The sequence below is a fragment of the Arvicola amphibius genome, chromosome 1, assembly GCF_903992535.2.
Source record: "Arvicola amphibius chromosome 1, mArvAmp1.2, whole genome shotgun sequence".
NCBI lineage: Eukaryota > Metazoa > Chordata > Mammalia > Rodentia > Cricetidae > Arvicola > Arvicola amphibius.
In genome coordinates, this window is record NC_052047.1 from 168,457,093 (window position 1) to 168,529,181 (window position 72,089).

Below are 72,089 nucleotides of genomic sequence, written 5' to 3' on the forward strand. Positions count from 1 at the left end.
AAGCCCTTTACTAAACTTAAACCGAGTTCACAAAATCCCCCCTTTCTTGGACAATCTCACCAGCTTTCTCCTGGTTAGTTAAGTCTCTTGAGGAGTACAGTAACAGACCCCTGAGTCCATCATCAAATTCATTAAGTGTCTTAACTTGATTTAAACTACACTCATTCAAAATGGCAACATTCAGGGGTCAGTGTGCAGGAAATAACCATGGCGAATTCCTGGTGGGTAGGGCTGGCTCATATTAAACAATTCATGGAACACATTCAAGGAAGGACAAGGAAGGAAGAACGGGGGAAGGAAGGGAAGGAAGAGAACAAAAAGAAGAGAAGAGGCGGGAGGTGAGGATGGGGAGGGAGGGAGGGCTGGAGGGAGGGAGTTATGCTTTAGTACTTCCTTCCTTCCTTTCCTTGACTTCCTGCCGTCCCTCCTTTCTTTCTCTCTTTCTTTCTTTCTTTCTTTCTTTCTTTCTTTCTTTCTTTCTTTCTTTCTTTCTTTTTTCTTTCCTTTCTTCATTTCTCTGTCTCTCTCTGTCTCTCTGTCTCTCTCTCTTTTCTTATATGCATTGCTGTTTTATCTTCATGTATGTTTGGGTGAGGGTGTGTGGTCCTCTGGAACTGGAGTTAAAGACCACTGCGACCGCCATGTGGATACTGCGAATTAAACCTGGATCCTCCAAAGACCTCTGAACCATCTCTCCAGCCCCCGTAACACTATGCTTAATATTGCCCCCCCCCCACGGGCAGACTATGACACACACTAAGTTTTTCTACTCAAATACTTTGAACACTGAGTTTTACTAGGGCATTTTCCCTCAACCATGGCTTTTAAACTAGGGGAAAAAATCACTTATCAATATATCTAAGCTCTTTTAAAATCACTTTAATGAGGTCTTTCTTTAAGAAACACTAATGAAACAAGCAATTTAGACTCAGCTGTATACCAACAAGAGCATTCTTGGAAAACTCACTGCTCAATAAGGAGGAGCTATGTGCCCTTATAAGAAAACAAAGTGGCATGTTCTATTAGTAAATCAGAGACTGTAGTCCTGAAGGGGAGGCCTGGACAGTCATGCCCATGTATTCTACCTAACTCAGTTGACTTGGTCAACTGATTGATTAAGTTTCAAATGTGGGGGCCCTGACTTGCGGGTATGTCTTACTCTTGTTATCACCTTCCTATTAGTCATATTGAGAATCATCCTTGAATTCCATTTTATAAAAAGGCTTACAGGTTTGAGGCCACTAGCTCATGGGATGGAACCCTTGAGAACTGAGCAAGAAAATAAAAGGAATAAGAGGAACACTGACCACAGTCATGTTCAACTCACCTGAGAAAATGACCAAAAGGGGGGAGCTAGTGAACTTTCTGGAGGCCATAGTCTGAATAAGCCCTTACCACAAACATCCATGATCACACAACCAAAGCTGAAAACAGCCCCCTTCCTCAGAAATGCAAGCTCCACCCACCAGCAGGCCAGCATGAACCTTAAAATGCTCAGGCAATTAGAAATGAACATGGAAATTCACGGAGCACAGCTACCTGGAAAGGAATGTAAGTTCAAGTCCATTTACTCTACTTAACTGAGAAAGCTGATCAGTTGACGTGTGCCTGCCATGTTACTGACCTGTGTTATCACAGAACAGCTGAGTTTAGTGATGACCAGTCTGTGTACACGAGGCAAGGTCAGCTAAGAGGAGAAGGCAGGACCTCTATTTTATATTTGTTTTTTGGGGGAAGGGTTTTGTTATATATCCTTGCTAGCCTGCAACTCATTATGTTGACCAGGCTAGCCTCAAACTTCCATCAATCCTCTTCCCTCTGCCTCCTGGGTGTTGGGATCATGGGCATACACCACCATACCAAGTCTTCAGAGCCCCTCTTTCTAAATAGGCTATGGAATGAGACATTAACATCATAAAAGAAGAGGGCATCGTTTTAGTCAGGATCTCTATTGCTGCGAGGAAACACCAGGACCCAAAGCAAATGTCCAAATCACAGTATATCATCCAAGGAGGTAAAAGGAACTCAAGGTAAGAACCTGGAGGTAGGGGCTGAGGCAGAGACCATGGAGTGTTGTTTAATGGTTGGCTCAGCCTGCTTTCTTATAGAACCCAGGATAACCAGCCCAGTAGTGGCGTCACTCACAATGGGCTGGATTTTCCCGCATCAGTCACTAAGAAAACACCTAACCAGGCTTGCCTGCAGCCTGAACTTACAGAGCTATTTTCTCAGTTGAAGGTCTGTCTTCTTAGATGACTCTAGCCTGTGTCAAGCTGACATAAAAACTAGTCAGCACAGGCATCTTCATGGTTTAGTAGCTTCAAGGTGGCCAGCATATTCCTTTGACTTCTTTGAGAAAAGTGAATCAAAAATAGTAACAACAAGCTGGACATAGTGACGCACGCCTTTAATCCCAGCACTCAGGAGGCAGAGGCAGGCGGATTCTCTGTGATTTTAAGGCCAGCCTGGTCTACAGAGTGAGTTCCAGACAGTCAGGGCTGTGTAGAGAGACTGTGTCTCAAAATTAATAAAAAACAATTAAAATTCACAACTGATTCCACAGCCATGTTGTGTAGAGGAGCGACTTGCAAGATCCTCCAGGGCCACAAAGATAACACATTATTCTCCTGGTTCTTTTAGGACAGTAGTATACTCACTCTAAGACATCATCCATTTAAATCCAGCACGGCGCTCTCAGAAATATCACCCTGGCATGGAGAAGCAGAGAATGGATTCCCAGAGAAGAGGACTGAGAATGCAAGTGGACAACACCGGGGAATTTCTAGAAGGAGGTGGAGAAAGAGCTTTGTGAATGGATGGGAGCTCCGCAGGAGACAGAACAAACTCTCTCTGCTCAAGGGCAGACAAATGAGCAGATAGTTATACAGCCAAAAAGCAAGGCCACCAGGTGACATGTAAGTCCCTACAGCATAGTTCTAGCCTGACCGTATGTTCAGGAGAAAATAATCTCATGTAAGGAGCCTTTAAAGAACTTTATTTTTGCCATGGATGTTTCTCAGCAAAAAAAAAATCCCACTGGAACACTGACTGCATGATGTTATTTAGGACAGTTAAGGGAGATTTTGGAATTACTGCCATGCCGTTTAAATTCATTACCTAATGCTAATTAAAATGATCTGTTTCCCTGTCACCAAGGAAAATCTTGTTAGGGAAACTGATGAGCTGCAGCGAGCTGTTAGCGAGCTGGGAACACGTTATCACAGAACTGCCTATCGAGGGAGGATTAGCCTGCACCTGGCCTTGGGTAGGTCCAAACAGCATCTGGGCATCTGAAGAACACTGCCCAGTACAGCAGAGCTGCCTCTAACTCTAAGCCAGGAACCTTGGATTCAACCACATAACCTCTAGGCGGGCCAAGCCAGAGGTTTTCAACCTTGAGAGCCACAGCGCCTTCATCAAACGTCTTTTAATATTCCAAGTACTGATCCCCACCCTACACAATTACCCAGGAATCCCTGATAAACAGGCTACGTTCTGTAGATGAGTTCAAGGTGCAGGGGGCACTGGCTGCTCTTGCATTAAGAGGACTCTGTAATCCCCTTAAATTCTAGGGCTCGTCCCCATTTCCAGACTGAGGGATGGGGAAGCCACTGATTTTTTTTTCATTATCCTCTTCCAGGTTTAGGCACTGGCTATGATGCTTAATCTTCATCGTCGGCTTGACTGGATTTAGAATCGCCTGGGAGATTCACTTCTGGGTATGTTTGTGAGTGTATTTCTAGAGAGGTTTAACTGGGAAGACTCACCCTGAATATGGGGAGCACCATCCCATGAACTGGGATCTTAGATAACATATGAGAGGGTGGGGTTTAGCTCAGCAGCAGCACCCCTCAGACCACATACAAGGGGGGTGTCAGCTCAGCAGCAGCACCCCTGTTTCCTGATGGCAGAGTCACAGGGACTGGCTGCATTGTTACACTCTGGCCACCACAGCTAGAGCTGTCCTCAGCACCCATCTTCCCTTCCGTGGTTGACTCACCTATCGAACTGAGCCATGATTCAACTTTCTTTCCTTAAGTCACTATAGTCAAGTATTTTGTCAGAGGAAAAAAAAAAGCAATAAGCACACTGGCTACCAGTCGGACCGACGGGCATTCCTGTGAATATCCGCTAGGCAGCATGTGCCTGTCCTGGTCATCTTTATACATGCCTAGCACAGCCGTGGCCCTCCGTGCACACTTGATGCATGAATACTGCAGAGGGCAGCAACGGAATTTGCAATTTGCCTTGACTTTCTAATTCACATTGAGGGAGCACTTTAGCCATTTTACTGTGCTTTTTTTTTTTTTTTTTTTTTTAAAAAAAACTTATCAGCACAAGAGGAGTGAGCTATAAAATGTCAATAACAACAAAGCATCCCAAACAGCAGTGGCTTATGGAAGGAGCTGTTGCTTCCTAACGTACAGTCTCAGCTTTCACTAGTGCCATCCACATAGCCTCAGAACTTGTTAGAAGTGTCAATGCTTAGACTTCAAACCAAATCTACACCATGGGACACTTTCGAAGTAGGATAGAGAATTCTTTTTAACGAGTCCTCCATGGATTCAAGAATCATTACCATAAGAAATTGAGAAGGAAGCCACCCAAGGAAAAGTCTTACAGAACCAGGAAGCTTCCAGGAATCAATACTTCCTTCTGGTCACCAGTTTGACCGCCGTGTAATGAACAATGTCCACAGGTTTCACCACGACGGCCGTGGGAGCCCAGTGATCGTAGCTGGGTCTAAGGGAATGGAATGGAGAACATTCTCCCGACTTTAGCGTGACTTTGTGTCAGAGCACAACAAAGCCTCTTATCACATTCCAAACATAAAACTGAAATAAAGGCCAAAACAAGACACTTTGCTGTGAAGAAAGCTGGAAAGGATTGCTAGTGGGATATTTGACTACCCAGTTCAAGATCGAGGTTTTGAAAAAGAAAAAGAAAAAGGTGATGCTGGTGGGGTGTGTGTGTGTGTGTGTGTGTGTGTGTGTGTGTGTGTGTGTGGTAGGGTACTGTGGTGGCTATATAACCACATCCCAGTGGTTAAAGCATTTGCCAGACTACTTTGGATCCTCAGAACCTACATAAATGCTATCTGGGTCTGTTGGCCTGCCTATAATTCTGATCTCAGAAGGCAAAGACAGTATCGCCAGAGCAAGCTGGCTAGTAAGACTAGCCACACTAGTGAGCTCTAGGTTTTATTAAAAAATCCTACTTCAATGAATGAAGTTGCAAGAGTGATGGAGGATGATTCTGACAACCCAGGCCTCCGCATGCACATGCACCCACGTATGTGTGCCATTCTCCCCACTGCACATGTATATCACACTTGAAAGACCATGTATACATACTACACACACCCACAAAAAAAAGAAAGAAATTGAGGACCTGCCTCAGTAGTTTGGAGAGAGTAAACCAGCTGTTTCTGTTGTAACCAGTTATCCAACGACAGTAATAAGGAAAGCAAACCTATGTGCGCAATCTATGCGTGCAGACTCTTCTAAATCCACAGTGCCATGGCTTCTCGGTCCTTCCTCACAGTTCTGTGGGGGAATTGTTATTCATATTACAGATGAGGAAAGTGGAGCCTGAAGAGGTTGTCAAGAAGTATCCTAGTCTGCTTTTTGTTGCTATGACAAAACTCTGACCCAAACCAACTTGCAGGAAGGAAAAAAGGGTTTATTTGGCTTACACATATCACACTCCATCGTGGAAGGAAGTTAGAGCAGGAAATCAAGCAGGAACACAGAGGCAGGCACACAAACAGAGACCATGCAGGAATACTGCTTTCTGGCTCACTTAAATGTTCCTTACACAGCCCAGGTCCATCTACCAAGGCTGGCACAGCCCACAGTGGTCAGGGCCCTGCCACAGTAGTTAGTGTGCTGACTTATATATGTCAACTTGACACAAGCTAGAGTCAGTGGAGAAAAAGGAACCTCAACTGAGAAAATGCCTTCATACCATTGGGCTGTAGGCAGGCCTGTAGGGCATTTTCTTAATTAGCAATTACTGTGGCTCAACCTGTGTGGGTGGTAACTCTCTGGGCTAGCAGTCTTGGATGCTGTAGGAAAGCAGGCCGAGCAAGCCATGAGGAGCAAGCCAGTAAACAGCATTCCTCCGTGGCCTCTGCATCAGGTGCTGCCTCCAGGTTTCATCCCCTGCCCCCTACCCGTTTTGGGTTCCTCCCTTGCCTTTCCTGAATGGACTGTGATTTGGGATATATAAGCCTTTCTCCCCCAAGTTATCCTTGGTCACGGTTTCGTCACAGTCAATAATAATGCTAATTAAGACAGTCAGCAATTAATAAAAATGTCTCACAGACACACTGATAAGCCAGACTGATGGAGGCAATCCTGCCAACTGAGGTATCCTTTCCACGGGTGACTTTGTTTCAAGTTGGCAAAAGCTAACTCGCACAATCCCCCCGTGTCCATGAATGTATAGGCGTGGAGATGGACAGAAAGCAGGAAGCATCTTCAAGCAGTCCCACCTGGTGCTTTGCAGTCTGCCTCGTTAGCAAGACCATCACTGACTCGGCCAACACTTAATACGACTGAGTTTGCGAAGCTACTTCTACCCACTCTCTAAATGGCTTGAAGATTCTAATGCATTCCCAGACAGGTCTGTAAAAACGCCTGCACAGTAAGAAGCATAGGGCTAGTACAAGGCAGCATGGATCCAGCCCAGAGTTCTGTGCAATTTAGAATCCTTCTTTTGGAAAGAAACACTAAATCATGAACACGCAGCTATGTAGCGTGGGCTCTGAGCTATCCACAGGAAGGGCTTAGTCGGCTTCGTGGAAAACGTGTCTCCAGCCTAAGGCTTTCTTGACCAGCAGTGCCTGCTGACAGCACCAAGGACACAGGGAGGGTCATCACAGTCAGGTAATCGAGAACCCTTTCATCTGGAAGGAACACTGGAGATGACATTAGTGAGCGGTTCTTTAGCTTTGGTTTGCTGTTTCCTAACCACTGCATGCTTACGAAAGTCCGACTCCGAATCTGAACACATTAAGCAGATACAACTGGGCTGACTTGGTTGACCCCAATCTGCTCTGCCCCGATCCTGCCCCACTCAGTTGCTGATGCATCATGCAGAAGCCAGGGCTCATGGGTCTGGTTTGAAAAACACGTGATGTATATCAAGGTCCCCTTTTTATGGGGGACAGACTAAAGACCCAGAAAACGTGACTAGTTTAGCCCAAGTTACATGCGTAAGTAATGTACTGAGGGAGAAGGTCTAGAACTCTTGTCTACCCTCAGATCTTACACTGTACCGTAACACCCTGACTTCAATGCTGTTTTATCAAGCTGTCTCTCACTTTGTCACAGAGTAGAGGTATTAGGAGGGTAAGTAGATGGACTTACACCAGGTATTGCCCGGTGTAGGGAAAGTCAGAAAACCTCCCCCTCATTGTGACCCAGGAAGAAGGTGGGGACTCCTTCCGTCAGTCACATCACTCACTGGAGGCCACTGCCGTGTACAGGTCCTGGCTGCCCTTACCTCCCACTGCATCGCTGGCAAAGCCTCTGACATACACACGGAAGTCAAGAGGCAGAGAAGGAAATGGGTGGGCAACACTGACTCCAAGAACCATGAACTACAATGTATCTCTAGACAGCTGTGGCCATAGGCCCTAGGGCCCCTCAGGATATGTTGATAAAGTCCACAATCACTGAAGCATATCCCCCTTTATGTTTTAAGTCACCCACCAAATATATATATATATATATGTATATATATATACATATATATGTATATATATATGTGTGTATGTATATTATATAATCTGCATAATACCTATTGTAATGTTAAGCAAATATTTTTCTACAGCTTACGACAACATAAAGTCTACACATGTTCAGCACACACATAGTGTGTGTAGGTATGTGTGTGTGTACACGCCTGTGCACAGGTATTCATGTGGAGGCCAGAGGTAACTACCAGGTGTCTTTCTCAGTTGCTCCCCCTTATTTTCTGAGGTGGGACTTCTTGCTGCACAGGAAGAAGCTCATCTATTTGACAAGACTAGCTGACCCATGAACCCTGGATTCTGTCTTCACCCCCTCTCTCTAAGCACTGGGATTTGCATGCTGCCATGCTCAGCTTTTTTTTTTTTTTTTTTTTTTTTTTAAACGCGGATGCTGGGGATCTAAACTCAGGTCCTCGTGCTTGTGCGGCAAGCACCTTACTGATTGAGCCACCTCTCCAGGTCCTGGATGAAAACAATGAACAATCTGTTTTCTGAGGCTGGGGAATATAGCGCAGTTGGTGAAGTGTTTGCCAGGCCTGCATGAAAAGAGCTTGCTTTTCCTATTAAAAATAGTTACCACCTGGCTTATGTTCCCTGGGTCTGGCCTTAGCAACACATTAACAGGTCTGTTGGTGCCTGTCTATAATCTCAGTACTTGGGAAGTGGAGGCATGAGGATCAGAAATTACAGGCTAGCCAGAGATACAGGATGCAGTCTCAAATTACTTTTGATCCTCGGTTGGCGTGAAGGGTCTGAGAATAAGAATATAAAAATATAGATTCCAAAAATAAGAATGTAGAAATAAAAAAAATTATAAAGTTATAAGTCTAGGAGAATGAGAACAGACTGTCAGCACCTGAGGATTAATTAATAGTGGGTTATTTCGCTTTACAACCCATAGCTCTATTTACAAGGCCAAAGCATCTATCTCTCTGCAAACTGAGAGCTAGCCTATGGATACGAGCTGAGTCAACTTTTAAGAAATAGATATATGACCTCTGGGTTATGCATCATCCCTGCTATGTGAAACTGGCAGCATCAAAGGGGAGAGCACAGGGCTTCAGTAAACACCACCTAAAAGTACCAGAGAAGACAATAGATAAACACTAGTTTAACTGAGAAACTCTGTTAATGGAGAGTGTAAAGTAAGGCAATCTGTATCTGAGTTTTACCTTGAGATTGTAAAAATTCCTTTGTTCAAACCTAATGCTTGGTGCCCCTACTATAAAAAGATGGGTTCAGAAACCAGCCTCTGCCACAGCCTAACACACACACACACACACACACACACACACACACACACACACACACACACAAATCTCTGGCTGTGGTCTCAGCTTGCTGATAAGCTTTTTGTGCCCCATGGAGATTTATTTTATTTTATTTATTCCTGGATTCTGGTTTCTGGAATAAATGCTTCCGGTTTATTAGACTTTGGTGGTCTGTCCCCATCTTTGCGCGACGCCCCCTGGACCCAGCAGGCGGAATCTACACATACAGAGAGTTGACTATATGAGTACAGAGAGAGTTAGACAATATGTGAGCACAGAGGGCAAAAATAAAACAAAACAAAAAGGAAAGAGGATAAAAGAAACCATCCAAAAAGCCCCAGGGAGAGCTACGGAAATATAAGTACGCATGAAGACACTTGCTTTTCTAACTTTCATTTTCATTGCTGACAGACTTAATATGAGCTGCAAACTTATTCCTCCCCACTTGCTTGGACTTCATGCCTTTTTTTTTTCCTTTTTGACAGTGCTTCTCTAGAGAGGTATTTTAAGTTCTTTCTCATATTCATAGAATATCAGGATGGATATATATATTGCCCACATTAGTCTTGAAACAAATGTTCCCTGCATGCTATGTGCTTTTCTTGATTCAAACAATTCCATTGTAAGTCATGTATGGGCAAAGTTCCCTGGCTTAGGTCTTCTCATGAGAGAAGTCCCCTGCTTCCCCTCAATTATAAAGCTTCAAGGAACAAATTTCAAGCCAGCGAGAAGCTTTAATGTTCCTCAGTGTGGTGGTTTGGCGTAGGAATGGCGTCCCCTGGCTCACAGATTTTAATGTTTGATTCCCAGCTGATGGACTGTTCAGGGAGGATTAAGAGGCGGGGCCTTGCTGGAGCTGGAGGGCTTAGAGGTTTCAAAGGCCCACGCCAGGCCCACTCTGGCCTTATTTCTGCTGAGTGACTGATGGAGGAGTGTCTATGTGTTACTTTCATTTTTAATAAAGATACTGCCTTGGCCCTTTAAGAGACAGAAAATTAGGTAGGCGGAGTAGACAGAACAGAATTGAGGGAAAAGGGGTAGCAGGCAGTGGGGAGATGCTTCAGGCAGTCGCCATAGTGAGTCTCCATGCTTCTCCTCTCTGAGATGGACGCAGGTTAAGATCTCTCCTGGTAAGCCACACCTCGTGGTGCTACACAGATTACTAAATATGGGTTAATCCAGATGTGACTAAGAGGCTGAAACTAATGGGCCCGGCAGTGTTTTAAAAGAATACAGTTTCCGTGTAATTATTTTGGGTAAAGCTAGCCGGGTGGCAGGACGCAGCCCCACCGCTTCCTTCTACAAGTGACTGTGGGTCCTATGGGAGCTCTTAGCTACTGCTCCAGTTCCATGCATGTCTGTTTGCCTGGCACCATGCCTTCTGCCATGATGACGTGGACTGACCCTCTGAAACTGTAGTGAAGCCCAATTAGATGCTTTCTTCTCTACGCTGCCTTGTCACGGGTGCTTCGTCACATCAACAGAACAGTAATTAAGGCATCCAGTAATTGAAAAGGTCACTCTGAAACCCTTCCTTCCAAAGCAAACTTAAATGCAATCTGCACAGGAGAAAAGCGCTCCTCACAGCATATCCATACCTGCACTGCCCTGCACTGCACTGAACTGCTGATGATGTCACAGCAGCAGGGGGAAGCCTAATTTTTCTATTTGGGAATAATTTATTGCCTTTTACCAGGGTCTAGGTTTTGTTGAACAGAAAGGTTGCAAAATAACATAATTATACCTAAAGCGATGAACACAGAAACAGCAAACCACAGCATTGTAACTGCAAAAAAGAAATTCATCCTTACACAAATATACAATAAATCACAGATCTACTTATTAATAAAAAAGCAAGCAGGATGGTACAGTAAGTTCAAAGGAAACAGCAGACTGAAATCACACAGACACACACAAATCACGGTCCTAGGATAAGGTGGCAAATTTAGACCAACATGGTTAATTCTAGAGGTCAACTCATCTCAGGAATTCCTGTACTACTGGAGAGCCGGCGTTTGCAATTCTACACACCATACTAACCTCCACTTTGCAAACATCCATGTCTCTCTCCCTCAGAAAGACTGACGCCCCGCGGGCAGGCATTGTTCTAGCATGCCTGCATGGATCAAATCTGAATCATTTTGTCAGATAGTAGAGGTTTGGATTTTCCCTCTTTTCACCATCTTTAATTCTATAACCTATAACTCTGTAATATAGGTCTGAAACAAGTCTAGGAACATGTGACCACCTAACGTTCCCAGGGCCATTACACACACAGCCTCTGAGCCGGACACAGCATCCTGAGATCTTCAGGCACTCCTACCTTCCCACGGAGAAGAGTGGCGAGCTCTGGGGATCAATCTCTGCCCACATTCCTGGTCAGAATCAGGGCCACACTGCACTAGCGAGGTTCTGAAGACAGATCTGGCAGGGGGAGGGTCTTGCTTACATTCAGCAACTCTACTGCCCACCAGATGCTAAGTCGATGGCATTACGCAGGTGTTGTGCTTCATAAATGAAGAAACTGAGGCTCGAGATCACCTACTGGCTAGTTGGCAGGCCCCTATAGTTGCCAATTCTCCAAAGAAATCCAAAGGTTTTTCTGGTACAAAATCACCAACTGGGGTTAGCCTGTCTTGCCCCTTGGCACTATCTCAAACTTGACCGCTGGAGGCCAGGACTACAAGGCAATGGGAAGGCCCCTCTTTTCTGCTGTACCTAAACCTACTGAGCCTAGAAATAACCTCATTTTACCCTCTTCCTCTCCCCCCCCACCCCCCGTGGAAACAGCCTCCCTTTCTAATGGAGCTGATAGACTTCACAGGATGGTGTTGTGACAGGCAACAGCTCAAGGTGCTATTTCTATCAGGGTGATTTGCATTTCAAAAGGATTCTATTTGGGCTCAGATGATTTCCCTCAGGCTTCCTAACCTGTAGGCAGAAGTGACTGGAGGGGATCGAAGCTCTGTTCTTACCCTAGACAATAGCTGAAGCCATTAATGCCTAGCTCTAGGGAAGCCAGGGTGCAGGGAAGCGGAGGCAGAAAGGCAGTCTGGTTCTGCCTCCCAAGGCTAGAGGGTTCATTTCACCTGCAAGTCACAAGTTTCAGAGTTGTCACAGGGCCTTTTGAGTAGTTTCCAAACTGGCAGTGATCCCACCTTTGTGTAGGAAGCCAGGCCTGAGAACGACCCGTGATTGGCTAAACAAGGACTCCGGATGGGGTCGGGCCCGATTTTAAAGGCTTCACAGGCAAACTCATTTAATCTTCACAAAGCCATGGGGATGGGGTGGGGTGAAAACACTGAAGGTGAAGTTGTGCAAACTTCCGACAGTCACCCGAACGGCAAGGCGAGGCCTCGGTCCTCAGCTGTTCCAGGCTGGCGCTCCCTCCCAGACAATATCCTTTATTGCTTCTCACTTCACCTGGTTTTCATCTTCCCAAGGGGTGTGACCTGTATGCAAATATGTTCCAGAAGACATGCCTCCTCACCCTGCTAACCCCAGATCTCAAGGACCGAAAGGCTATTACAGAAGAACAAACCAGACCGCTGCAGAGAAGACAGCAAAAGGCAGAACGCTGTGCCTCATGAACATACCTTGAGCCCAGGACTCTGTTATCCTACAGCATCACCAGAAAAAAATAAGCGCCTTCCAAATATTGATCATATTAATACATCCCCGTGGGTATGCAAACTGGAAGATGAGCTAGGGCATAATTATAAGGTGTGCAGAATGGAAGGGATGGAATATGGCAATACCCGTGCCAGCAGCTGCAGTCAAGGACCCCAAGAGCCCGGGATTCCAAGGAGAGGGCATCTTTCACTATTTTGCACACAGAAGCTGAAGAACTCAAATGTTCTGGATTCTGACTGCATGCTATTAAGCCGAGTGCTTGGTCCATTAACCAACCACTGTTCCCCAAAGAGTCAATTTGGGGACCTGTGGTCACGGTTCCTAGGTTGAGGAGGGCCTTCTCTTTCCCACCAAGATGACCATGAAACTCAACTGCTGGCAAGGTGCCAGAAGACAAACACATGCGCCCAGAAGGCTGTTTTCCGTAGACCCGTGTTTATAGGCTTAGATACTGAAATACAAATGGCAGGACGGGTGATGTGGATGAATGCGTCCCAGAGAACACGGTCCTACGGTGACGCTGGCCTTGAGTCCCTTTCTGCCTGCTGATGAAGCAACCATACGTCTGTATTCACTGGCAGATGCATGGGCAGGGCTAGGAATATGAGCTTTAAGCACAAGAGAAGTTCTATTTAAAAGGAGAGTGTTTTCAAGCATCTGGAAGTGATTTAAAATAAATTATTCATTATGCTTAATTGTAGTCATTACGAGCACAAAGTCAGATGGTTCTCATGACCTTAACAGACGGCTATCACCTCCCACCCAAGCAGTCAACACGCAAGGAGTTAAGAGACAACCTTGTTTTCCCAAGATATAATTAAGAACAGAGCACAGGCCAAAATGTCTGATTCCCACATCTTTGCAGCTCATCCATCTACAGCTTACAAGCATGCTTCAGTTGGATAAAATATTATAAATGAGCGAGACATTTTTCTTTTTAGGAAGAGTTCAAAGCACCATTCTTTGGCAGCTCTCAGAGTAGAGGCGTCAGCGATGTCTTCAAAGGCACTGACTGGCGTACAGTCATGTGCACAGCGCTGTTTGCAGGGTAGTGAATGCAGAGCAGCCACTTGGCACTACCCGTAAGATGCAGGCAAGACAAATAGCACGCTGCATCTCCTGGGCAAGCTGACTCATGGGAAAACCTACAGAATCCATCCAGAAACAGGGCTTTGCTCTGTGCAGCTAGGTCCTGGAAACCTGACCTGGGTGGCAAGGAAAGACAAGACAGACACAGAAAAGCTGGGATCCAGGTGGATGGGACTCTCCAATGGAGTAGCCACGTGCTTATTATGCACAGGTGAACAGGAAGGTGGGGTTATTACACACAGCGGAACAAGGAGACAGGTTTAGCCAATCTCTATGGGGCTGAGACGCACAGCCACGCCCATGTTAGCAATCCACTCATTTAGGATTCTGCGTTCTCTGCAACAGAGGCTAGGGATTTGGGGCACTTAGGTGGTGTCTCAAATTTGGAAGCAATGACGGAGAGCATGGTATGTATGACCTGTCTCCCTGGCTAAGCCAGCCTTCCTTGTGTTCTACTCAACCATCATTCTGAACATATACTCACACTTCTGCAAGACTGAACTTAAAAATCTACATGTGTCTGTTGCTGGGTCCGAACATCTTCCTCGGGGGAAGAACGTGTGTGTGTGTGTGTGTGTGTGTGTGTGTGCGTGCGTGCGTGTGTGTGTATGTGTGTGGTGCAGTCATGCTCCAGTGACTTTCTGGAGAGAATCTGTGGAAGTTGGTTTTCCCCTTCCACCAAGTAAGTCCCTAGGAAACAAACTCAGGTTTGGTGGTAGGCATCCACTGGGCCATTTTGCCACCCCACGTTTTACTATTAGAAGAGATTCAATTGCTCTAATTAATATGTGATTTGTATAAGTTTCACTGAAAATGAGATCTGCCTGCCTCTGGCTCCCTAGTGCTGGGATTAGAGGCACGCACCAACAACACCTGGTCTAAACTCCTATCTTAGTCTTTTGAGTTTGGTCACATTTAGTGGTACGCGCCTTTAATCCTGCATTTAGGAGATTTCATCCCAGCAGGGAGGCAGAGGCAGGCAGATCTCTGTGAGTTTGAGGCCAACCTGGTCTACAAAGTGAGTTCCAAAACAGCCAGAGCTACATAGTGAGACCCTGTCTTGATAAGACAAAACAAAAAGAAGCCATGTCCTCTGAGTTATCCCATTATGCAAATGACTATCACACTGGACTTGAAAAAAATGGGCCTGCCCCTTTCTCATGGGCAACGTCTGACTCTTTGAGGAAGCAATGTGAACTATGAACAACTGAGTTTTCTCATTATGGAAACTCTCAAAACCTTTACACTTACCCACGGAAAAGAAGTCTTTTAGGAAGCCAGAACTATGGTTTTCATACTTAAAGCCATTTGAAGACGGTTGTTTACAAACTGGTATATCATCTCTGTTCCTTCCATGTATAATAAAGAACTAACAGTCATATTATAAACCCACAGGAACAAAGTAAACAGGAACTAGCTCAGACGGTTATCCACTTTTTCCCAACCCTACACTTTGTGGACTACTCCAATTGCTGAGTACCTTTCTTCCAAGAGTCCAAGATTACTCGGCTGGACTCTGTGCTAAGCCTACCCATGCTCTTGTGCCCGACTCGGAGATGTGCATGTGGCTGGATATGTAATACACACCTGTGACCCATAGGAGGCACTGTTGGAGCACCCTGGGTTGTCCCCGGAGCAACCTCGGGGAGCCACAACAAACAAACAGCAGAGGAAAAAGGCTGTGGGGAAGGTGGTATGGCAACCAAAGAGTGTAAGGGATTCTGGTGAGAAGTTTGGGGGCAGGGCATCTGGTAATAGGGATGTAAAAACCCAAGGAAATAAAATAAATCTGACAGTGACTAATTACAGGAAAAGTAAAACGGCAGTGAGTACAAAATAGCAGCTCCATATGTCATAATCCAACTCAACAATCTATGTAGAACCCTTGTATCGGATGCAGCTGCACTGGGGGGAGGAGAGGAATGGAAGTTCGCAACATGTATTTTCTGCAGTATGATGTCACAAGTATATAACATGTATATATTCAAATACATAATAAAAAGCATATTTAGAATTTGCCAGAGCTAAGAATGCAAGTTATTATGGGAAATGTGAGTTTGGGGCTTAGGAGATGGCTGTTTTTGTTACAAGCTGCACAAAAATGCTTTTTAAAATTACACATGTGCTCATCTTTTGACTTCTAAGGATGAAACACGGAGCACCTCCATCTCTCTGAGTGGCCTTGAATTTCTATAGAGAACTCAAATCCAACAATGATACGTTAATCAGACAGAAGCAAAATCAAATTGTCTTTTCCCATTTACCTTCTCAGTCCATGCTCAGCCGCCCTGAGAATCTGACCAGTTGCGACAGGTGCCAAGCTTTTGAGAGTCCCAGATGCCACACTAGTAGCCCTGGGACCCTGAAGTCGGGGCATGTAAGGAACAGCCAGTACCCATCAGACCATCTGGAGGAAGGATGAGGCTCTGGACTGTAATGCCTGCCACACGAGCCCCAGCGGTCTACAGCCCTTCTCCAGCTTCACTGCCAAGAGCCAGCAGATGCCCCCCTGCACCCAGACCTCTACACTCTAGCATACTAGCCCTTACTCACCCTAAGACTTATGGTATTTTAGGGGCTGTCCCAAGGGAGAATGCCCCAACACAAGGTATTTACTCTGTAGGCTGAAATCCAGAGGTAAGACTTTCCCAGCGACCTCGACCTTAGCAATGATCCAAGGTCTAATCCCACTAGCATACGGCCCCCTGAACTTACCAGAGCAGCTTTCAAAGATAACCCGCCTGAACTCAGTCTGCACAGCAGCCAGAGAGGCAGCTATTCCCAGCACAGGCTGCCGCCAAGGGCAGTTCACATTACTGTTCTTGCTACACACAACCACAAAGCTTTCTCATGCCCTTCCTTCTTTCGTCAGAGGTCCTCAAAAGTCCACTTTTTCCAGGAAGCCTTCTCAGACTGCAGCTGGCTCCTCTCCTAAGTCAAGCCATTCAAGCACACCGTACACACCCAGGCCCATCAATCCCAGCAGTCTAAAGTCACACTGCCACAACGCCATCGGAGAGTACTCGGCCTGACGGATGACACAGCTGGTATCAAACAAAAAGTCTCTTTCAGAAACAATTTTATATAAATAGGTCCTTTAACAAAGAATGCATGTACAGAGTGTTCATGTATGAGTATGGGGATCCGCCCTTCTCCATGGAAGCGGGTCCCAGCTTGCTCGCCTATGCGGTCAGCTTCTCCAGCAGAGTTTCCACTCCTCTGCTGGTGCTCTTGTTTTTTTCCAACGTTGGAATCAGGCTTTTGAGTCCAGCTTTGACTTTGTTTACAACTTCCTGGTCACAGCTCTGAAGAAGGCTAGACAAAGGAAAAGGTTTGACAAAATTAAATGTCATCAAAGTCCTGACCCTGCACCACCACCATAAGGACAGTGTAACCAAGCCACTGTTCAGTCACCTCCCGCAGCTATCTCTATACAGTGTTTTACACTGGTTTAATAATTCACTGGATGAGGGCCTAGTGAGAGGACTCAGCAGGTAAAGGCCCCTGCTTCTTACCAGTCCCGATAACCTGAGCTCCATCTTTGGAACCCAGAGGACAGAAAGAGAACTGACTCCCGCAATTTGCTCCCTGGCCAGGACATGTTTGCTGTGGCGTGTGTGTACGTGCAGATACCCACACCTAATAAACAAAGAAATGTAGTTGAAAAAATTTAAATTCACCAAATGAATGAGAGCCAGCAGTCTACATTCTGAAACTATGGAAATGCTTTATAATCTTGTGGGGGGAGTCACTGAGACAAGATGCCATTCACTTACTTATATCTGCCTTAAATTGTTTGGCAGGTGTGGTGGTTTGAATAAGAATGGACCCCACAGGCTCATATATTTGAAAGTTTGGGTCCCAGTTGGTGGAACTGTTTGGGAAGGATCAGGATGTGTGACCTTTGGGGTTTCAAAAGCACACACCAGACCCAAACTTGCTCAATCTCTCTGTCTCCTGCTTCCGGAACAGAAGTAAGTGCTCAGCTACTGCTCCAGTGTCCTCTCTGTCCCTCTACTGCCATGACTTACCTCTACTCACTGACTTACCTCCTGAAAATATAAACAAGCCCCACTGCCCCAGAAACTTTTCTTTTATTAGCTGCCTTGGTCATGGGTGTCTCACCACAGAGACAGAACAGTGGCTCAGAGCAGGCTACCGTCTTACCTGGGCAACTGCTGAAAAGCGAGACCACAGGCTTTGTTTGCTTGCTGACACTACAGTGCCACAGGCATAAAGACGGCCAAGGAACACTGTGAACTCACCCCAGCGAACACATGTGGCAGGCAAATCACGGAAGGGAGCGAGGGTTAGTGACCACGTGACTGAACTCTACACCTAAGGGCTTTACTAATAACGGCCCTGACTGGGCAAGAAACCTTCTCTGTCAGTAACCACACAACTCAGAGCATGCTGACTTTCTACACCTCAGTCTCCTGGTCTGGAGAACAGGAGACACAATTCACCTTCTCATCCAGGTTCTTACACATACTGGGTACAAACTCCACCACTGACAATGTGCACTTCAAGGCTGCACTCTGGTGCCAAGCTAAGTCACACTCAACACACTAAGACACACTCCCCCTATTCTACGCTCAAGACTGAGCCGCACTCATGCTAAGCCTACACTCACCATTAAGCCATATTCACGGCAAGCCCACATTCAATCACTGAGCCGTACTTAGGCTAAGCCCATGATCAACCACTGAGTCAGGCCCCCAGTTCCCAGAGGGCTGCCTTTTAAGGTAGAGCTTGATACTTAGTAAATACTCAATAATGTGAGCCATTAAACAAGGTTGGGTTACAGGCACCAGACTGTGGGCCACCAGGCCCAAGTTTCCTTTTCCCTCCCAAGTTCTTTAGGACCACATTTAAATGTCAACCTCTGAAATATAGTCTACAAAGAGATTACTTGGCATTTTCAAAAGTCCCTAGTGCCAGTGACTTCTATGTCCACAGAGAGGAAGGCATGTGAGCAGCACCAAGCAGCATCCCACAGCTAAAGTGCCCTGAAGTAGATTTGCCACTTGTTCTTATGTTAACACCCTGGCTAAACGGCCACACAGTACACAATATTAGTACAAGTTAGCAGCTATTAAGTACCTGCTAAACACAGTCACAGTGAAATGCAGTCTACATGCCTTGCTTTCTTAATAAATTTAAGATTATCATTAACTTTTTGTCTTATAAGCAAAAACACCCAGCAAAGCTCAATGATTTCCCAAGTCACACAGGAGACAGGTCTTGAAGCTGAGGCAGACTGACTAGGGCCTATGTTCTTAGGTGCTACAGTGTCTTCTCAGCCAGCATACAAAGCTTTTTCCTCTTTCCACCCAAAATGCTCTTTCAGTAACTCATTAATGACTGGTGAACAGACAAACACAGCATTATATATTCCCCAAAGAAAATACACACTCCAACAAAAATGCAAACAGGCAGAGAGTTTGGCAAACAAAGGCTATTCAAGTATCCAGCAAATTAAGATGGTTGCATTTAAAGCCACAACAGTTCAACCTCTGTTTGGAACCTCCGACACTGCATGTGTCTCCATACAGTTCCAGGCAGAGCTCCGCAAGAAGCACACTGGATCATTCTTCTGTCTGCGATGAAACCCACGGGACTGCTGACCAATGAGCACTTTACACACTAATTTCATGGCATCACTGAGCAGAAAGAATGCATGTCAGTAGATGTTAACATTCCAAATGCCTGGTAAAGGAATGCAGGACAAAAAAACTTCCTGTCACAGCCAACGGGCTCTGACTCTTTAACATCCATTGCAATATGAACTCATTTCTCTAAAAAGCCTGATCTGCATGTAGTACCCATATAGTCGAGGACCTGAGTGACCTAAAAATGAATTCTCGATATGTACAGCAGACCAATGGTATGCTGGAGTTTTTTTTTTTTAAATATTTTATTTATTTATTATGTATACAACATTCCTTCCATGTATGCTTGCATGCCAGAAGAGGGCACCAGGTCTCATTAAAGATGGCTGTGAGCCACCATGTGGTTGCTGGGAATTGAACTCAGGACCTCTGGAAGAACAGTCAGTGCTCTTAACCTCTGAGCCACCTCTCCAGCCCCTATGCTGGAGTTTTTAACCTAATGTTTACACACCACACAATATAGTGCACAGTTCCACAAAGAAGGTGGAAGCTTCAAACTGCAGTATCTGTTTTCTCATTGTTAGCGGACGTGCTGGTTAGTTTTGTCTACTTGATGCAAACTATAGTTACCCAGGGGAAAAAGAAACGTTATCGAGGACCTGCCTCCATCAGACTGGCCATGGGGGCATTTTCTTAACTGTTAATTGATAGAGGAGGGCCCAGCAACTGTGTCAAGTACGGCTTGGGCTGGGTTAGAAAGGTAGCAGAAGGTACTGGGAGCAGACTGGCAAGCAGCATTTGTCCATGGTCTCTGCTCCAGGTCCCTCCTTGAGCTTTCGCCCTGACCTTCCTCAGAGATGGATGAGAGTTGTAAGGTGAAATAAACCCTTTCCTCACAAAGCTGCCTTTGGCCAGTTTAATAACTGAGAAGCTAACTAGGGCAGCAACACAGTAGAAGAAAAACAGTAGCTGACTCAAACAGCACACCGATGTTATAAGGCGGACATTTTAAACAATGATCTGGACATTATAAACTCAACATAGCCTAGCCCAGAGAGCAATCAGAAGCAAGGTCTCCATTTACATATTAACTTTTCTCATTTCACAAACCCTTTACCAATTTCGGAATCCCTAAGGACAATGAGAAACAACACTATAGTTCGGTGTGACTTAAAGAGCTTTGTGCCAGCTTCCAAAGGCATATAACCTACTCAATAAGAGAAAATGTAAGTGTGTTTTGGTCAAAACTATAAATCTAATGAAACTATGTACACCATAAATGCCAAAATTCTGTGCCCTCTGACACTCAAAAGATGATTTAAATCTGAGGACTGAAGAGCTATATTTGTTTTAAGTTATGTCTGTTTACTGTCTGTGTGTGAGCGCACAAGGCTCCTTGCCACACTGTGTGTACAGGCCAGGGGACTACTCAGGGGTGTTATTCCTCTCCTATCTTGTGGGTCTCGGAGATGCAACTCTGGTAGCCAAACTTGGTGGCAAATGGCTGTGTCTCACCAGCCCCTACATGAACTTTTTAATATTTGTCTAGACCATGAGTGATGGAGCAGCCCCACATTATTGGGAATAAATTCTAGAAAAAGAAACAAGGTAAAGGAGCGTGCATGTGTGCTGCATGCGCTACCCACTGACCTGGAAAGAATAATGGCGCCTCGGTTGATGCTGGCCCAGGACTTGAGGTTCTTCATGCCAACGCACTCTACAAGGGTCTTTGCGAAACAGCCTGCAAAGTAGAAGGGGACTCAGTGAGGACATGCATACTCCCAACCCGCACCTCAATGCCCTAAGTTCCAAATGTCTCAGCAGAAAAGTTAAAAATAACCCTCACCTAAAACCACTAAAACGCTAGCACAGATTCAGTACGATTTTGTAATTCTGATGCGAATTCCAAACTATTTTTGGCAGTAATTACCCAAGAAAAAGCAAATTATTTTAACAGGCTCATTTGGTCACATCTACATTTCTTTGTAATATTTAATGATTCAACCTTGACCTACTCGGTAAGTAAATGTTTGACAGTGCTACTTCACATGTGGCCAAAATCGGTCCCCCTGATGTAGAAAAGTTTAACTGGAAGGAACCAATAATGTGGTTAGTGGCTAAAGAATGACCATGTGGGTTAGTCATGGCAATTTCTCTCTATGATGCTTGCATGGCCGTATATCAAAAACAATTGTGCCTGCTGTCCCGGCTCTAAAGGTCGAGGCAAGCATCTTATTCATTGTGTGTTCTACATGCAACTCACTCTCAGTCAGTTCTAGTGACTGGGATTTGGTGCGGATGGAGGAAAGTATGGCCTATGTTGAAGGTGAAAATCCCAAGTAGGTACCACGCATAACAACGAAGCCAAAGATACTCAGGGAGCCCACCTAGCTCTTCACGGTAAACAGGGGCAGCAATCAGCCAGTGAGGCTGCTTGCTTTCCAAAGGTGATCGAAACATGTTCTACACTGTGTGCACTTATTTCTAGGTGCTACCAGTCCCCCATTCCCCCATTAAGGGTGGACTCTAAGTCTTCCAATGACTCAGGATAACCGAGAGAACATGGGAAAAGTAACACGGGATGACTTCTGAGGATTAACCATGAGGCATAAGCATACGTGTGCTTTGCTTCCTTGGGATGCTCAGTCTAAGAACCAATCAGCAGGTACAGCACTTACTTACTGCATAAGCATTGAGAACCTCAGCTCAAATTCCTAGAACCTATGTAATGCGGAGGAGGTTATTATTATATACTCACTCCTATAATTTCAATGTTCCTAGGTGAGATGAGAGGTAGAAACAGGAGAATCCCTAGAAGCACAATGGCCAGATAGCCTCACCTGACCTCCACACATGTGCCATGACACACATATGTCTATACTCACACACGTATGTGCTACAAACAAAAAATTAAAAAGGAACCACCATGTGTGCAAGCTTTCTAGGAAGAAGTGAGGTTGCTGGCTCCAAGCTAAAACTGACCATTTTGTGAGTGAGCTACGGTGACAGTGGTACCGACACCCAACTGTTTGCCCTGAAAGGCAGAGGCAAGCTCCACCAAACCCCAAATGACTGCTCAGAGACCCACTAAGCTCTGAGGTAGTTTGTCACACAGTACTACAAAACCAGACAGACAGACACACTCATTTGTGCTTGAAAGTGACAACCACTCCAAGCCAACAGCCATCTTTGAGGACTTCTAACATTTTTATTATGAAAAATCATTAGGAAATTCTTTGGACACTAACAACTTGTCTAACTCATTTAAACTACACATAGACTTTTTTTTTTAATAATGAAAGGGTTGCTTCAACTACATATTATCCTTGAATACTAGAAGCATCTTATCTAAAAACTGGAGCTAAAAACAGTCCCAAGCCATTACCTTATGATGGTGCTGCCCTACACTAATGGCCCAGCCAGCCACAGCACTGCAGGCTGTCTCAAAAACAAATTCATAACCTGCCACCCCTTTCAGCCGCTGTAACAGTTCAGACGGTATGGCTGGAAAGCGGTCCACCACTGCGCTGCAGCCCTGCCCTTGAAATTTAATCATTACCTACTCACAAGCATGATTTTCACACACTTAGCAAATCCCACCGGGACCTAAATGACCAGTATAAAGTCCAGAAATGCAGAAAAAATCCAAGGAAAAACGCACATGAAAGTAAGCCACACACCCTACCTTCTCTTCCATTTTCTTTCCTCTTTTTATCTTGCTCTATTAACCATTTGAGAACGAGATGTCCTGCAGGATGCTCAGCAACATGCAGCTACAAGAGAACCCGAACCGTGTTATTTCAAAAGCTACCATCTATCTCTGGCCCATGAGCCTATCTCTATCCCATGTATAGACAAGGATGCAGTTAAGTTTCACGGTTAAAGAAACCTTTATCTAGAAAACCCATCACATTCCCAGGGTGCCACAAGCACAGCTATGTGGGAGATCTCAGCCCCTGCAAGGTAGTTCAGCGATTAGTTGAGTTTCTGTTTGAACAGTACCACACAATGCTTTACAAATCAGGTGAACCTGCCACTCTCCCTACGGTAATACACTGAAGTGAGATACAAATACACCTCCTGGGAGAACACTATACGGTGTTTAAACACCATTCACTACCATGACCTGGTAAACAGGCCAGGAAAACATCTGCAGCTTACTTGCTGGCCTTACCAGCTGTTCCCACAGTAACAGCAGTCTCCCCTCATTTAGTATGAAAAGTAATGAGCGCTATCTCCATTGAGAGCAAGATTTCATCACATGTTCGTCTGATTTGCTCTAGGAAGCCAGGGGCCTGAGCTTGCCTCTTCCAATCTACGCGTCAGTAGCACGCCAGGCACTCAACACCATACATCCTTTTAATTCAGAATCAAATGCATGTGGGCATTAAGCATTGCTGAGTGCCAGACTTGACCTAAGGCTAGAAGAAAAGAGATGGAAAGAGTAACTCTGCTGTGAGAATATGCTGGACTGTTTACTCAACTGGCAGCCCCTAGCCTGTTTCCCCTAAAGGCTGTGTACTTTATTCCCCCCAGGGAGGTAAAACTCAAAAGATCAGGGAAGCAGAGCAACCAGCCTCTAGTTCTTACCTCTATGAAAACCTCAAGACCGAAGGGGGTATCCTGTCTCTACAAGCCCTCAGCCTAAGCTGCTGTCTCCTCCTGACTTAAATTCCTCTCCACCTAACCATATCACTCCTGTCTCCACCTCCCTAGTGCTGGGATTAAAAGTGCGTGATCCCAAGCGCTGGGACCAAAGATGTGACGAGGCTGTGTTCTTATAGGCCACATCCTCAATGACTGTAAGCAGACCCAGGCATCTTGTCACTCTGCCAGAGATTGGTCTGGAAGCAGACTGACTCAAACCAATTCTAGCAATGACACAGCAGGAAAGCTGCCTGGAGACCTTCTTCCAGCCAAGAAAAGTCCCCACCACGAGGAGATGCTGATGCTGTGGAAGTTGGCTGTGACTAGAACACAGCACATGGGAAGGTGGCAGAGAAGAGCTGAGCAGGGGAGGCAGACTCTGTCCAGTGCAGCAGCACCTCTGCATTGTGAAGACTTCACGCTGCTACCACAGGCATCCATTATTTGCAGCCTATGGACTGTTGATCAGAACTAAATAGATTACTAGTTTCAAGTCCCTGGAACTGGACTAAAATGCAGATGTTAGCGTTCAGCTAACACAAAGGTATGCATAAAAGTGACATGCATGCTGTCTCTCTAATGAATTCCAAACTCTAAAGGCAGGGAGTATCTTTTTAAGCATTTCTGACAGATTTATTACTTTTTCGATTAGTAAATGAAAGGCTTAGAACTTGAACAGCTTACTTTATATCCTTGAGCAATGCCAGGGTTCATAATGAAAGGTTACTCTATTTAGCACATAAAGGCTTTTTTGAGACTGAGTGACAGCAGAGGTCAAAGCTTCAAAAACTGGTCATTCCCTAGAACCAGCTAGTTCTGAGCTCTGTGCGCTTAAAAGCCAGCACAGGACAAAGGCCCTGTGTGATCTGGCCTCTGCCTTCCTCTTGTTTGCTTGCTATTTTCAACTGGGAGTCTTGGGTTCAGTAGCTCTCCCTTCCTCAGGCTGCAGGACCCTCCCCACAGCCCACATGCCTTTTGCTACCATTCTTGCCTGAGCTGCTAACCCTTCAGGGTTCAGTTTGGCTTTTCTGTTTCCAGGAAGGCTACCTGGGGACAAGCTGGGTTTTACACAACCCCACCGAACCCAGTTTTCCTTCATAGTTTTTGTTTCAATATTAACTTAAATAATTAATATTCAAACAGTGTGTCTTCCAAATGGCAAGCTTTTGGGGTGCTAGTTAGCACTTAATGTAATCAGTGACCTTAACATGCAATGCAGAATCACACCATGCCCAAGAAAATACAAGCAAGAGTGATCAGAATGAGCAAGTGTATTGTTTGAGAGAGAGTCTAACCAGCTCAGGCAGGCCCTGGTCTCCATAGGTAGCAGAGGACAGATAACCTTGAGCTCTTTTTCCTCCTGCCTCTGTCTCTTAAGTCTAAGGTTTGTAGGTATGCATCAAGCTGAACAGGTCTTTTTTAATAAGTCAAAATCAGGGAAGATTTCACAGAGAACTCTGGGCCCCGGGATGGGTTAGTCTTGTACTGAAGAAACACAGGCAATAGAGAAAAGGACAGCATTTCACACTGCAGGAGACAGCTGCAACAGCAAGCACAGACTATTCTGGAAAGGTAATAAAGGGCCAGTCTCAGATGTTTAAGAGGCAGAGCATGTGACTTCAGGCAGTATAGAATCACTGCATTTCTGAGAAGGACAGGCACTCCCACTATGGCGCTCTGGTCTGTTTGAATGTGCTACTGGCATTACTGCTAACACTCTGTAGTGTGCATGACTGCGGCTCTTGCAGGCCCCGTGGCTCTGCTGCCTGTACTATAATCAACTGTACATCACCTCTCCGTCCTTGCCACCAGGATGCAGTTCCGCAGCTGCCAAACTGGCAATGGCATCCATGGCAGGCTGAACATCTCCAGTAGCAGATCCCAGGATGTCAGACACCAACACACACGCAGACCTGTCCAGCACCACCTCTTGTGCATGTCCTTGCAGGTGGTTTAGCAATGCTGGGGAGATGGATTCCAAGAGCTCACGCCGGCGGATGGCGGCGTCTTTCTTACTGTCAGAATAAGATGAATGAGGTGGTAAGATAAATGGCAGATCTTGTTATCACAACCCTCTAGGAGCTTATCCCAACCTGGGGTACCCGCTGCCGTTAACTGTCTGTCCTTCTGCTGAGGATGCGGACAGTGAGGGAGTGAAGGCTGCAGGCTGGCATCTTTCCATTCTCATGATCTCAACACTGCCTGGCAAGGAACAGGACTTCAATAAAGGAAGTTGCTTTCTACACTACAGACAAATAAGTAACCCTCCCAAATCCAGCCAGTCTTAAACCAAGTAATGACAAATCAACATGCAAGACAGGACGTGCTCAGAGTACTTCATAAGACTCTGCTCAAGACATTAAAACACATGACGCCAGGAGCCTTGAAAGTAAAGCAAAACAAAAAAATCAAACTACACATTTGAGTGCCTACTGGGTGCCAGGTCTGCTCAGGGGGACCTTCAGTCTGACACTGACACTTCCTTTCAAGGTATGGTCTGAGACCGTCAAACCCTCACGCATAACAGAAAATTCACTAAGAAGTTTTAGAGAAACAGAGGGAGAGAGGGATGCGCGCACAAAAACTTCTTGGTGCATACATCCCTCACAAAGAATCAAGCACCCGGGCAGAGGAACAAGGTGCCAAGCTATCAGCCACCAGTTACCTGTGTGCATTGCCATCACCCTTCTGCAGAAGCTCAATGATTTCTGGAACCGTGTGGGCGGGATCTCTGGGACTCAGCAAGTACAACAGGACTTTCCTCCCGTATTTGTCATTTACTATGCTGGGCAGGGAACTGATGATTTCCTATTTAATTAAAAAACAAAAAACACCCTGCAGCACTATTTACATTCCAAGTTCAGATGGGATTTAGTGGGAATGAGCAACACACCCTTGGCTATTTCCCTCCGTGCACCCACTAGCAAATGTGAAGTTAATTCTGACATGTCTTATCAAAACACGAAGAATTACATTCAGAACATAGTTAATTATCTACTGTGGCTGTCATTAGTGAATAACCTGTTCGTATTAACTGATCAAGCCCAAGGACTTTAAGAGCTTGGAAGAGCTATCTCCACTCATGAGGAGGGGTGTTTGGACTGCTGTTACTGAGGACAGCACCTGGTGACGGAGCAGACGAGGGTCACTTTGCAGGAGCACTCTGTGTAACACGAGCCTTGAGGAGGCACAGGCCTCAGAACTTCCCTGCTGGGACAGGAAAGAGGAAGCTGCCCTGTGGAGCAGGAAGTTGATACAGGCTCAGCTGGGCTGCTTATTCATAGCAAACGAAGGCTGCTTACTATAGTGAGAGACACAGGCAGGTGATGTGGAGTCAGAGCGACTTACCCACTAGCCACGTTTACAGGTCAGGATCAGAAGCAGGGATCTGACTACTCCTTACCCCAAAGCTGTCATATCCAAAGGAAGCATACACCCTCCTCCGAAAGGAAGAGACCCTCTCAAGATGACATAAACTCAGGATTGTTATTTTTTTTAAAACAATTTAAAAAATGTTTTTATTGTGTGTACGGGTGTTTTGTCTACGTCCATGTCTGTGTACAACATGCATGTCATATCCACAGGAGCCAGAAAGGGGTATCAGATCCCCTGCGATTAGAGTTACAGAGAGTTCTGAGATGCTATGTAGGTTCTGGGTATTGAACCTGGGTCTTCTGGGAAAGTAGCCAGTGCTCTTAGCCATGGAGCAAAGCCACTGCTCCAGTCCCCAGTCTGTCCTTAAAAACCAAACCAAACCAACCAAACAAACAAACAACCTTTCATTATTAAATAGTGATTTTAGTAGTACACAGGGCTAAACTAAGAAGTCAGTCATCAACCATGGCTCAGAATACAGCAAAACTCAGAATCTCATGTTTGTTAATAAAACCCCAGGCTTCCCTCAGCTTTCTGCACCAGTCCATATCCTTCTGATACCTAATGACAGGCGCTCACACTGGCTACATGCTGAAACTGAAGCAGACACCGCTTAGCGCTGAATGATCTCCCTCGTAACTAGCTTCCAGAACTACAGCTGGCTCCTCAGCCAGCTCTCTGAATTACCTCTGAACCCAAGGTCACAGCATGATTTCCACACAAACATGAAGGCTTTCAGAAATAAGTCTGACAATCTAAAATACATCTATAATTTCAATCACACCAGAAAAATGCAGAATTCATTATAGGGTGTGGAGTTCTTTTCATTATCTCAAAGTAAACAAGTCTTAAAGTAGCATTATTATCCATGCTTTTAATAATGAGATGGTTAATGACTCCAACACAGAGAACCTTCAGTATGCCCTCAGTGTACCATGAACTGACATCTTGCTCACGGCATAATGAAGAGCCACCACAGGGGACTCCACTGACAGGCCCCACGCACAAGGACTGCTTTTCATGGCACAGCCAGTGTGCACAACATCTATGCATAGACACATTCAGTTCATTTGCTCTGACCTTGTCCAGGCTCCATGGCATTCTTAAGAGGGCTAGTAGTTCAAAACAAAGGCGCACACAGGAAACGGGCACACATTTCCCAAAGGCGCACACAGGAAACGGGCACACATTTCCCAAAGGCGCACACAGGAAACGGGCACACATTTCCCAAAGGTGCACACAGGAAACGGGCACACATTTCCCATAAGGGCAGAAACAAGCAGCAGAAGCTTGAGCCTGTAGTAAACACATTGCTATAATAGGACATATATGGGAATGATGAAACTGGTCACAGGGAGCTAAAATCTAGTAGAATAAGCAAGAGAATTAATAGAAAGTTAAAAATAAATAGGAGAGACTTAAGTACTAGACAGTTGAGGGAGGTTAGATCACTAGGAAGCCAAGTGCTGTAAAGATAGGACTTTACCCAGAGGCCACATTTTGGCTGCACTAAGGGCATGATGTATTCTCTCCATTCTCAACCCCCTCCCTCTTTACTGAACACCTAGCCTATCTCACTCATGTAAGCATCTGGTCGGTGGGCATTTCTGAGTTTATAAGTCCTGTCAGATCACAGCTAACTGCTAAAAAATGAATAAAAACAAGCAAAGGAAAAAGTCAAGTGAGAGGCAGACGTGGCTGAGAGAGCAGAGAGCACTACCTGGCATTTGGCCATAGGAAACAAAGAATGATCATCAGCCTATGATTTCAACCTGACATTTTGGTAAAACCCATTACTCTGAAGACAACACCTAGCAACACTGGGTTTTCTTAGTGCCTGGGTGGGAAAGAATCACAGTACTCTACTGGTTAGTGTTGACTATCAGTTTGGTACAACCTAGGATCATCTGAGAAGAGTCTCACTGAGGAATTATCAAAGAACAGGTTGACCTCTCAAGCATGACTGTGGGTGAATCATCTTGCCTGGTAACTTATGTAGGAAATCCCAGTTCACTGTGGGAAGCTTTATTCCCTAGGAAGGGGTACTGACCAGTATAAAGAAAACTCTAGCTAACAAGCAAGAATCCATGTGTTTACTCTGTCTGTTCACGATATTTAAGTGCCTGACCTGACTTCTCCATAATGAGAATAAATTGTAAGCCAAATAAAACCTTCTTCCCCAAGGTTGTTGTTTTGCTTTTAAAGTTTCACAGCTACAGAAATGAAACCAGAATACCCATATATGTGATAAGAATTCTATGGAATAGCAAAAGCCAATAAAAAGGAAAAACAATTTCTGGGGTGTTCCGGTTTTTGTCACTGTTCGCTTGCTTCTGGTTTGCGGTGTTAGGGACCCAGTCAAGTCTCTCATGTGCTTTTGAGGTGCTCTGACCTCAACTACACGCCCACTCCTCCAGAAAGGGTTTGGTTTCTGTTTTTGTGATAGAGTCTTATGTACCCCAAGCTGACCTCAAAGTTGCTTTGTGACCAAGGATAACCTTGAACTTCCTATTCTCCTGCCTTCACCCTCTAGTTTTTAAGAGTCTAAGAAATACTAAACACCACCATGAATATAAAAACTACAAACTTCAGTGCGTTCACTAGCGGACTACTTCCTACTGGTCATTGAAAATGAAATAAATGAAACACACAAAGGTGGGAAAACTATGCTCGATAGGGCAAATCCTGTCTATGCTCACTTTCTACACACCCATCAAGCTAAGAATGCTTTTTCTTTTCCTTCCTATTTTACAATGCAAACCATATATGGCCCATAAGGCCTCAAGTAATTACTATCTAGCTCTTCACAATAAATGAATAAATAAATAAGTAAATCTCACTATTGAGCCCAGGCTGGCCTCCAAATTCATGCCCATCGTCCAGGTTTGTTGGCCTCTCAAGTGGTGGGATTATAGGTGTGAGCCATTACAATCAGCCAGGTTTTACTTACTTGTGTCAAATGATAGAAGACTAAGCAGTTGGCCTATTATTCTTAGTAACTTGATTTAATTTACTAAAGATATGGCATTTAAAATATGTATCAATACTTCTTCATTCCCAAACAGCAAATGACCAGGTACCCATCCCTTTCTTAGCAAAGCTGTTATGAAACCAGCCAAAGCACATGAGAATAAATGGAATCGCTTCCTTTGGAAGTGTGTTCATTCTGGGGAGGAAAGCAGGTGGGCGACAGCTTGAGTTTATTTTGAAAGGTCAAAGAAAGGTACAGCTGACCAGGCTGAGATTCCCACTCGACATTCTGGGAAGCGTGGATACCCTGAGTGGAGTGCTTGGCAATACTCAACTTTTCTGGTTATTTTTAAAAAGCACCGCAACCAAATCCTGTGGTGGATGGGTGGGAAAATGCAATGAACACATCACAACTTTATCACTAACTCCGCGGTTTAATGAATCACAGAAAGGTGGAGGATTTGTCAGCGACAGGCACGTCCATGAGAGCTGCCTCAAGTTCGCCCTCAGGAGTGTGGGTTCCACAGCTGTGGACCTCAAACACATGAGTGCAAGAAACGAAAATGGCTTCAACAGCAACTTGAAGAGAGATAAATGGTTGGAAAAGACTAACCCAGTAGATAAATCTGGCAAGTTCTGAGGGGCGCTTGTTTCCCTTGAAATCCATTTGGAACAGCAAGGCACATTTTCGTTTTTGTGAAATATTACACAAAAGCAAACTTTGAATAGGCCAGCCAGTTTCCATTTTCGTGGAACAGCTTCATTCACAGCCGATTCTACGGCCTCACGTCTCTGTCACAGGAATGAAAACAACCACTACTGACTGGAGTCAAAGGGAACTAACGTCACAGGGAACATGTCAAAATAGTCAGTCTGGGACACAAAGTCTTGCCAACTTGTTTCTTCCCACAATCCCATTCCCCCAAAAGTCACCACCACTTCAAGAAGAGTCAAGAACGGAGCTGGAAAGTGGCAGCGGGGGCATGAGAAACTCGCAAGTGGGATTTCCAGCTGCCCCCCTCCCCCCTTCTATTAGGGATAAACTCAGTAAACACTCAGCTACCCTCACCCTGTCGGACTAGAGAGGCCACAGCACCCCCACCTGACCACAGGCTTTGTTCCACGGACCCTGTAGGAGTCTCACTTGTCGATAAAATTTCTCCAAGACTCCACATGCAAACACAAGAGTGCATGGGACTTTCTGGTGAACAATATGTGCTTGTAAAACTAATCAGTTTTAAAAACATTTCCAATTTTGGTCATTGCTACCAATACTGCAATTACTTGTCCCTAGTTTGGCAATCTCTCCCTTGTCCAGCCAAAACTTGTGCATAGTGCACAGAATGCAGGGCCAGAGAACCAGAATGAGAGCAGGAGGGTCAGAGAGAGAAGGAGACACCCAGCTGCCACCACAATGTCTACTTTGGGGCAGCTTTGCCAAGAGTTCTGAAGTCAAGGGCAAGGATGAAGACATTTACTCACGCATTACCACCTTATGGTCACTGTATTAGACCTGAGTAATCACTAAGAAGTAAGAAGGCAGTTACAACACCGATTTTAACAGAAGCTTTTGTTAAGGGGTGTCACAAGCACAGCTGAATGGGTTTTAGGTGTTCTCTTCTCCACTAGCAGCTTAGCCAAGCACATAGGGACAGGTGAACTGGATAGCTGTACAGAGGCTGCTTGCCCACAGCAAGTGTATTAAATTGTAGAATCACTAAACAAGGCAATCACCAAATAATTACCAATCACATCCAAGCACTGCTTTGCTTAAAAAAAAAAAAAAAAAAAAAAAATCCAAAGCAACCTTAATCCAAAGTCAGGTAGAAATGTCAAGTCCTGTTTTAACCATGGTCATTTTGGTCTTTAAAGCTATTACTATCCAGTCACAAGGTTGGGATTCACACAGGAACAGAGCAAGTCTGTAAAATACGACACAGCTAAGGCAACTAAAGTCACAGTGAATATGGACAAAAAGCACAGGCAAAGAGTTCACATAACGTGAAATTAAACTCCAGCACTGGCCGATGTGACCAACCCCAGCCCATCCCAACTACTTACTGATATGATTATCTGCTTCACAAGCTTAGTATCATCAATACAATCAAATGCTGCCAGTAAAACCAAATGCGAGTACTGGCCCTGTAAGAATGGGGAGACAGAAAGGGTTAAAAACAATTGTATGGTGAACTGGTGAACCGGCTCTTGTGGGTGAAGGTGCTTGCTGCCAAGCCTGATGACCCGAGTTCAAGCCCCAGGACCCGAATGGTGGAAGAGAACAGACTTTCCAGAGTTGTCCTGGCCTCCACATATGCGCCCAGCACCCATCTCCAACACAGAAACTAAACACTAAATACAATAAAAAATTAACAAGACAAAGTAACAGCAAACCTAGAAAGGCAGGCATGACAGCATATGCTAGGCAGACAGATGTCTATGAGTTTGTGTGCAGCCTGGTCTTTGCTATCATGACACGGTGATAAGAAAACAAAATTTTCCTCGTACACACGCTACCCACAGAGCCTACGCAATAGCCTGTCCAACCTCATGCAAACAAGGTGAGTCAAAACCACTCCAAAGAACTACCTAATTATTGAGATAAAGTCGATTTAGCAAAAAAGAAAAGAAACAGAAAAACATATTTGTCAAATAGGACAAAACCTAAGCAAACATCCAATTAATGAATGGCTACTTCAAAATTTTAAATGAGACAATTAAATGAAAGGTTAGTTGGGGGAGGAAGGCATGTGCACACAACTACATACATAAACTATTCAAGTTACCAAAAAAATGGCTAATCTCAGAAAGATTTATATACACATACATAAATATACATCATAAAATATATACATACATTCATAAAATTATGAATATATACATATTTATAAATTTTCTGTACATACACAGAAAATTCTAGAAGGCAAAACAGTCACCCCGGGTCAAAGGACTACAAATTATTTTGTTGTATTTTGTCCAATTGCTTTTATTGTACATTGTTGAATTTCTTTGAAAATAGCTATAGAATAACAGGCACCAAAGCTACAGAGAAACCCTGTCTCAAAATAAGCCCCCCCAAAAAGCCGGGCAGTGGCGCACAACTTTAATCCCAGCACTTGGGAGGCAGAGGCAGGTGGATCTCTGTGAGTTCGAGGCCAGCCCGGTCTACAAGAGCTAGTTCCAGGACAGGCTCCAAAGCCAGAGAAACCCTGTCTCAGAAGAAAAAAAAAAAAAAAAAGCTATAGATATTTAAAACCAAATAGTGAAAACAAAACAAAACCTCAAACCATATATAAAAATTGGATAAGAGCTAGGTACTGTGGTGCATCCCTATAACTTATGACACCTTTAGGTATTGAATAGAGGGAGACCAGAAGACTTCTATATGTTTGAGAACATCCCAATCTACACACTTGAGTTATAGAGGCTACATGGTTGGTTTCTTCTTAAACAAACAGCAAAAATCCACAAGTTCCAAAATAAAGAAACAAACAAACAAAAAAGAAACTCCCCTAAATCTACACACAACAAAAAGTGCGCCAACTATATACACCATAATGGCCCAAGAAGTAGATAAAAATCACCGCTTATAAGAGTAGAAAGGGGCACTCACAAACACACTCTGTCTACAATCACCTCTTTGAGTTTAACTTTTGGGGGAAAGCAGTCACCTTCATGCTGGTTAGAACGTAAAGTGGTTTTCTTCTTTGGAAAGCAATTGGCAACATTAATACAACATGCATGTATGTTCTCGTCTAGCAATTTTAGCTCTAGGGATTTACCCTAGACATGCTTCCACATACATACATGCACAGACACATATAATAACTGATATATTATCATACTGATAATTTAAGGACTCTAGAAACAATTCAAGATTTCAACAGAAAGGACTGGCTAAGCAAATCATAAGACTAAGTGAATCATGGTATAGCCATACAATGGAACACTGTATGCACACAATCCAAAACTCCTTGTTTCCACTGTCAGGCAGGCACAGCACAACAAACTGCAAGCAAGGTATTTCTGTATGAATACAGATGTTGGCCACAACTCAATTTAAAATGCAGACGCAGTAGTACCATCTTTTAAAGGCACCATCACACTGAACAAAGAGCAATGATCATCTCTACTGAAGTTCGGCAATCATCCCATATTAATTATACAAGGGAGCAACAGGCAGTCCCACAATCACATCTAGACACTGAACAATGCTTCTCTCAGGAGCCGAAACCCAGAAACCAGCAAACACCACCTTGGTCTGACCGACATTTACTGACTCCCATAAACACTCCACAATAATTCTGCTCAAGGCACTGAGACAGACCTAATGCCAGGCCTGAAAGAAGTCTCGATAAAATTTTAAAGACTGGAATTATAAAAACCTCAAAACTGAACAATAACATCTGGAATTCTAAATAACTTACAGTTCAAATCTATTAAGTTCTGTGTTTACCTTCTCCCTCAGAGGTAATTCTTACAGACGTCAGATTGCTAGGTTTTGTTACCACCACAATGCCAAACTCGGAAAAGATCTCAAAAAATGAATTGGCCAATTACCTCATGTAATCAAAATTTAAAATAAAAAAAAGCCTAATTTATTATTTAGAAAATACCTTATTAATACAGTTTAGATAGAACTTTCAACTAACAACTCATTTTTACTCAATTCCAAATTTAAGTATTTCAATTAAATATCATACAAACTTAATTGTGAATAAAACATTCTTGTACATCACAAGCTGGGAAAAGACCACATTTCCCCTCCCAGAAGTTAGTGACCTACCAAACAGTTCGATACTAACTCTTCCCATCATTCCCTGCCACAGAAGACCACCTGGTTCACACAGTATCTATCCTACCTTGGTCTGAACAACTGACTTAAGAAAGAATTTGGCAAATCTAGTTGTTCTCATTGGATTTTTTTTTTAAAGGAAAAAGTTGAACAGAGAGTAGTTTCCATTCATCAGTAATTGATAAATTTACTGAATTATATAATCAAAATCACATTCACTACCACATATAACCTAGGTTTAGCATTACTTTGTATTGCTAGCATGAAAAAATCATTCGACATTTCAACACACAAACATTTCTATTATTTGCATCACGATGTGGATGGTAATGCACACGTATGTGGGTGAGACTGCCTGTGTACGCGTGTGCAGAACCAGGGCTCAACGTTAAGTCCTGTATCCACTGCGCTGCTGCCCAGCTACAAATATCCTATTTTAGAAAAGAAACAAAACAACCACCACCAACAAAACCTCTGGTATCTAATGCTAATCCTTCAACAGATTCCAAGGAGCTAAAATATTTAATAGCTCAACTTTTTCATGACCACACCATAAATTATATCAAAAAACAGTCCGTTTTTAATTTATTAAGGTTTTGGTGGTAGCAAAAACCAGTCTTAAGTTTCTGAACTACAACCTGGCATTATTTAATTACATATATAAGGCTTAAATAGGCAGCATTAATCCTGTACTTGGTGAACAAGGCTGAAGACAGGTATAAAACAGGTACAAATGATCAGTTTTTATACATCACCACCAAACAGGGCCTGGGGTGTAGTGCACAGGCAGGGTACCTGCCTAGAACACATGAATTCCTCTCTTTGAGCTCCAACAAGACACACATACATACAAACAATTCATACGTAGAGAGAGAACTATAGTATGAACTCCATTTTGTCCAAATTAACCTAAAAAATGGGTAGAAAAGATGCGATCAACAAATGCAAACAATTTCCTGTAGTTTTCCGCTTTCCCCAATAGACACTGCTCGACTTGATGAACGTGATTCTGTCGCACTTACGTTGGCCACTTTTTCCACGTAGGTCTTCATCGTTTTCACAATCACTTTTCTGTCCTTAAAAAGAAAAAGTGCCCCAATCAACTTTTAATTGTAGATTAAGCTGACTGCAAAGTTAATATTTATGTAGTATTACATCTTCGTGAGCATCATCTCTGTTAGTGAAAAAACCAGTTTACGAAGCAGAATGGAAAGCGGTGCGGGGTAAACCAAAACTCCTATAAAGAATTATATAATTTTCAGTTTATGTCAACCCATTTTGGCACAAATATGGAACCATGAAATAATAAGGCACAGGCAAACCTAGTGAAGTCACCTTTATAACCACCTCTCTTCCAATGTCTGATATGCCTTCAAGAATCTAACATATAGATGTATTAATATGTTTGTGCAATACTTACATTTGCAGTAAGTATAAGGTAGACAAAACACAACTAACATTTAAAGGACGAAATATGCAAAATTCTATGATCTAGATGGATGTTCACCTTTTTCCTCAGAGTATTTAAACCACACAGGGACACACGTCTGGTGTAGTTAATTATTAATTATCTCTGCTTTCCTCCCATTCTTAATATGCCCATTAAACGAAGAGTAAAAGAACAGAACATGGGTCCCCAGACCCGTGTAAGCCAAAGCAGAATATAAATGTGTCGCCTAACTGGAGGATTTCTTCCTAACTTTCAGTGAAGCCCCGGGAGGCCCTAAGATACAACTCCCAGGAGATGACACTTCTATACAACTGGGAACCAAAGCTGTACAAGGTAAGACTAAAGCCTACTGACTCGAAGCTTAAGGATCAAGTCCAGACTGCAGGTAAGGCGTGGCTGACTTACCTTGGGTGTACCATGCCACAAGCAGTGCATGGCCACTCTGGCGCCATCGTGTGTGTGGGCCAGGTATACCACTGCTTCCCGGATAGCTTCAATTAATTCCTAGAGAACGGTAAAGCAGAGAATGAAGAGGGACCCCAGGCAGTGAACATTGCAGGTTTCAATCCTACATCCAGCCTCTTTCTAGACACATTCTTTTCCAACAAAAGCAGCAAATGTAGCTCATAGAAATTTCTAATAAATAACATAACCAATTTCCCCTTCATCTAGTTGTAAAGTCCTCACAGGTGACGTGCGATATATTTCAATGAATACAGAAACAGCAGCCAGAGGTTGTGGTTCTTAGGCAGTGTTTAACAGAACAGCTGGGAAGAGAACATGCTCTCCCACATCTGTCTTTAACAAACACAATCAAAACTCATTCTGACCGAAGTGTCTGTGGTTTAGTTTACCACAGGACTGATCACCTCTACAAGTCAGATGACTTGTGCACCAAACACTTAAATAATATTTCTCAATGAAATCTCTGTGCTAACATTTAACCTTTACTCAAAGATAACCATTTTGTAAAAAGAGAAGGGGAAAAACACCATTTAATTTCTTATTTCCAAAGTCTAAGCACCCAGGATATAAATGAGCTGTGGAACTGAATCACTACAGGGCTTCTGAATTAAAATTTTATATTGGGAGAACTTATCAAAAGTCCGGAAAGAAAAAGAGCTGCACGTAACCCTAAGGTACCGCCCGCTCCTAGGATGAATCTCAAGACTAGATTTTGGGTTGCATATCTGAACTTCAGAATTTCTCCGAAAGTGCTCTACTGTAAATGGGGTATATAAATCATAGCTCCTCCCCTCAAGGCTAAAGGGATATTGTGGAAGGATGGGTAGGAAGATTCTAGGAGACATAAGGCAAACGGTCTCTGGACTGGACAGGACAGACCACTACATCCATGAACCCACAGCAGCAGCTACTGCCAATCAACATTCAAGCCGGGCACCCTGAGCTGAAGAGCTATTGAAAGCTGATGGCTTATAGGGGAGGGAGACAATCTTTAATAGTATGGCCAGGAGGTGGCCCCCAAACTGTGAATGTATGTGGGTTATTAAAAAAAAAAAAAAAAAAAAAAAAGATGGCAAGGAATTGGGGGTGTGGATCTGGGAGGAATGAGGATTAATAAGATCAAAACACATGATATATACACAGGAAATTCTCAAAGAATTAATAAAAAGCTATTGGGCTGGAAGCTAACTGGTGTGGGAGGTAACACAGGTTCCAGTTGTGTTTCCGAGATCTCCAGAGAAGGTCCTGTCACTTGATGTCCACTCCAGATGTTTGCTATGACTGAATGCTGCCTTCCACTGTCACCAAAACACTCTCAGCACAAAAACTCCAAGATCCTGGGCTCTGTAGAGAAGCGGGAAGCTCCTAGGAGAGCAGATGCCACTCTTCTGGCCACAAGGTTGGGGGGCTGGAGGGTGGGTAGGCTGCAGAGAAATTATTCTTCATGCCACTTAGAGGGCTTCAAAATCCCCAAGGAATGTGCACTAGGCATAGATGTTAAAAGAAATCAGATGTGTTATCTTAGTCAGCGCTCGTGATTAGAAAATGAGAACCAATGGACAACAGGTCACAGCTGATGAGATGAGCAAAGTTCGGGGAGGTAAAGCATGAATTCTCATTTGTATTCCCACTGCTGACTCCAAGGGCAGTGCAATGACCTTCACTGGTCCTCTGCCTTCCATCAGGTAAGGTCCAGGCTTTCATGGACCATTTAGTTTTACACTAAGCATCCTCCCATAACCTTTTAAAGCGGGCATTTTTTTTTTTAATTTAAATTACTGGGAACACTGAGGAATCCTCCAATGTAAACTGCCTTTTTGATTAAATTAGCTAGAGGACACTCCCTGGATTGTAACTAAAATGTAAAAATTCAGGGCCATTACTAAAACTAGGGTCAATTCTATTCTTTTTCTGGGGGAACGGGAGGCTGGAATTAAAGAGATTTAGTAGATTTGCTCAGTGCATATTTAGTGGGTTTCTAAGGGAGAAAGGAACAGTGGTGTTCAAAAGCGCCAAATCTCAAAAGTGTGTGCCACCACGCTGGCTTTACACTGATTCAAAGACAGAAACCAGGACTTACTGATCGAAGTTTTGGGGGTGCATAGGTAAAAAAGTCCAAGAATACTTTATGAACCAGTGAGTGCTTAATCACAGCTTCCCTGCAAATGGAAGGAAAGACAATCAGATCTAGCGAAGCAACAACACAAACACAGGTGACCTAAGGTCATCCAAACAAGGGAAATGGATTTTACTAAATATAATTTGCCATAAATCAATTTTATCTTTCAGCAATACTAAGATGTTTAGTGTGGTTTAGTGTCATCACAACTGAGAACAGTATGAATTTCCAGGCTCTATAGCAAGATGATGCACTGGTCCCAGCATGTTCTACATCAGAACAAAGACAGCTGCAGTGTAACCCCGCCCCCAGTACCAGACACTTCATTAAAAATTCACAGGTAGAGCCATTACTCGTGGTTATTTTCTGTCAAGCATTCTTCAAAATGTCTCAGAATCATAAGTAATTTTAGCAGCAGTACGATCTGAATGAACGACAGCAGTGCCACCAGCAGCGACAACCCCTACTCATCTACACACCCCAATACGATGTGGTGAATTCAGGAGTGCAGTGCTGGCTGATGTTCAAGATCAAGAACATGGAAGTTCACATAAAACATGCAGACACACTACAGAAACGAACGCCTTGATGAACAAAGCACTCTTCTAAGGGCTTTGCAAATATTTTAACCTATTTCATCTTCATAAACCTTACAAATGATGTGGTATTATCACTTCAGTTCCACAGATCTGGAAACCAGGCCCAGAGAGGTGAAGTTGTCCACGTACACGCAGGATTAGGGGGTAAGGGGACGTGATATCAGGAGTCACAGTCATCCTGCCTGGTCCCAGCAGCTTTGCTCCCAACCATTTTGTAAAGTACCAAAAACGTGGTGACAGAAAGTACAAACTTGTCTATAGTGCAGTTTAAACAATCAATGGTGTAAACTATTTAATATATAAAGGCTCAGTTAACACTCTGAAAAAAAAATAAAGGTTTTATGACTTTAAAAATGTTGATAAGCCACCATAAAAAGTTAGCCAATAAGATACAAAATTAAGAAGAACCACATCTACCTGCATCAAGAATAGTTTCAAACAAAATGTTTTATACTCTTATTTATGATAGATTATTAACAATGTGGATGAAAATGTCTCCTTTCTGGCAAGGATTCTGTAAAATGTGGCTCCTTCAAATACCCATTTCAATCTGTAATAAAAACCCGTCTTACTTTTGGGCCATGGGAGTCAGAATCTGCTTCATCTCTTCCATGATGAGCTCCAGCTTTCCCGGCTGCACCTCCAGCACCTTGTCCAGAGTTGGGTGACTGGCCGACTGAAACAGAACAGGAACCAAACGTCTCCCAATGTCATCACTTCCGGACAAGCAAGAACTAGAGCCATGTTAAAACAAGTTTAAAGTAATTTTGTGATGTTTTCCATTTCTAGTACGAATGCCCACAGAGTGACTCCTCGTGATCTTCCCTGCCTGTACATCTGCCAGTGTGTGAGCACCCTGTGGAGGATTGGCTCTAGCCATGGATATAAAACCTGCTGACACTTAAGACTCCCCATAAAACAACAAATTATTTATATATGACCCATAAGATCCTTCGGTATATTTTAAACCATCTCAAGGCTACTTACATGACATAACAAAACATAAATGCTCGACAAATATTATACTATTTACAGAACAATAAGGAACATAATCTATACATGTCCAGTACAGACATATACTTTTCATTTCTTCCCCCTTTGGTTTTTCATCTGGGTTTCTCTGTGTAACCCTGGCTGTCCTAGAACTTGCTTTGTAAAATAGGCTGGCCTCGATCTCACAGAGATCTGCCTGCCTCTGCCTCTCAAAGGCTGGGATTAAAGGCATGCACCACCACCACCCAGCCATGTCCCAAGGTTTGAAATAGGTCCCATCACTGGTTGGTCTCAGAATCAACTTCTGTATTTCAGGCTCCTAGAACCCTCCCTCTCCAGATCCAATCAGACAAAGGCAAGGCAAAACTGGAAAGAAACTCGAGACAGTCACAAGAGGAGGCGCAGTGCCCCTTGGCCAGAGCTGGCTACGGAGCAGCTGTACACTATGCTCACTACAGCAGTCTTTGATCTCTGACTGCAGGAAGAGACCGCTGAAGCATCGTGTACACAGCTGGAAGCAATAAAAATGGACCGATCTAAAGGCGATCTAAAGACAGCGTTCTGAGGGAGAAAGCACTTGTTCCTTACTGCAAGGACATAATCCAAGAGAACAAAAATACGAATAAACTCCTGAAGGACTAGCTTGGTAAAAACACATCTTATATACAGGACATTGAAACTTAATGACCACACAGAAAAATAAACACACGGTGTAAGAACTTGTAGAAAGGGCACCTTGTAAAGCTGAAACGTGTTCCCATAGAGCTCTTCTGTCAGCATGTTCCTCTGTTCCAAAATGGCCTTGTCATTGTACGCATACTCCACGATGGCCGATGCCTCTGAGTGCCGCAGCATCTTCCTCACATGACCTTTAAAGCTTCTGATTATCTCTGCTATCTGAGGTTTACTCCTAAAGTCAACAGGAACATGGAAAAAGTAAGTGACAGGAGAAGGCTGGGGGACAACAATACAGCCACGCTTACTTTTCCAAAGGCCAACTCATCAGTGTTGGTAACACCAATACTGAGGGGAGTTCTCCTATGTGGGGAGGCTTGTAGTGAGCAAATTTTTAAGGCTTAGAAGACAAGTAGGCTCTAATACTTGGTGAGAAAGCCCGGCTCTGCTGACCAGCTCAACGAGCCAAGCAGGTTTTTTCTTAATTTATTATGGGCAGCACTGGGGATTGAACTGAGGACTTCATGCATGCAAGGCAAATGCTCTATCACTAAGCTACAGACCCAAGCCTGTGGTCTTACAACTTCTCTGGGCCTCAGCTTCTTCATTCACAAAATTGGGGAGCAGCTGCTGTGAGAACTGGACGGACTAAGATGCATCAAGAACAGTGACCAGCACACAGAAGGTGCCCTGGTCATTCCTTAAACTAGCCCAAAAGGAAAGTTAGGAAAGGACAGTCAAGGAGGCAAACAGAAATAAACTACTATTTTCTTAAAAACAACAACAACAACAACAAAGAAAGAAAAGAAAGATTTATTCTAAAGCATTTGGGCAGCTAATAATAGCCAGGAATGGTTAGGAAAAAAAATGTTATCAACTGTATGTCACTTATTTTTTTGCTGCTATCACGTTCGGGTACATCTCACACCCGAAAGGCTGGTCTAGCTAAATACCAACAGCATGTCATTAGTAAGTCATCCTTGACACGTGCTGACACAATGAACTACCGCAGAGTCTGCTCACCTGTCCCTCTCAACTTTCCACCCTGAATACTAGTAATCCAAGTTAATTATCCTAATGCTTTGCTCTTTAACTTAAATATATGAAACAGGACCTTAACAATGGAGAAGGCAGCACCATGATTTTAGTTGGTTTCAGTTGTTATTTTAAGGTGTGGTGCTCTAGGAAGACCACAAGTGTCTGGAGGTGATTACAAAGACCAGAGATGTTAAAGAAGCATTTGGGCAACAATGAATCCACAAAACCAAAAGCCAAGGGGAAAATTACACTTTATACCAACTTACCCATACATGAGAAACTTCTTGACGATATTCCTGGAATATTTGGCTTTACTTAGTTCAACCAAGTCACCTGGTGGAGAAAACAAAACATCCCAATGACCTGGCTTCTTCATTTCAGTTCTCCAGGAAAATAAAAAAAAAAAAAAAAAAAAAAAAGAAAGAAAGAAATAAACACACAGGATTCTGGAACATGGCTTACTCTACTTGGCCCAGGCAAAGAAACAGAGCAACGAAAAGAAGTCTTGCAGAAAATATGGAACTACTCTCCAGGATATTCTTCAGCCTTACAACTTTATCACAAACTATAAAAATACAACAATACCTTGCAATTCTTCAAAAGCCTGCTTCCTCTGCTCTTCATTCCCATACTGGATGAAGCACTGGATCACGCGTGTTGAGTCGTGTGCAAAGGCAATCTGTAGGCAAATAGTTGGGACTTTCTAGACTCACACTGTCTGAACCAGCTTGTTTCTACTAGTTACACTATTTCTTACAACATACATTTTTTTCAGCTTAAACTACACTTGCCTGCTTGAGACAGAGATAAGTTAATTATGTACTGAAGTACTGTCTGGCTTTGCTTCCTATCACATTTCATAGCTGAAAAAAATGCAAGAGACAGAAAAGTCTATCACCTTTGAAATTCCAGTCCTAATTGAAAGTACACTCACAAGGACTACACAGACTGTGCTTTCATGGCCTTTAAGGCTGCCAGGCACTGATGTGGGGCAAACCAATCCTGAAGTGCTGTTGCGCTGGTAACCATAACCAAATACACAGGACATGCTTCCCCGAGAGCTGAGAACCCAGGATCTCTTTAAGAGTTGGAACCACAAGCACAGCTTACTCACAGTTTTGATTTTCCCTTGGATCAGCTTCTGCAAGTCACTCATCAGCTTCTCTCTCTTTCCCTTGTCACAGTCCTTCCTGCAGAGGAAGCGCAGCCGAAGCTACTTGAAACACGAAAACCAAATCGCACGCAATCTATGTTCACCAGTTCAGGGTGGTTTCTCTGACATTAAAATTATTCTGGAGCAGCCAGACAAAAGTAATTTTCTCAGAGGCAGAAACTCATCTCACAAGGTATAATGTAATGCATCAATCTAAATCTTAAGAGCCAGAACCTCAGAAGCAAAGAAAAATAATAAAACAATCTAAGATAGCAAACATCTCAAAACCTAGCTGATAAGAGACCGTCCTTCATTTTCTGAGAAATCTTTCAGGATAGCTATCTGAAAATCCATTTGACTCCCGTCATTTCCATAAAGCCATCTGACACTATCCTAATGATTGCACACATTTCTGCACTCGGCAGACACCCACACTGTGCCAGGATGGGGGCTGAGCATGCATCAAAAAAACCAGGTGCTGCCTGATGTTTAGGACGCCTGCCTGCTTACAGGGCAAACCTTAGTGTTTCCCTAGTCTCGGCCAGACTAATAACAGCACTGTTAAGCGCCAGTACCTTCTCAAGCTCTCCCAAATGTGTTTTGCTCGAACCACGATGTCATAGTTGGTCTTATCACTGAGCTGCCTGCTCTGCTTCAGCTCCTTCTTCTTCTTTTTGAAGTCATCCCATTTGGGTTTCTTGGCTGCTGATTCTAGAATTAGATTCAAAGCATTTAACATTCCAAATACTATACAAATATGAATTTAGTACAGAGGGCAGTCACCAGGACCAATGTTCTAGAAGTCACAAGGAGAAGATGTAAGCTGGTGGTGAGGCTCAGTGGTAGAGCACTCACACGTAAGAAGCTCCCCGTTCAATACAGACATCAAAAATAAAATAGAATTGAAAGTAAAACACCACTCTTCTGAGAGCTGTCGTTCATTGTTTAATTATTAGAGCGTGAGGTAGGTAAGTCTTTGATCACCCCCTCCATGCCTAGGTACCACACATTCATTAATCCAAGACCACCTGGGGCTAGAAATAAGACACAAATCCAGGGACAAGCTACAGCTGCCTTTCACTCATGACAATACATAGCAAGCTTCTACAGATTGATGACAGAAACATTGAGTATCTACGTACGTATTCCTGCATCTCTGAAATTTAATTATATTATCAATTAAACAGTAACAAATCCAACAAGACAGATGAAATGAATATTTCACTAGAGTGTTATTTACATGAGTATCTCCCCCCAAATCCTTTGGAATTTAGTTATTTCTATATATTTCCCTACTTATGATTATAAAATTCACTCACTGCAAAAAGCAAAAAGTAAATTGATTCATACGGAAACAGAGGTACAAATACCAACTATTTTCTTCTTGCCACTTTCCTTCTGTTTTAATCTTTAAAATGCAAGAATCTATATTTAACATTATCAGTCTCTGCATTCCCCATTAAAACTACCAGACAAGCTACAAAAGGAGGGAAAAGAGAAACCTGGAACAAATATTGGGCCTGGGGAAAGGGAGAAAAAAATTGAAAACAAGAGGAGGGGAAAAAACCCCACACAAAAGAGAGCAGGGACTGCAATGGGAAAGGTCTCAGAGACACCGAGAAACAACGGGATTCCTATTCCTCCCCTGACCTCAAGCATGCTGTCCCTCCTACAGCAAGTAATCCTTAGGAAAACTGAAGACTAAGGAGCAGACTGGAAGGCTAGATAGGAAATATGCCAGGCAGTAATCTCGGTGGGCAGGTAGGGAGCACTGTAAGAATACACACCGTATTAGGGAAATAAACCGAGAACCCACAATGGGAGCACTGTAAGAATACACACCGTATTACGGAAATAAACCGAGAACCCACAATGGGACAGGATGGGATGTGTAGGTCAGTATGAAGGAGCTGCTCACTGGAGACCAGTAAGGGACAAGGCACAATGGGGCCATGTTGTACAACAGAGCATATGCTGGTGAGGAGTGAGTCCATGGATATCGTGATAGAGAGAATGGCAGCTCATGACGATGACAAAGAGAAACCCCAGGAACAATTCTCATCAGGGAGCAAATTGTCCTGAAGGAATGAAAGGGAGGAATCTACCAGGGGCATACCGCACATCCACAACTACTGCTGCACGGGAACCATCACACGAGTTGATCACATTAGCCTGGTCTAGGCCCCAGGAGAGCCGAGTCTACAGAGCTCTTAATTCAGTATGGTTGACACCTGAGCCGGAGAACTGCGTCTGAAGGCCAGCTTCTAGGACTAGCTTACTGATTTTAAAACTACCTATCTCCCAACACAATGAATGAAAGTTAGCTGGACATGACAGTGCATGCAGGCGGATCTGTGAATTCAAAGCCAGTCTGGTCTACAAGGTGAGTTCCAGGCCGCCCAGAGCTACATAGTGAAGCAGTATCTTAAAAAAAAAAAAAAAAGAAAAAAAGGTAAATATCTCATGAGTGAACAAGTAAACTGAGTTTGGCATTCAGAAAAGAATGTTTTAAGTTCCCTGCAAAAGACACAATTTAGGTTAATTACTTGGCTATTATTATCTGATTACTTGGCTAAAGAAAGAAAGATTTCTAAGTATGAAAAAGTTCAAAACATTTTGGATTCATTTTACTAGTGTTTTACTTGCATGCATGTGTGTGCCCCACAAGTGTGCTCGGTGCCTGAGGTCAGAAAGGACACTCAACACCTTGAACTGGAGTTACAGAGGGTGCCATATAGGTGCTAGGAATCGAACTCGGGTCCTCTGCAAGAACAGGTGCTCCTAACTGCTGAGCCAGCTCACCAGCACCAGAATTGAGAGATTTCAGCAAACATGCTGTTGTGTACTTCAGCCCCCCGTACCTCCTTCCTTCCACTCCAAAACGCTGATTTCTAGGAACAAGGACAGGCAGCCTCCAACACAGCAGAGCACCCGGGCACCGAGGTCCTGCCACTCACTGGCCTGGGAAGGCGTCTGCAAAGACTCGAAGAGCTACACTTACCATCACTTTTACCATCTGGCTGGAATTTCCTCTTCTTGTTGAATTTATTTGGCTTCTGGAATTTGTCCTTAGGTCCTTTGCCCCCCTGTGGCTTGTTCTTGAACTGCTTCACACCCTTTTTGCCAGGTTTGGTGGCACCTTTCTCAAAGTTCTTAGATGTGACTTTAGGCCCGCCTTCCTTACCAGCTTTCCTCGGGACAGTCTTTGAAGAACTGGAATCTAGTGATGACAATGGATTTACATTAGTTCACTGATTATGAGCCTAAAGCTCTGGTATCCATTCAACTGTATGCTGCAAAGAACCACATACTTTTCAATGCAACCAACAGCCTTACTCTCAAATATATATTAACCCTTTTGAATAAATTGGTATTTAAATAGTCAAACCAAAATTAAGAGAAAACTTTCTGATTATAAAGTTGAATAGGCTAAGCAGGGCAGTGGTGGCTCACACCTTTAATCCCAGCACTTGGAAGGCAGAGGCAGGCGGATATCTGTGAGTTTGAGGCCAGACTGGTCTACAGAGTGAGCTCCAGGACAGCCAGGGCTACACAGAGAAACCCTGTCTCAATCCCCCACCCAAAACAAACCAAACCAAACCTGTATAGGTTAGTCATATAAAACCCTGGAAAGTAGAGGAATTAATAATAAGCTATAATTTACCTCCTAAAAATAACCACTATGGTTAGCATGGCATATTTCTGCAGTTTTAAGCATATGCTACTTAAAATATTATGTACTCTTCCATTTTGTCTTATTAGCCCTACTGTCAATATCTGTATTAAAATCAACGGTTCAATAAGAGTTCAGATAAGAACAAAATGAACAGTTACTGAAATTAAAGCATATCATGAAAATGAACTAAAATATATTTCTGAAAATGTCTAATTTTGAGAAAAAATTATATCCTATAATAAAAGTATTTGGCTAAAATTTTTAGTCTAAAAGCTTATACACATCTAATAAACAGGATGACAATAACAACAGCTATGCCTTAAGACCATTACAAGGGAAAGCGGAAGACTGCCTAGGACACAGTTATCTCTATAGGCCTGGACTCTTCTACTCTGCAATACTGACCCCTGATGGAGTAACAGAGACATTACCGTTTGGAATTCAGAAGGCAAAAGCTGAGTGGACTCCCAGACCCAGCTCCTCAAGCATTAAAATGCAATGCACAGCGAATGAGCAAGAATATGAGGAGGCCACATACATTGCTGACACGGAGGATCTTTTACAAATAAAGCATGCCTCAATTATCCCGGCAATTTCTTAAAAGCTGGAGTTCCACGAGGAACAGGTTATCATCTTGTGGGCAGTAGCGGTGACTTCCTTCTACCATGTTTACTGCAATCCAGCCCATGAAGAGGGCAGCACCAGCTACAAACCTTGCCTCCCCAAATCACATCTTTAAGGTAATCAGCACACGTGGGCAAGCTCTCTTACCACTGTTTTTATGAAATCTATTCTTTCCTTGTGCTGTCTTTGGCCTCTGTCCCGTGAATTTTTTCTTCTCTTTGACTTCCATCATAGCAAGTCTGGAAAACCAAAACCAAAACCAAGTCACAAAATAGTCAGTGCAGCATACAGTCCTTGCGCTCAGGTACAGTATAATAAACCATCCAGCATAGCCTGGGGGTTCTCAAGTCCACCAAGTACACACATACCTCTAAGACATTAAAACAGAGGATGGAAAAGATACCAACACAAGAACTCAGGACATGTACACACCCTGGCTAGTGTGTGACACACCTGGAGGCAACACCGAAGCATCAGCACTGGCTAAATATGGATCACTTTAAAGATAAACACTACTGTCTGCAGCTTTTAACCTGGGAGGGCTTGCTGATCTTGGGCATCTACTTTACAACGTCAGGAATCAGCAAGAGGATGTATTTAGCACATATTGCAACTTAATGAAAGAAAATCCAATAAAGCTAAAACAAAGGCTACTGGACAACTGTTTTATAGGCAGCTGGATGACTGGCTGACTTCCAAGTCACACTGAACTATTTAGTATTTATTGGAAGGGATATGTCCACTGTGTCACTGTTTGGGTTCAGTGACCTTCATTGAGCATAGGTAAAGTAACAGCCCTCACCAACGGACAAGCTGCGCCAGCAGAACACGTGTGGATACAAACACCACCAGGCTCATGTCTACATTTTGAAAAGTTACATGCCCACTTCTAAATGACCCTAAAGGTCAACTGCAGGAATTCCTACACAGTGTTTCCAGATTAGACACTTCCATTCCAAATTAGACACTTCCATTCATGAATTAATTTCCTGCTAGATATGTACACACACACACACACACACACACACACACACACACCTATGACTTTAGCTTGAAGAGACTGAGGCAGAAGGATCACTGTGAATTCAATGCCACCATGGCAACATAAACTGGAGGCCAATCTGGGATACACAGTGAGATACTGTTTCAAAAATCAAAACAAAACATGATTAATTCCTCAGGACACTAGACTGTCTTGGGAAGAAAAGAAAAGCAGGGTTCCAGGTTAAACATTTGAGGAATAGTAAATTAAACAGCAATAGTCAGCAAGTAAGAAAAGATTTTCCAAGTTCTTAATTTGCTACTATGAACTACCCACTGGAACACTGCCCTGGGTTCAATGCCCAGAACCACATAATGGGTATAGTGATGTGAATCTAAATTCAGCACTGGAGCCACTCAGTATCCTATGGGCATTTTAAATCAGTCACTTTATCACTTGGCAAAATAAAGTCACATTTGCATTTCTGCATGTAGGTTTCATGCAGGTACCACATGCTAACCAACTGTGCCACTGGCCCTCAAATGTAGGTGTCTAACTATACCTTTATTTACATACTAAGTCTGCATATTTTATTTTAAAACAATGTGTCTTACAGAAGAGTTAAAAAGATATGGAGCCTTTAGATCATTTACCCAGCATCCCCTCTTGTTAACATATGACATTGTAATGAAACTATGAAAATTAACAGTAGCACAACAAGGTTTATTTGGATATCAATTTTCTTATTCATATCCTCTTCCTATTCCAACATACAATTAAGCAAGCCATCATGCCTCTTCTGTATTTTTGTAGTTTATGTTCCCTTTGAGATTAAGATTTTTATTATTAAGCCAGGCAGTGGTGGCACACGCCTTTAATCCCAGCACTCAAGCAGCAGAGGCAGGCGGTTCTCCTGAGTTCAAGGCCAGCCTGGTCTACAGAGTAAGCTCCAAAGCTACAGAGAAACCCTGCCTCGTAAAACAAAAAACAAAACAAAACAAAAAAAGATTTTCATCATTAGACTGAGGTTATGCTTGGTCTGTGTTAGCAAAGAAGTACTGTTCTCACAGAACCATAGGAAATGTACAGTCATGATTTCCTCCTGAAGTTAACCTTGATCACTCAAACAGTATTTACCACGTTTCTTCACTATCAAATTAACTGCTGGCTAGCCCAAACGCAAAGACAAGCAAATCAGGTTTTACTTCCTAGACATACAGCCCTGTGTACTCGGACACTGGTTGATTATGCACATAACTGGCACCTTACACTTAAAACACAATTCTCTGCATTCCCGCTGCAAACAGCACATCTCTTTCTCTCCCTGCCGATTCTCACCGTAGCCAATGGGCCATCATATATTTTACTGCTCTAAAAAAAACCCGAGCACTGCCCCTGATATTTACTTCTTTGTGTGTTAATCACCTTGAACTTACCAGTAAATTATCTTGCAATCCCCTTAGAAACCTTTATCTCCACTACCAATACTCAATACAAACCATCAAAATTTCTTTACAAACTTACAAATTAAGTATTTTTTTTCTTTAAGAGAATCAAGGCCTGTCTCTTAAAAGGGGGAGCCGCCTCTCGCCTTTTTCTAAGAACCTTTCAACACTGTATATGCTTAGGAACACAAGGAACAATGCTTCCCATTACACGAAAATACAGAAACCACACCATGGCCTTCAAACTTCTACCCTTCCTTTATCCTGTCCGCGGTACTTCTACCTCGGACCTCCAGGACTTACCCCATAGCCCTAGCGTCTCTTATCAAGCTTTAGGTCTCCGTTTATGGATCACTTCTTCGGTTTTTCCTGCACTACTCCTATGGACAAAATCTGTCACAGGACGGGCAGGGTGACCGTGACCCGCAGCGGCCGGGGTTTGAAAGCGAAGCTCGTTCCCCTAGCTCTGCGCTAAGCAACGTAACCGAGAGGGTTTAACCCCTGCCCTCGCCAGGCTCCCGCCAATCCCCCAAATCCGAGCCATAAAAGCCGGCGGGGACGCGGCCGTGGCGACGGATCTGAACTCGCCCGCTCGCCCACGACCCCGCAAACTCTCCCCGCTCCAGAGCGGCTGGCGGGAACTTGCACCGCACCGCCCGCATCACCCATCCCGCAAGACTCACCGTACACGTGGGGCAGAAGCTCGCAGCCAGCCACTTTCCGCTGCTTCCGCTTCCGTGTTTTGCCCCGCCCCGGGTCCTCTGATTGTGTTCTTCCGCCTCAGTGCTTGGGGTCAAGGGACGGAGCGTGAGAGGAGATACAAAATTCGTAGTTTCTATTGGTCCGCCCTCGCCACACCTCCTATGCTGGACTGCGCGAGTTTTGGCTCTTGAAGGGATCCGTCCCGGGGGGCGGGGGAAAGACCAGTCGTTGGCGCGGAAAAGTGACGTTTGAGCCTGCGGTTTCTGGGAAAGCCTCAGGTTCTCGCGAGAGTCGCCCCGTTAACTCTGCAGCCCGGGATAGGTTGGGGTAGCCCGTGTGTTGGAGTGTGTAGGTCTGCGTGTCTACTTCGTCTGTCGGTCCCGAGGATAAAAGCTCTCCCGGAGTCGGTTCTGGTGTAATCCTGTTAACAACCCCTATCTTTCCCGTATTCCCCACTCTCTCTGAATCTCTGGACAAATTAGTCCCTCAGGAATCAACGTAAATGACCGTGCAAAGCTCTCCGTAAGGGTTTGGAGTTTTAAACGGCGACCCTTTCTCGCACACTTTCCCTTTTCTTCCCCCTCAGGATATGTATTTATGCTATTATTCAATTCTACCGAGGAAGCAATCGTGGGGGCTGAAGAGAGCACTCAGTGTTTTCTCCTCTTGGAGAGGACCTGGGTTCGAGTCCCAGCACCTGCATGGCGGGTCTCTGTAAATTCAGTTCCGAAGGATCTCACGACCCCTTCTGGCCTCCTGTGACACCGCACGCACTTGGTGTACTTGGACTTGGAGGCAAAATACTCATACACGTTAAAAGAAACCGAACAAACTTGATCATGCTGAACAACAGTATTGCCTAACGGCTTTGAAATACAGGTGTTGGTCGGGCGGGACCCCCTTTGAAGCCCCAAGGAATAAACAAACGTCCCATTTATCTGCAGCATCTGGTGGTCCAGGCGATCCTTGGCTTAGGGTTACCTGGTTCGGGCCTCTCTGCATTCTGCCTTCCTTTCTTCTGCATCTTTGTTCTAAGAGTGCTTGTCCTTTTGTTTGATAGCTGGAAGCCAAGCTTGGAGACCATAATCCCCTGTGGACCCTGCCTCCTGTGTCTCTAATAACACAACTGTTTTAAGAACGTGGAATATACCACAGTTGGTCCTTCTTAGAATTAACATGCAAAAAGGAGGAACTGCCCCTCAATATTTAAAATACCGTATTATACTGTTAAAAGAGGCTTACGAAATTCTGTAAGTACTGCATGAAAGGGATGGAGTAGCAGGGCTTTATTATGGCACATCAAGGAAAGGCAATGAATATCCTGGTAACGTATGGTCAATTCATTTTTTTAAACTTTAAACAAAAATGTTCAGTTGAAGATTTTCTGACTCGGACCTGAGGCATAAGTCTGGTACTAGGTGGAGACATATTCTAAACTGATCAAAAGATAAAATTAGGAAAATGTATTAGCCCCTCCACAGTTAATCCAAATGGGCCTGTCAAACTTCTGGGCAGGGAATGCACCTCAGAAAGCTATCTGTTCCGGAAATGTAACAAAATATGATCAACCTAAAGGCATGTTAAGATGGGAGGCATAATTGTCTCCTCAGTGAAACTTGCACTTATGAATATCCCAGAAGTTTCTCCCCCAAAGCAGTTGCTCACCAGCCCTCACTCAGCCTGCTTGCTTTCTGAATTATAACTAACTTTTCCATCTCCTTTTTTGGTACTCATTTTGTAAGCAAGCCCACAGTTAAATGCTTTCCTTTAAGAGTTGTCATGGTCATGGTGTCTTTTCACAGCGATACAATGGTGACTATGACACTGGCCTTAAGAATTTCTGACATTCCAGCTCACTCAGTAACTTGCCCTTTGAGACATTCAGCTTGAGAAGCACAACACATAAGCGAGGGCAGTTCTCTGGGCTAGAATCCATATTTACATCTCGGGTCCCTATCCCACTGCTCAGTGCACAGATTTCACAAATACTTGTCTGCCTTTGTTGTGACAAATACATCCCCCTCCAAGTGTGTGCAGGGCATGAGAGTAGAAAGGGAACGGGGGCATGCAGGGCTTTGAAGGGAGACGGGAACAAAAGGAAATGATGGTAGATTTGTGACAGGAAAGCGGAGTAATATTTGAGAGGAAGGCGGCCAGAAGGCAGATTTTTCTGTCCCACCAGCCAGCTCCCAAATGATGTGGAGTTTTATTAATTATAAAAGCTTGGTCAGTATCTTAGGCTTGTTTCTAACTAGTTCTTATAACTTAAATTAACCCATATCTTTTAATCTACATTCTTTTACATGGCTTGGCTAACTTTATTTTGTAAAGCCCATGCTGCTTGCTCTGCATCCCTGGCATCTCCTTGTGACTCCACCTTTTTCTTCCCAGCATTCCCTCAGCCCTGAAAATCCTGCCTAGCTGTTGGCTATTCACCTTTTTATTAAACCAATCAAAGTGACACATATTCACAGTGTACAAAAAGATGTTTTCACAACAAGAAAGAGGAGAGGTGCTATGCAGAAAACATTGAAGGGTAAATTGTATATATATACATATATATGTATATATACATATATATACAAACACACACATATGTATGAAAATTTCACAATGAAACCAATAGCTTTTTATGCTAACTTTAAAAAGAAAAAAGTAATTTTGAAGGTGACCTTTTGTCATTCAGTGAAGGAAGGGGATAGATACACTAGCTACGGTTCCAAAAGCTAGATTCCAAATCCAATGTAGCTGCCTCTGAACTGCTTTAATTAACTAGACTCTGTTTATTATTACTTTCTTTTGGGGGGATTGAGACAGGGTGTAACAGCCCTTGCCATCCTAGAATTCACTTTGTAGACCAGACTGGCTTATAACTCACAGAGATACAGCTGCCTCTGCTTCCTCCTGAGTGCTGGGTTTAAAGGTGTATGCCACCACAACCAGCTTCCATTAGTTCTTTGATAAATGTTGAATAAAGGAGAAAAAGAAACAAGAACTCCAGGCCGGCAGGAGCCTGGTCCGCACTGTCTACTGAACAGACACTACAGTGTGGATACTGGACACTTAGAAAGCTCTGACAGAAAAGGAGTTACAGGACACACTCCACCAGACAGTCTGGGAATATCTGTCTTCAATTCCAGAGACAGAAGCACCCCATTTTGGACACATCTAAGAAACTGCTTACACATACACACTTAACTCATTTGCCTGTTCCTCAAGGAGAATATAAACTTGTTATACACCAAAGCCCAACTATTAGTAATGATGCATTTTAAATTAACTCTCTTAAGCTGTCAATGTGGATTAATATAGGAGTTTTGTTTGTTTGGAGTAAGAAGGTTTTTCATTTTTACAGAATAATACAAAAGAATTACATTTTCTGATTTTGTTTCTAACCCAGTATCTATTCTTCATCTAATGATTTCAATGTAGATCTTCATATTTATAGACATCTTTGATGCTATAAAAGATTATAAAAGTTTCATATGTGGTTGGTGTAGGAGTTCCTTCTGTGTGTAGCTTTAATTGGATAATGAATAAAGAAACTGCCTTGGCCTAGTTGCTAGGACAGAACTTAGGTAGGTGGAGTAGACAGAACTGAATGCTGGGAAGAAGGGCAGAGTGGCAGATGCCATGGATCTCCTTCCTGAGACAGATGCTGGTTAGAATCTTGCCGGTAAGCCACAGTCACATGGCGACACACAGATTAATAGAAATGGATTAAATTAAGATATAAGAAGTAGCCAATAAGAAGTTAGAACTAATGGGCCAGGCAGTGTTTAAATGAATACAGTTTCTGTGTGATTATTTCGGGTGTAAGCTAGCTGGGCGGTCGGGACAACAAGCAGCCTGCTCCTCTTGTTACCTGTGGTTAGATGAGTTTCTATCCCAAGTGTTAGTCATTACTATAGCTATTACAGTTCAGAGCACTGATATCCTAGTCTGCTATGGAATAATCCTTCTGTACACTGTGTTGCTCTCGTTGTTAATAAAACACTGATTGGCCAGTAGCTAGGCAGGGTTTGGGGTACAGAGAGAACACTGGGGAGGAGGGCAGAGTCATGGGGAGTCACAAACCAGACACAAGAAGCAATGTGGGAAGTTCATAGATGAGGTAAATGGGCCTTAGGGCAGCACATAGATCAGTAGATTAATAAATAGGTTAATTTAAGTTGTAAGAATGGTTGGCTGGTGATAAGTCTAAGCTATTGGCTGAGCATTTATAATTAATATTAAGTCTGTGTAGTTATTTGGGAACTGTCTGTCAGGACAAAAAGAGAAACAAATTCCTACAAATGGCCTTCCAATGTGGCGCCTGAATTTTCACATAGAGCATGAGAAAGCTAAAACAACAAAAACTCCAGCAAACTAAGTAAGAATGCTTTCCTTAGCAAGGGCACTGGCATCCTAGAACCTGGGGATTGAATGCCGTTCCTGGTTAATCAATGCAACTCTCAAAGAGGCCTGTGGGGCATAGAGCTCATCGTCTCTCACAGACCAATGAGTGTAGTGGATTTCTCTCTCTCTCTCTCTCTCTCTCTCTCTCTCTCTCTCTCTCTCTCTCTCTCTCTCTCTCTCTCTCTCTCTCTTTCTCTTTGGTTTTTCTAGACAGGGTTTCTCTGTAGCCTTGAAGCCTATCCTGGAACTAGCTCTTGTAGACCAGGCTGACCTCGAACTCATAGAGCTCCACCTGCCTCTGCCTCCTGAATGCTGGGATTAAAAGCGTGCACCACCACCGCCTGGCTCTAGCCACACTTCTTAGCAGTTTAAAGGCTCATGTGGGCAGAAAAGGATAGAGATAAGCAGTAAAGTCAGATTCAGATGGGAAAAAAAGCTCTAAATAGGATACCAATGTGTTTAACAATGGCGTAGGTGTAAGAAAGAAAAGAAAATGGGTATAGGCATCATTTAAAAAATAGTTTAAAAATAATAGTTTTTATAGAGAGAGTAAAAGTAATATTAAAAGAAATGTAAGATGGGAAATACAGAGTCTGGATCCTTTCTTATTGTGTTGGTTTTAAATGTTTTGAATGCTGATGGGCAAATGACAAGCCTGAAAGACTTGGGGTTGTGAACTGGTTCGCTAAATTAAGCCAAGCTAGATCCTTTAGAGCTATCTTAACTTTAAAAAAAAAATAAAAAATACCTTACTTTGGAGAAGAGGTTTTACTTTTATTTCCACAGGAAATGAGATGCTGTGGATTTTCAGGGCAGAGAGAATGCTGGGAAGAAGAAGGGCAGAATCTGAGGAGTCTTGAGCCAGAAGTGAAAGAAGCAACATGGGAAATTCATAGATAAGTTAAGCAAGCTTCAGGGCAGCACGTAAATTAATAGGAATGTGTTAATTTAAGTTGTACGAGCTGGTTGGAGACAAGCCTAAGCTATCACCCAATCATTTATAATTAATAATAAGTTTCTGTGTGGTTATTGGGAGCGACTGCCAGGACACAGAAAAATTCCGCCTATATGGGTCCACTTCTGTGTGGTGATGGAGAACATAGTTAGCCTTTATTTATTTAGTGCCTGCTGCTCTCTGATGGCCAGATGTCCTCTTCTGTTCAGGAGGTATAGCAGAGTCCTGGGCCAGGGAAATAGGAGAAGGGGTAAAGTTCACCTCCCCCACCCCCAATAAGGCTCAGTTCTCATCCCAGAAGGAAAAGACTCAACAAGGATGCTCTTCTATATCAGGGCTAAAAACTAGACTGCACAGCCACTTCTGGGACTGGAAAGCTAACCATTAGATATAAAATTAGTTATAATTCTTTAAATATCATTTTTTGAAATTCTTTGACAAAATTAATGATAATTTGGTTTTCTGTGTGGCTGCAGATATTAATTTGTAGCTTACATGAATATAGTTTGAAGCTTAAAATAACTTTAATATCCAAAGAAATCTATATCAGTCTTGGAAGCATACCAGGATCACCTGTAGAGGAAAATAATGTAGATAATTCTCATTTAATTGATTTTGAGTGGACATAGGTGGAGAGACTGTGGAAGCTCCCCAGGTTGCCCTAATGTGCAGCTAATCAAGAGCCACTTGTTTAAAGAATGAGCTTCAAATTGTTGATTTGATTTTCTAATTAAACCTCACAATGTCCAGGCCTTCTCTTTTATTGCAGTCAACAAAGATAAAAAATTAAATGTATAATACACTTGTTTCTCTAAGTAGAATATCTTGGTCACATCACACTGTGTTTCATTGACTGAGGTCTCCTATAGTGGTTAAACACCACAAGACACTGAAAAATCTAAATTTGAACTGTATACTTCAAAACCTGCTTGGGAAATGCTTCTCTTTTTCTTTTTTTAATATTTATTTATTTACTTATTATGTATACAATATTCTGTCTGTGTGTCTGCCTGCAGGCCAGAAGACGGCACCAGACCCCATTACAGATGGCTGTGAGCCACCATGTGGTTGCTGGGAATTGAACTCAGGACCTTTGGAAGAGTAGACAATGCTCTTAAACTCCGAGCCATCTCTCCAGTCCCTCTCTTTTTCTTTTTCAATTCAGCATGACTTTGTACAAATTTCTCTCTTTTCCTCCCCATAAGAATAAGATGTGGCAGGTATTACCTCCCACATACCTCCCTTCTCCTAAGTTCTTTAGAATTCTAATTATCGTGGTGTTATTTTTAAACCAATTTGGGTTTTCTGTTTCCCAGTTGTAAAATCAGGGAATGTTGATGTACAGCATAAATAAATGAAAATTTAGCAAAGATGGTCTTATTTTCAAAATCTATTAGGATGGTAAAGTCATTGAAATGGAGCCATCATTATTGTATTTTCAATTAGAAAAAAAGAACTTATTTAGAATAAGAAACTTTGGTTTTCCATACCATAAATTTATTAAAACATGAGCTATACTACAGTCTAAACACTAATTCATTATGTTCTACTTGTCATCCAGTAAACAAGAAGTTAATCTTGTCATTTTTTTGTTTTTGTTTTTGTTTTTGTTTGGTTTGGTTTTTTGTGTATGTGACATGTTTGGAGTGGAAGAAGAACTATGTGCCCAGGGTAAAGGTTGATGTAAATGCCATATTCTGTAGGTCTCTGAAGTGTTTGAAGACCATTTGACTATCTAAAGTATATCTGTTTGACCTTGAAAACATACCTAACATGGCCACAAATTTGATTGTTATAGACGACTAAATTACATTTCTTAATTATATTAAACAGTTTGCAATAATAATCTTTAAAGACTAGAACTTTACATTTTAAAATAAGCTTCATAGGCACAATACCTCAAAAAAAGTAGAAACATATATACAGTATGTTACAACAAAAATAACCTTAAATTTGTATATCCAAAATCTACACAATATAAAATAATTAAGACTGGCAATTGTTTTTTTTAGTTTAAAAGTGGTTTCAGTAATCTACCCTTTTATATTTCATTCCTATATCTTCCGTTTTAAGAACGAGATCCCTGAATCTAATTTCCTTTGTTTAGTTTCTCCCTGACTGTGACCACTAACAACTTGCAATCAACTCCCTAAACAATGATAAACATCCATAATCCACCGAGTGACCACAGTAGAGCATGAGACTTTTAATCTCAGAGTCATGGGTTTGTGCCTTAAACATTAATTATCTAAATTATCTAACAAATTTAAGAAAAAGTTGGTAGTCAGATATCAAGGTAAGAATCTAAATGATAAGAGAAACAGTGGAAAGGCAACTGGTGACTCTTCTTTCTTCTTCCTTTATCCAAAAAGTCCAAAAATCTAAGCCTCACCCTACTACTTCCAGTGTCTCTCTATATGTTCTCAGTCCTCCAAAACCTCTATGGCTAATTCTAATCAGCTAGTAGCTAGCTCTGTCCTCTTATTCAAAGTAAACTTTATTGGCAGCCTTGGGTATGTCAGAGTGTAATAAAAATCACCCAACACAGCCCTAACTTCTACTGATCAGAGTTAATTGTTTTGGCAATTACAGTGATTCCTCTTCTCACCTGCTGATCCTGGATACAACCAGTCCAAAATGTCTAGGTGGCATCCATAATTCAATGGACTCTTCCTCTATCCCCTGGCATGTGTATTCCTATTAGGCTGGGGAAATGGATTTTTCACCTTGAAGAGCCCGTAGTTTGAGACAGGAAGCAAAATTATTTTTTTAACAAGGTCATTGAAAATGATGGCAATTGGCTCCATTCATACTGCTATCCCATGATTCCTACACACATTTATTATCCACTTGTTCTGTATCCTGAAGGATGGTAGTTCATTTTTATAGACTTTTACCTCTCAGCCAGTGATTCAGCTGTGTATTCAATAGGCCATCATAGTGCTCTATCAGGCTGTCTGTCTCTGGGTGGTCCAGTGTGTGGTATGGCCCATGGATGTCAATGCATGGACCCACCCTGTCCCTGCTGTGCTCTGATGCAAATCTCCTGTGTGCAGGTTATATTATGTAGAATTTTGCACCCAAGGATCAGGTATTTCATAGGCAAATAGATTCTGATGTTACTGATGTTAGAGGCTCTTTGAATGGGAACTAGGGAAACGCATAAGGGAAATAGGACTTTGCTTCTGTGAGAAGGAACCTGTGGTCCCTACATAATGAGTAGAGCTAACGTCATTAACTTGCCACCAAGTGGCCTACCGGTTTTCTTAGGAAACAAGGCCATTTCAAGTGCCCTATACCGGTTTTGGTTGCTGGAAGTAGTAGTCAGACCGGTCATGGTTAAGTGAATATTTCTGCTGTGGGCCTGTATCTGGATCCCATTTCTGCCACTCTAGTTACCCCACTCACACACCCCTCAAACCCACTGCTGAAGACTACTAATATCAACTGAAGTGATTGTTCAGTGCCTCTTTCTTCATGGAAAGCAAACATGTTTCTACTTTATGTCCACTCCCATGCGATTCTTAGAAGTGTTACTGAAGTGGCTCATCTTGAAATCTTTGTAGGGTTTGCGCATGCCCTATGGGACACATGTTTTCAGTCAAGGTCTTTGAAGTGGCCCATCTTGAAATCTTTGTAGGGTTTTCACATGTCCTCTGGGACACATGTTTCCAATCAAGGTCTCTAGCATTCCAGCCATGCTTTTTTTTTTTTTAATTTATTGATGTAATGGTCTGATGTGACTTTCTGTGTGGTGTCCAGATGGCCAGATCTCTTTTGACTGTATTAAGACAGAGGGTGGGCGAGCTAACAGCCCTGGCACAAAACTAGAAATGAATGTTGTTCACTCCAAGGAATTTAAACCGTTTCTCATTGTATTTCCCAATTGTTTTCATTATCTTTTACAATGTGCTATGATAACAAATACATTTGGGAAGCCATATAACAATGTCTTTACCTGACTTTTGGAGATAATACCAAAGTGCTAAGAATCATGCCTTGAGAAAGTGACCCTAAGTATGTCTTTACATTTTCACTTTTCCTGTTTAGTGCCTTGGTCCAGCATCCTTGTAATTCAGTTTCTCAGCATTCCTCTGCACTAGACATGGGTACTGGGAAATTCTTGAGAGTCTGCTCCCAGATAATCCCCAGCGTCAGTCCCAGCATGCTGCTGTGATTTCATCTTAGTTCTTTGTCTGATGGCCAGGAGTGGCAATGAGGCAACTGTTGCCGGGGAAGAGGAGATGGGGGTTGTCCTCTGTACATACTCTGTACATCTTCCTGAATAGGGTGGGGGTCTAGATTAAACTAAAAACGGCCCAAAGAATCAACAATATAGTGAGAGAGAAAAGGGCCCGCAAGCTGCATTAATTTTAAATTCCTACACTGTCCATGGACTACTGGTCCTTGCCAAGTGAGAGTCTGTTCCCACGGGTGCCTGGCTCCCAGGAAACCAGTGGACAGACAGCCATACGCTGATCTGAGACTAGGTGGCATGACTCATGGCAGCCATGTGTTTTAACAGCTGGTAACCCATTGTTTAAGGAGGCTGTGGAACCTTTGGGATTTGGGACCCAGCTGAAGGAGGAGGCTGGTTGCTGAAAGGCTGACCTTGAGAGTTGAAGGTCACCATCAGTTTCTGCTTGGCTCTCACAGGTTCCTGACTGCTGATCTTCAGTCTAAGTGGGAACCCCAAAGACATAGGTTCTAATCCCAGTGATGAGATTTCTCAGCAACAAGATAGATGAACTTGTTATCAAGAGTGAAGACACGAAGGCAAAGCTTCCTTCTTCTGTGTCATTTCCTGTAGGCTACCAACAGAAGGCATGGCCCAGATTTAGGGTGTGTCTTTTTACCTCAAATAATCTGACTAAGAAAATCCCTCAGGAGTTCTCAGCAGGTTGGGTTTTAGTTGTTTCCAGATGTAGTACAACTGGAAACCAGGATTAGCAACCTCATGGACTCTGTCACCATAAACTGGGAGCCAAATTAAATAAATAAAGACTTCACACTTTTCACACACACAAAAAAATTAAATAAATAAATAAATAAACTGGGAGCCAATAAAAACATCTCTTCTCCTAGGTGGTTTCTGTCAGGTATTACAGGACATGGACAAAACACACAATTGAAAACTTTCAAATGCCTGAACCACTGACTGCACTGGCAAGAGAATGTCCATCAGATGCCCTAACCCATTGATAGTGACTTGCATAGCAATTCAGCAGCCATGCTGCATTTTGGACTGTGTGTGCCCCTTATTCAATCTGGATTTGGTCCTCCTTGCTAAGTGATACTGAAGGAACCATTCAGAACCCCGTCCTACTGCCAAATGTTCTAGAGCCTCTTTGATACCTATTGTATTGGCCATCTGTTGCAATAAGAGGAAGAAAAGTGCAGGGAGGCTGTACTGGGAAGAAATGGGCTAAGTGACAAATCCTCATCCACAGAAAAACTGATGTTGCCAAGGTTGGAAAAAAAAAACCTTGTACACATACTTGCAGTCTTAAGTTAGATAAAGAGACTAGAGAATACCTGTTGCCAGGTGGGGACCAGGAATTTCCAGTTTGGGAAAATCATTAGAGTCATCAGGAGAGAAAAATAACTATGGTTTTAATTAAATGATTAATTTAACTGAAAGCAAGATTATTCTTCCCTCCTTTGTCTACGTAGATTTGCAGGTTTGCTGGGAACACAAGTTGTTCTAACGAGACCTATTTATGACACCCTGAAGTTTGGAGGCTGCTAAGCAGAAAGAGCTTTATTTTTTATTCCAACACTCAGTGACATTTCCAGCTACATAAGTGTTCAGGGGGAAGGAAAGGAGGGCAGCACCTTAGTCCCAGGTATGAACTTGAAGGTGTAAGTCACAAAACAATCCCATACTAGTTTGGAATTATGATTAATAAAAAGGTTATTTATTTAAAGGGACAACTTACAGACAGATCACTGTCGTAGACAACAGCCATCTGCGCGACCAGGAAAAGAGTCTAGTAGCCGGAAGCAGAGTCCGAAGCAAGAGAGCTAGCGCATGGCTACTGCTGCTTTTTAAAGCAAAAGAGACCACACCTAAGTGGGCTGGTATCTTAAAGGCTATTGGCTGAGGGAGCGGAAGGAGCTCCCGCAGCACCTCCCCCTTTTGTTTAAGTAAGAGAGTTCCAAACCCAATACAAAACAATATATACTAGGAACAGATATTAAGTATAAGATTAGAATTACAATCAGCATAAACAATATTAAGCAAGGAACATATGCTAAATGTTTTAATAAACATTCTATCCTAAGGAGTCTAAGTCTTGTATTGGAAATGGCTTGGCTAGATCATAAGAGGACAGTAACTACGATTATCTAATCTTCAATCCCACTGAAGGCCTGAGAAGGGAGATAATATTACTTGAGCAGGCAGGAAGTACAATCAAATAGCTTCCAAACCTAGCAATATGTGACAGAGACAACTGGCTACCTGGGCAATCACCCGAAGTCTCATTTGCAATGTTGAAGCAACCAAGTTTGGCTAAGGCCTAGAATAACTGACAGACCATTTTCAAAGGCATGAAAATTTTCAAAACCATCTTACCCTGTCTTGGCAAGATTTGACTCTTGTTTATCCATTTCTGGATACTATATCTTGTCAGTGGTTGAGGCATGGGCATTTCTTTACCCAAAAATGCCAGTTTTGCCAAGAAGAAAACAAGCTCCAAGAGGAGTATCTTTGGTGCTCAGGAATAGATTGGTGCTGTCAGAAGCAGTCATGTCTCATGTCAACAGAACCCTAAGTTATTTAAATGCCATGTTCCACAGAACCTTGAAGTGGTTGAAGATTACCTATCTAGACAGAATATAATCTCTATGTATCTAAAGAACCTGATTGATCTAACTGTATGTACAGCAAGCATGAACAACTATTGACCTATAATAATTAATACCTATATAATTTAAAGACTAAAACTCCATGTCAGAATATTAAATAACCTATAAACAAATGTGCAGCAAATGAGGACAATGACCTCAAAATGTAAACAATATATAAGTATCTAAGTAGGAGTAATATATAATGCAATATGAAAATATATACTAAAAGTTGTATCAATATACAAAAACTATGTCAATGTAAATTATCCATGAATAATAGCTTACAAGTATTCACTCTATTACCCACTATTACTATCCCCCCTTTTAAAACAAACATACTTTTCACCCCAACCTTCTATCTAATACAAGTAATAATCAACAACCCCAAAGAGTGTTCCCAACCCTATGGACAAACTTTATAACAGGAGGAGTGGGCTTGCTTGTCTCCCTGGCCATCCGGCTAGCTTAGCCCTGAAATAATCACACAGAAACTATATTCATTAAAACACTGCTTGGCCCATTAGCTCAGGCTTCTTATTGGCTAAGTCTTATAACTTATATAGCCCATTATTAGCCCATTATTATTATTATCTGTGTTAGCCATGTGGCTCAGTACTTTATTCAGTGTGGCAGGTCACATCCTGCTTCTTCCGTGTCTGGGCAGGACTGGGGAAAGAGCTTCCTCCTTCCCAGAATACTCCTGTTCTCCTTTCCCCACATCTACTTCCTGTCTGGTTGTCCTGCCTATACTTTCTGCCTTGGCTACTGGCCAATCAGCATTTATTTAAAAGGTAATTGACAAAATATAGAATTGTCACCCACCATGAACTCACTTGCTCTTGGTGATAAACTATCGTTCTCTCTTAAGCAAAATTATATATTTTAATTGTGTGTGTGTGTGTGTGTGTGTGTGTGTGTGTGTGTGTGTGTGTGAATGCACATGCATGCCATGGCAGCAAGTACCTTTAATCCACTAAGTCATCTCAACAGTCTTACTTAATTACCAGCCTTTGAGTGTGGCTGTCACCTGACAGTACAGTCATTAAAGCAGAACAAGAATTTTCAGAGAAGAGTGGGAATAACAGCTTCATTTATCCATTCATTCAAAAAATAACTTGTGCAGAGCCCAGAATATGCTAGGTCCTGAGTGAATAATGCAGCTGGGGTCTGTTCCCAATTTCTGCCATTTAGTGATCTACTGAGGCAAGACAGAAAAAGCAATGCAATCTAAATGTGAAGAAGTGGAGATGGGTATGCATGGCTACACAGCATTATTTACAGATGGTGGCTGCTATACATGGGTAAGGAAGAGCCTGTAATATGAGTCAAAAGACAGATTTAAGTCCCAGCTCTGAGACTTACTGGATGGCCATGTCAGTAATCCTCTCAGGGCTACTGTGAAATAGGTACAGAAACCTGCTGTCCCATCTCTGGTGGGGAGTGTGAGAGGCAAACACTGCCCAGAAGTGCTCTGGCAACTATCAGTTTCTGAACTAGTGTCTCTCAGCCCTGGCTGTGCCTCATAATCACATAGGAACTTAACACTGTCGGATGCTTAGGCCCCCAACTCAGGCTGTGTCAGAAGTTCACACTGGATGGGGGGGTCTTCACCTCAGGCTGCGTCAGAAGTTCACACTACTGGGGGGTGGTCTTCACCTCAGGCTGCATCAGAAGGTCATACTGCTGGGGATGATCTTCACATTTGCTGTAGTTCTTTTGAGATGGGGGGGGTCTCACTATGTGGCCCTGGATAGCCTGGAAATCACCATGTAGACCAGGCTGGCCTCCAATTCTCAGATATCTGCCTATTTGGCTTCCTGGGTGCTGGGATTAAAGGTATGTGTCACCACACCTGGTGAGTCTACACGTTTCTTAAAAATGTCCATTCCTAAGGAACAAAACTAACTCAAAATGGACAAAAACTTAAATACAAGATCCAAAATTGTTATAGGGGAAATACCAGGACATTGTTCTTGGTCAATTGGCCAAGTTTTTTTCTGTTTGTTTGTTTGTTTGTTTTTTCTTTTGCTATGACTCCAAAGCATTCTTGACAAACCAAAAATGGATGAAGGAGACTCTGTCTATCTAAGCAGCACATGTGAAAAAGGAAACAGTCAAGAGAGCGAAAAGAAAGTGAGAGAAAGTATTTCCAATTTAGAATACAACAACATATTAATACCCAGCATATATGAGTAACTCGATAGCCATATAGTACATAATAATACTCATTCAATTAGACAGGAAACAAATGAGCTAAGTAGATATTTCTCAAGAGAAGATGTTCAAATAATCAACTGGTATATGGAAAAGCCTCAACAGTAATAATCGTCAGAGAAATGCCAATCAAATCAACAATGGACTATGATGCCCCCTCTGTAAAAACAATTTTTCATAGAAATGGCTACATAAAATCAGAACAATAGCAATATTAATAAACACGGTAGCACAGACAGAGGAAAATCTCAAAGGTCCCACCCTTGGACAAGGAACTACAGGCAACTGGTGACTGCTGAGACAGGGACAGTGAGCTCCCTCCAGGGACAAGGCCTTCTAGTGCTTGTCTAATGCAGAAGGGTCAGTCCTGAAGCCCACACACACAAACAACAAAAATGGACTCAGCAGGTTGTATTTATGTATTTGTGTACATGTGTAACACATTCAACAATAATAATTAAGGAGAAAGAGGCTATCAACTTTAGAGTGGGGGGGCATGGAAAGAGTGGAGGGAAGAGGACTTGGGAGGTGCTTGAAGGGGGAAAGGGAAAGGGGACAGTGATGTAATTGTGTTTTAATTAAAATGTATAAAAACTAAAAGAGAGAAAATAAAACAAATGCTGGCGGGCATCCACATAGAGAAAGGAAACTCGCATACACTATTGGTAGAATGTCAATTTGTAAAGCCATTATGGAAAACAAAATTGCATGTTCCTCAAGAAAATAGAGTTAGCATATTATCCAGTTATCCTGACACTAGGCATGTACCCAAAAGAAATAGATCAGTGTGTTAAAGAGACACTTGCATTCCTATATTAATAGTAATTAACAAAGCCAAGATATGGAGTAAACTCTTGTCCACTGATGGATGTTTAATGAAAATGTGGTATAGAAACAACAGACTATTATTCAACCATAAAGAATGAAATTCTGTCACTTGTGTAGTAGCATAGATAGACCTGGAAGATACCATGTTAAGTAAAATAAGCCAGATGTCTTAATTAGGGTTTCTAGTGCTGTAAAGAGACACCATGAAAATGGCAACTCTTATAAAAAAACATTTAATTGGGGTGACTCTCTTATAGTTTCAGAGCATTAGTCCATTACCATGGCCTCCATTCTTAGATTCTCCTAACAATCCCTGGTCTTAATGGCTTTCTTTGGGCATAGAGGCAAATTCCATAACCTGTTCCTTCTATCCTTAACTCTAAAGACAAAACCACATGGCCAAAGATGTCAAATTCTGCTGCTTAAAGGGGCTGAAACATGGCCCCTTCATTCAATTACATCTTCACCAGCTTTCTGTCCTTGACTGCTGAAGCTTGGATGTTTTGAAACTGGATCTCTAGACTAGGCTGGCCTTGAACTCAGATCCGCCAGCCTCTGCCTTCCCAGTGCTGGGATTAAAGGCCTGCGCCACCACTTGCAACTCTAAGCAGCTTTTTCAAAGTTTCTTTTCACAAGTTGGAAACTCAGCTGGGCAGGGTCTTGCCCTGAAGTTACCACTCTTTACTCCATGACTTCTTTTTAAATCTATTTATCTCCTTGAAGAATTTAGCTTCATTCCACTTCACGGTACTCTTTTCTCCTAAAATTTACATTTTGCAATTTGCCCTGTTCAGCTTGCTCCTTTTCGTTATAAATCTTCATAGGAATCACCACTAATAACCACACGACAGAGTCTGTATGAGGCTGTTTTGAGATTTCTTCTGCCAAATGGAATTAATCCAAACCTCTTTCTTTAGCCTCTGACAGACTCCTCAGACAAGGGCTAAAAGCAGCTACTTTCTTCACCAAATATCACATGACCAGTTTCTAGGTCACATGCTAACATTCTTCTCTTTGGAAACATCTTGGTCCCCACAGTTTATCAGCTCACATTCAGCACCACTGTCTTCCATGCTCCTATTAGTATGGCCCATTAAGCAGTATTTAAAGCATCCCACTGCTTTCCTAATCCAAACCCCCAAAGTTCATATTACTCCAAACAAAAACATGGTCAGGCCTATATCATAGCTATAATTCAGTCCTTGGTATCAACTTCTGTCTTAGTTAGGGTTACAATTGCTGTGAAGAGACACCATGACCATAGCAACTCTTAGGAGGGAAACATTTAATTGAGGGGGCCTGCTTACAGTTTCAGTAGTTCAGTTCATTATCATCACAATGGGGAGCCTGGCAGGATGCAGACAGACGTGGTGCTGCAGTAGTATATCTGAGAGTCCTACATAGTGCAGGAAACAGGAAGTAAACCTGAAACATTGGCCCCATCCTGAGCATAGGAAACCTCAAAGCCTGTCCCCACAGTGACACACTTCCTCCAACAAGGCCACACCCACCCCAACTAACCATACCTCCTAATAGTGCCGCTCCTTGTGAGCATATGGGGGCCAATTACAATCAAACTACCACACCAGACTTAGAAGGACAAAGACCGTATGCTCTCACTTAGAGTTGGAAGTTAAAAAGTTAATCTCACAGAAGCAGAATAGTGGGTCCCAGAAGCTGATAAGGGTGACAGGAAGGAATTGAAGACAGGATGATCAATAATATAGGGGTACAACCAGAGGAGAGATTATGGTCTAAGAAGGCAGGATGAGTTTAGATGACACATGAGTATTTAAAATACCCAGTAGACATGATTTTGGGTAGTTCCCACAGAGAGACAATATGTATTTGAGGCGATAGATATCCTGGCCACCCTGATCTGATCAGTACATACCATACACATGCATTGAAATGTCACCTTGAAATCTGTAAATATTTAGCATAATTATGTGTCAATTAATATTTAAAAATCTCTAAAAACTAATACTTGTTTAAAAACCCCCATGGAGAAGCTAGATTTGTAGATACTGTGGACTGTTGGGACAGTGCCTACCTGTCATCCCAGCATTCGAGAGGCTAAGACAGGAAGATTGCAGTGAGTTCCAGGCTAGCCTGGGCTACAAATGGAATCCCAGACCAACATTGTCTATGTATGGAACCCTATGCCAGCCTACTCTATATATGTAATTCCACACCAACCAGGTCTAAGTGTGGAATTCCACACCAGCCTGGTCTATACATGGAATCACATACCAGCCTGGTCTACATATAGAATTCCATGCCAACCTAATCTATATATAGAATTCAATGCCAGTTGGGTCTAGATGGAAAGACCTCATCTTAAAAAAACCCAAACTGAGGCCGGGCAGTAGTGGCACACGCCTTTAATCCCAGCACTCGGGAGGCAGAGGCAGGCAGATCTCTGTGAGTTCAAGACCAGCCTGGTCTACAAGAGCTAGTTCCAGGATAAGCTCCAAAGCCACAGAGAAACCCTGTCTCGAAAAACCAAAAAAAAAAAAAAAAAAAAAAAAAACCAAACCGAACCTAACAAAACCAAATATTGTCATTTTGTATATGGTTACTTTTTCAATGACTCAGGATGATGCTTCTCCTGGATCCTGGAGCAGCCAGGGAGGGGCCAGTCTTGCTGCAGGCCTACTGACAAGTGCAGGATGGTATCTTAGTGGAAGCTCATGGGAGTCTTACAACTGTAGACACTCCATTTTCTGTCCCACTGTACGGTGACTTGCACTGGGGACTCGACACTACACTAGAGACAACTGTCTACCTTCTCACGGAGATTGCTTTAGCAGTGGAGGGAGCCAACAGAAAACTCATGAAGTACATAAAACATTAGGTGAAGATAAAGATATAGAGAAAATCAAATCAGGGAGGGGCGGAGTAGAGACCCTGAGCCTGGAAAGGACTGAATGAATTCTGTTGATATTTGTTGCTTGGGGAGAGGAGGGCAGCTGCAGCAAATGCCTGAGGCACAGGAAAACACCACGTGTTCTGTGTCGGAGGGGAGGGGCTTAGAGACTCATCTGCAGGGCAGATGACAGTGGCGACTTCTTTTACACTGAGGGGTGGTGAGTCCAGGGAGACGCTGTGGCCAGACTTGTGCTTTCAAAGGACCGTTCTGGATGTCACATAGAGAAGGAAGTGATGGGCTCAAAGGAAAGGAGACAAGAGGCCGTTACATAAACTCGAAGGGGAAAGAAAACTGTTGGCTTGGAGCCTGGCAGGGAGTGGTGAAAATCTGAAGAGTGGGGAAGAAGAGTGGGGCGTGGAGGGGAGGAGCCTGAGGCACCGGCACCACAGTGTCTGAGCCAGGGAAAGTTGACCAGGGTAGGAGACTGTCCCTAGTCAGGGCCCTGAGACTCCGGGACCACTGAAGCTTTAAACTATCAAAAATGTGTGCTCCCTGGAGCCCCACCATCTCTCTGAGCACTCTGTATTTAAATTATCCAGATATGAACACAGGTTAAAGTGATCTTTTGAGAGTTGGGCGTGTTGGCACACACTTGTAAACCTGGCCCTTAGGAAGTGGAGGCAGGCAGACAGGAGAAGTTGAAGGTCTTTTGGGGGAAGGGGGTTTCCCATTTGTAGTGAAACCTTAGGAAAACTAGGGTTTGAACCCTGCCAGGCACTGTCCCTACTGAACATTGATAATCCCAAGGTCGGAGTATATTTCTTCAGACTGCTCTGTGAGCCTAGTCGTGGCACACAGAGTCTGTGAAGGTTGAGAATGAGTAGGACAGAAAATGGGCAGACTGGAGAGCAGCCCTGAGCACCTCACAGCGTCATTGGTTTGCTGGGAATACTCCCAATTACAGGACAGAGAGAAATGGGGAGGAAATTGGCCACCAGATGGCAGTATGTCCCTAGAAATGTCCGATGGCTCTGCAAACAGGGTGGAACAATCTCCTGGATTATCAAGGAAAAATTAGTAAATTTTTCTCCTCTTTTCCAAAGTCTGGTGCCTAGACCCCTTGAGGTGGAGTGAACCTGTCACCCTGATGTGGTTCTGACTGTTCTGGGCAAATCTTCAGGCCGCCCACACAGGACGCCTTCAAAGGGCTGTTCTTCCCAAACAAGTCCACGACAGAGTGTCACACAGAGCTCCTTAGACCCCTGGTAATCTGTTAGATCTCTGAATGCTGCAGCACAGTGCCTTTAAAAATATATAGAATGGTAATACTGGATTACAAAAACAAACAAACAAAACAGCCAATGTTTAAATGTGGTGAATATTTAAGAAAATGTGTGGTGTGGTAAAATTTGGGGGCGGGCCTCTTATCCATCGTGATTGTGGAACAGGTGTGGGTTAATGACATTTCAGGATATTTACAGTTTCCCGGGATGTTCGTGGCCTACTGTCACATTAGATACTCTTTATTATTTTAGTTGAGGTCAGTGAGAACAGAGATTCACCATCTTTTCCTTTCACACACACTCTCTAGACCCCCTCGTTCAGTTCCTGGATCTCTTCAGTTTGCCCACGAGCCCGTCAATATTGGGAGACCTAGATTAGCAATCCTTAGCAACCTTTCTCAGTCAATACCTTCAAAATGAGTTAAAGTGGAGGTTGCTGAGGGTGTCTGCCACGAGTCCTTACATGCCAACGACAGCACAGAAGCTGACATCCTGGGCAGGAGTTTTCTCTCTGGCAGCTGGGGTTCAGGCCTCGTGGCAGTGGTACTTCAACTAGGGCAGGCAACCACCTATTTAAACTCCACCTAAGGGTGAGCTGTCCCAACATGTCACTTCTGTTGCCCGTACCGCTATTCCATTTTCTGTCTACAGTGCCGTGTGACTACGTGTCAGGCTGGAGTTCTCAGAACCTCTGCTGGTTCTGAGGGTTGCTGGATTCATTGTTAAATGCCAGTGGAGACATCTGAGCTTATAATTATTCTCTTATAATTTTGTCTACTTATCATAAATTTTGCTGACTGAGGGCGGAGAGAAGACCTTGTTCAAACAGGTTATAGAGGCTTTACCCAACTTGAAGAGGAAAGGAGTCGATTTCAGGGCTCTGGAGCACCCTTCCTCCTGTGGTACCCTCGCCGTGGTCCTCCTTTCTGACAGTCCTACCTCCCACTCCCCTTCTTCCTTTGTCTCCGGGGCACTAGGATATCCATGTCATCTCAGCTCTTTCCTTTATTCTTTGCCAGATGTGATGGTTAATACTGATTGTCAGGATCAAGAATCACCTAGAAGGCAAACCTCTGGGCATGTCTGTGAGGAAGTTTCTAGAACAGGTTAATTGACATGGGATAGCCCACCCACTACGTGGATGACATCATTCGATGACTTGGTGTCCTATACTTAATAAAACAGAGGAAATAAGCCAAATGCCAGAATTCATCTCCTTCTGACTATGAATGTTATGTGGCCAGCTGCCTGAAGCCCCTGCCCTGAGAACTTTCATTCCATGATTGACTATAGCCTCAAACCATGAGCCAACATTAACCCTTCCTTCCTTCCTTTGTCTGTCTCCCTCCCTCCCTCCCTCCCTCCCTCCTTCCCTCCCTCCCTCCCTTTCTTCCTTCTGTTATTTGAGAAAACAGTACTCTAGCTCAGCCTGAGCTGCTTCCTGGGACTTCTTTGCCCTTCCCTTCGTTGTTTCACCCAAAGTCAATGTTAATTTCACTCAGTCCCAGGAAGGATACAATAGTTGCTGGAAGCCAGTTAATTCCAGTGGTTACAGAAACAAGAAAGGCTTTTGAATCCCCACATCGCTCTATTTAAAGCATCCCCTTAACCCCCATGC

At 43.2% G+C, this 72,089-nt stretch overlaps 1 protein-coding gene across 2 annotated transcripts; it reads right to left on the reverse strand.

The window, feature by feature from the left end:
• Positions 1–16,814: 16,814 nt before the first annotated feature.
• Positions 16,815–51,159, reverse strand: Pum3 (pumilio RNA binding family member 3). Of its 2 annotated transcripts, none has more exons than XM_038326792.2 (18): positions 51,051–51,159; positions 48,088–48,179; positions 46,642–46,860; positions 44,216–44,351; positions 43,602–43,677; positions 43,073–43,166; positions 42,754–42,820; positions 41,510–41,684; positions 40,354–40,457; positions 39,144–39,222; positions 37,004–37,102; positions 36,171–36,224; positions 32,418–32,498; positions 26,677–26,819; positions 25,804–26,026; positions 23,050–23,137; positions 21,015–21,105; positions 16,815–17,067 (listed from the first exon to the last, which is right to left on the reverse strand). In XM_038326792.2, exons 2-18 carry the CDS (start codon positions 48,170–48,172, stop codon positions 16,935–16,937), a joined length of 1,947 nt encoding a protein of 648 aa, XP_038182720.1. In that variant the 5' UTR covers positions 48,173–48,179; positions 51,051–51,159; the 3' UTR covers positions 16,815–16,934. The 2 variants fall into 2 exon arrangements, with proteins under 2 accessions (XP_038182720.1, XP_038182710.1); XM_038326782.2 differs by lacking the exon at positions 51,051–51,159 and adding an exon at positions 50,671–50,817.
• Between the last annotated feature and the right edge of the window lie 20,930 nt (positions 51,160–72,089).

What these genes read in the sequence shown, in the direction of transcription:
- Pum3 (XM_038326782.2), bottom strand. An exon ending in CTGACTCCCATGGCCCAAAA is followed by an intron (nt 39,223 to 40,353) that starts GTAAGACGGGTT and finishes TTCCATTTGCAG; the next exon opens with GGAAGCTGTGATTAAGCACT. An exon ending in TGTGGCATGGTACACCCAAG is followed by an intron (nt 36,225 to 37,003) that starts GTAAGTCAGCCA and finishes TTTCTTTTTAAG; the next exon opens with GACAGAAAAGTGATTGTGAA.